The sequence below is a fragment of the Eurytemora carolleeae genome, unplaced genomic scaffold, assembly GCF_000591075.1.
Source record: "Eurytemora carolleeae unplaced genomic scaffold, Eaff_2.0 scaffold85, whole genome shotgun sequence".
Taxonomy (NCBI): domain Eukaryota; kingdom Metazoa; phylum Arthropoda; class Copepoda; order Calanoida; family Temoridae; genus Eurytemora; species Eurytemora carolleeae.
In genome coordinates this window covers 283,263-355,351 of record NW_019396334.1, presented here as the reverse complement: position 1 = coordinate 355,351, position 72,089 = coordinate 283,263, and the positions used below count along the sequence as shown (strand labels likewise).

Here is a 72,089-nt window from a genome sequence, read left to right as displayed (position 1 = left end):
CTAAACCAAACCATCTCTTTTAACTACGGCAGAAATTTAACCAAGGTAATACAAATCTCTTAAGTTTCGGCTTCAGGGAGGGATAGGAATCGATGTTACAGGTATAGATGATGCAATGACATACAGTACATCGGATAAATGAGAGTTGCGGCATCTGTGAATATTCAGTGTACAAAGATCTGGGGGGTGTAAACAGTAGACAGTTTTTCTATACAATATAGCATGAAAGATTTGTTATATAAAACTGCAAATTGAGAAGTTATGCGATTATCATTAAACTTGAAACATTATCCTAATGGGCACAACAATACTTCTCCGAAATATAAGAGCTTAACCCTATAAAGGCTGGAATGCTTGAATCTATGTACAGCCTGGTGGGGCGTTTTGCGCCCCCCCCCCCCTAGAAAAAGGCCTTAGAGAATAGGTATAGTATTAAAATGCATGTTCATAGCCCAATTTTTCATGGTCAGGTCAAAGAAAAAAATTTGTCCAATAACTTGCATAGTTTGGGGGCTAAGGAGGATAACGAAAAATATTTTTTTGTTTTTAACAAATATCAAAGTGTGACAAATGTTTCTAAATGCATTTTTCAAGGGCTTTTTAAAAATATAGTTTTTAGATATGTAGCTTCAGTCAAAAAAAAGTTATGGGCTATTATAAATTTTAAAAAAACATTTTTTTAACAAAAAAACATTTCTGCAATAGAGCTAGACTATCCCTCCCCTGCTTATGTCATCTGTAGAAATATTTTTTGAAAAAAAGAATGGAAAGCTAAGCCAACCAACGCATAATTTGTTTTAAAGAATGTAGCATATTTTCAAAATTGGATTCGTCTTTAAGGAACATTTCATAATTTGTTCATGGCAAGGGCGTATAGATGGGGTGTTCGGAGGAGGGGGGGGGGGTGATGCCCTGCCTAAAGATAATCAATTAAACTTGTTTAGGTTTCATGATGTGGTTTCTGTCAGGAGATTTATGTACTGCATGAAGTTCAAAGGAAATCAGGAAAATCATGAAGTTCTATTTCAAGAAATCTTTGAGAAATGAAAAATAGAGTTACGCAGTTCTTTACAATAATTAAAAACCCAATTAAAATATTGCTTCATTCTTTATAAAATTATTCTTACAGCTTCGTCAGATTTAGAATTTTTTTCTTTCTAATTGATTTTAGATATTTGTTTACCATTTAATTTAACTGTGTCTAGTACTGTCTGTCTACTTAACAAATAAGCTTTTCAAAATAAAAATAAATAAAACAAGGCATATTTTAAATGTTTTTGTCCTATATTTTTTCGTTTTTGTCATTTCATTCCAAGTTAACTAAATTATTTCTCTAGTTTGCCACTTTCTCACCTTGTATCTCTGAATACTGTAAGAAGCGCCTATCAAGACCCAGTGTTGCTTCTCTGAAAGCATCGCTTAAGCAAATCTTAAAATGCAAAAATTTCAAGAAAAACAAAAATTGTGAAAATTCCCTTTAAACGGGTCTGTGCAAACATGTACGCAAAATTTCTTTGCATAACTTGTGCAAACTGCTTCCTTGTGTTGTGTTGCAGTCTTTCTAAAAAGATAAAATGTTGAAATCCAAAGACTGGAAGTAGGTCTAAATTTGAATATAGTCTGGTAAAGGTAAAATAAGGCATTCAGGCAGTATGCCTGACCACTCAGGCAGAAGGTATAGAATCCCTGGGGTATGTATTAGTTAGAAAAGTCAACAAACAGACTGAGACTAATACTTTTTGAGATATCGCAAAAAACTTCAGTCGGAAAAGGTTATTTATTAAAACATTCCAGATAAAAAAAATCATGTGGATTTTGTTAGGTGATATTATTATAATATTTTCCAGGGGGTAGGGGGGTATATTCCCCAATTTTCCAGGGAGGGCATGTCCCTTGGCCCTCATGACACCACCACTGGTTTTTATTTTTATTACAAGGTAGACGAAGAAAATAGTTTTTTTTACTTTTAGTCTTAACTCCATCTCATAAGTCATAATTGGTTGTTTCATCCCCTGAATATGGGAGAATGAGAAGGGGGGGGGGGGTCAAAAACTTTAAAATCATAATGATTAGATAGTAATTTAATATTTTATTTACTAATTCACCCCACCACGTTGTTATAGTGGTTATAATAATCCAAGTTATCCTGGATGCAGCTGGCAAACGTGATCATTCTAGTGTATCTCACGGGCAGCCGTAGTACATTTAATTTCCGAGCCGGTTCAACCTTTCCGGTACCAGTTTGTACTGTACCACCGGGACATTGGGTAAATAATGCAGGCACTCAATAGAACTAGCCGGTGCAATAAGGTTGATCAGACTTTAGTTAAATTTACTTTTACTAAAGGGTCAGTGGTAGTCTGCTCTAAATCTTTCTTTAACAATTTTCTCTTTTGAAAAGTTTAAAATATTTGATTCTCCCTATCCGCTACAATGCCTCCCATCTCCACCCTTCAACTGTGAACAAACTAAACAATCCATCTAAACTTTCGTAATACATTATACAATTGGGAGACATCAAGGGATCGTTCACATATTATAAAATGTACATACTAAAACTTTAATATTTTATCAGAGATGTTTACAAAGGCTAGAATGTATAAAACTCTGTCATCCAGTGTTACCTGTTAACCCAAGTCACTATAGTTTCAGTATACAGAAGTAAATATTTCCATTTACTGATAGCGCCGATTGAAGGAAACATAACTCTGATTGGATAATTAGATAGAAAGAAAGACAGATGTTGCCGCCATACTTTTTCTATTGGTTCAGAATAGACAACAAACACATGACTGAACCCTGATTGGATCAGGCAATAATATACTTAGTAAAGAGGAGTGAAGTGTTTTTAGTTCATTATCCCATGAATTTTTTCGACACTTTGAACTAGGGCTTCCTCAGAAAAAAAATGTTTGTGCAAAGGAATTGAGTCTTTGCCACAAATTCAAATTTTCTAATCCCCATATCATTGCAACCTGATAGTGTACAATTTTGATATTTCAAACCTAAATTATTGATTTATAAAGTTAGAAATTAGAAAATTAGAGTTTTGACAAAGACTCAATTCCTTTCTCGCAATTTCCTTGCACTTTCTTCTCTTTATGAATTATTATTTTAATTTATTTTTTATAATTTACAATTTTTGTCTGCTTCTGAATCTCTCATAACTAACTAAACTTGATTAGTTTATGAATGTAGAGGATGAATTCCACTATAACCCCAGATGATCTTACTTCTAGCAATTACTTAATTCAATTACAACTCTCACGTCAAACTAAAGTAAATATCACGTCTGAAATATTTTAGGTTTCCAATCATAACTCCTCTTATTGAAAAGCTCACAAAAGGTCACAAAGTAGTACTAGTAATGTTATGTGTGCATTTGAACCTCTCTTTCTGAGTGTCAAGCCTTATCCAGGGATATTTGCAACACTCCCAGGCTTCTTGTTCTTGTTATTATTCTATCTGCAAGACTTTCATGTTTGTACATTTCATCAATACAGTATAAACATTTTCGCGAATTTTCCTACTTTATTTCTGAGGAATTTTCAAAATCTCGAAAAATGCAAAAGCTAAATAATGCCAAACATAATGAAATAAAAACAGACAAAATAAATATATTATTATATTATTATTATATTATAGATAAAAAGAAATATATATATGTATACAATATAGTTTGTCTTAATATAGATAAAAGGATCTTAAGACTGGAAAGGATACTAAGGTTACACAGTTTGGAGAAGGGGGGGGGGGGTTAAGATATGGAGAGGGTTAAACGAGGGGAGGGTACAGACCTGAAAAAAGGGGTTAACCTAAATGTTGATTGGTTGGGCAGTAGATCTCATTTTATAACAGAAATAGTTTCTTAATTTGTACTGTAATATCTTTTCTAGAAGGTCATATTTCGAAGTTAGATTATTTGGCTTCATAGTTTAAAATATTGCAAAGATTGGAAAATCAGAGTTTGTGGCAAAAACCAAGCCAGCTCCTGTAATTTAACGTGACACTTATCCACATAAACCACATCAAAAATGTCAATATTGAATAATTTAAAGAATAATTAAACAATTAGAATCTGCAATGTGCATCTATGTTGTGTAATGAAAGTGTGTGTTTTGTAATGAAAATGAGTTATCAATATAAATTTTTAAAGGAAATGAGTTTTTGCCACAAGCTCTAATTTTCTAATCCATATATCTTTGCAACCCAAAGACAAAAACCTTAGATATTTCAAACCTTGGACTCTGTTAGATGAAATTAAGTTTGAAATATGAAAGGTTTACATAATCAGGCAGGACCTTAGTTTAGTATTTAGAACTGCAAATTAAAATTTGTTTGTAAAATATATACAATAAATCTTTCACGATGCAAGAAATATCAGGCATTTTCAGTGATATTTATAATTCCTATATCTGTGTAACCTGATTTTTCAAACTTAGACTATTTTATCTAATAAGAATTATTGAATTGTTTAAGGCTTACGACACCAGATTTCACTATAATACAGGTTTTTGAAATTTAGATTTTGTGGCATAATTTCAATTATTTAGTGATGGGTAACAAATTGGTTCGAGCTAAAAAATGTAGGGTTTTGGAAAGGTTTTTAAAAAAGCTATAAAGTTTTACATTGGAATTGAGTCTTAGCCCCAAAAATTTGAAATTATCTAACCCCTTTTTGCATTCTGATGGTGTTAAAATTTAGATATTTTACACTAAGATTTTTGATTTAATACATAGTTTGAAATAGTTTCAGGATTGTATTAGCTTGTATTGCTCATTATCAAATGTTAACCCTTAAGATAATGCAAAATCAAACCAAGTCGGTTTAGAACAATATCTTTCAGGTAGTTTTTTCCTTTTACCTTGAGTTAACAATTTTGCATGGTTCAGTGAAAGCAAACTTTTGAAAGATTTAAAATGTTGGAACCTTTACCGAATTTTGTTACCATCAAATAAAGTCCAAAATCTTAAAAGTTGAAAACGAAAACCTGGGGTTTGGTTTGGCCCATCTTGCAGCATCGTTCTTTACAGAAATTGTAAAATTTCTTATATATTTGTGATGTTCCCTTTCTTTACACTGATAGGATGTTTTCCCCGAATCTGAAATCAGTATTATTTGTATTACTGTATTATCATTTCCGGCAGCCTGCACTCAGTATGAAGCGGCCCCATCTCCTGTATTTATTGTTTGCCTCTCTTATACATATTTGTTTTCTTATAATGTATAAATATGTTTTGTTTGTTTGTTTTACAATGTCTATGTCAAATAGATAGTAAAAAAAGCATTATTCAACAAAAAACCTTTGATCTTCTATACATTTTTCTGTATAATTTAATTGTAAGCAAAAAATTGCAATATTGGAAAATAAATAAAAAATGGGGGATCCAGGCTTAAAAATTTTAAAGCAATTTCATAATTTCTAGTTTTGTTTAACCCTAAACAGGCTGGGAGGGGGGCCTGTAGTTTTTTTGCCCTAGCACTCTCATTTTTAACACTGTCATCGTAAAATTTTGTTATTTTTAACGAAAAGTAATTTAAAGGATTTTTTGTAAAAAAAAAAAATTTATTTAATGCATAGGCTTTGGTACAAAGCGGAAAAAAGTCCGGTCTTTGGAAAAAAAATATAAAATAGCCTAAAACTTTTTTATGACTAAAGCTACATATCTAAAAACAATATTTTTAAAAAGCCATTGAAAAATTAATATAGAAACATGTGTCACACTTTGATATTTGTTTAAAACAACAAAAAAATATTAATTTTTATTTTTCTGACCCTTTTTGGCATTTTTTTCAACCCACCGTAGCATTAAAGTTATCGGTCTAATTTTTTTTCAATGAGCTGGCATTGGCAAATTGGGTTATGCGCATGCATTTCAGTCCTATACCTTTTCTCTAAGGCCTTTTTCTAGGGGGGGGGTACAAAAAGCCCCCCCCCCAGGCTATACATAGATTCAGACGCCCCAGCCTTTATAGGGTTAAACCATATTGCTTAGAATGAAATTCTATCAAAAAATATTTTGGACATGACTATAATTACACGTCTAAGTCTTCAGTGGGTACTGCAGGGATCTGCAGTACATTAACCGAATAATAGCCAATTTCTTAGACGCTCTACCTTAGGTAGAACCATAGTCACACTATGGTTACGCTTCACCAGAGCAGAGTAGATAAATAGATACGACCTATAGTTGTACCTATGGTTAAATGAATAAGAAATTGGCCATAAATAGAGGGTTTCAGCGGAGAGTGCAATTTACAATGTACATTTACCAGAAAATTTTCTTATGAATATTCTAAAGATGATTATTCTTCTTATTTGTAGAAAAATAAGAGTATATTAAGTGTAGTGTTTACTAATGTATAAGAGCTGGTTCCAGGAGTTTACTCCAGTACAGTTGCCAGCTAATACAATCAAATAGTGTTTATGCGTCCTATTATATATCTATCCTCTCTACATATGATTTACATGATTATATTTCAAATATTAGAAGTGTTTTTACACAAACAAAGCTTTTTGTGCGTTATGTGTTCTTTTTCTTGTAATATTTATGCTTTAAAATCATTTTCATAAAAACGTTTTTTAGTGTTAAGAGATTATAAAATTAAAAAACGTCATTTCAGCACGAATAGCAAATAATGAGAAAATTATATTAAAAGTATTAAAAAATGATGAAATCATCAAAGAAAATTCATTAGAATTTTTGTTTGGTTCAAATGCATGAAACAAACTAAGATTAGATTTATATAAGAGGTAGTTGAGCTGGTTATAACCAGCTCAACTACCTTTACTTTTTTCTAATAGAACATGGATCGAGTTAAAACTATGGTTCATCCATGTAATATATTTTTCTGCTTCAAGCATCACATTATTCATGAAAATTTAAAGAATTTTTGAAAAAATTATTTTATACTCGAAATTCATTTTCATGAATTAATCTGCTTTTACTCTGGAAAGTTTAATTTCCAAAGTTGAGGAAACTTCATATAAAGAAAGAGACCAAGAGCTTTCTAATTCTGATTGAGTTTGTTTTCAAAACTATGGAATATAGAGCACACACACTAGAAAGGTAAAATTCTCTAATTCATCTTAAAGACTAGATTAGCAGCAGGAATATCAAAGTTAGCCTACATTACCGAGTTAGCTCTATTTCCAATTTGTTTCTTAGTCATCTGTTTTTTATTTCATTTGTTTTGAAAGCGGGATATTCAGATAATGTTTATCTAGATATTATTTAGATATTATCTAGATAATATCTAAAATTTATTTAGATATTATCTATATATTATCTAGATATTATCTAGATAATATTTAGATATTATCTAGATATTATCTAAATATTTTCTGATTACGGAAACATGAGGAAATCTTTCTCTTTCGAGGATCAGTGAGGATTATGCAAATCTTTTAGATCTTCTTCTTTTAGCGGAATATATTTAATATATATTATTAAAATTATTATTATTATGTGTTTATATAACACATATATTTAAATATATAGATTATATTAGATATATATTGTGTTATTAGTATGTTTCTATATAATTTTTAAATATATATATCTAATATATTAAATATATGTACTATCATCCTGTGTCTATAATATATATAATTTGTTTATAGATATACTTGTTCTGTGCACAATAAATATGTTCTTAAATATCTTAAGTGCAAGCAATTATTTTTTAGTATTTTAGTATTTAGTGTATTTATTGTTTGTTTGTTTCTTTTAACTTTTATGAATTAGTCCTTGTTTAAGGTTATAATATTCAGAGACAGTTCTAAGCATGAAAAATAAATTGTTATTATAAATTTAACTATAAAATTAGATATGTGAATGAAAAACAATTAAGTTAGGAGTAGAAAGTATAGTTGTAAATGGAGAAGAGTGCCAATTCCAGATAAAAAGTTATATAAGCTCTCTTTCTGAACAAATGGATAAACTTTATTTACTTTTTCCATCTTTTCTTTTCTTTCAATTTGAATAGGTTGACAAAATTACTGTAAAGAAAAATACATTTCAAGTAAAACATTCCTTAAAATCTACAATGGTAACAGTTTACTTCTGATAACTTATACAATAATTGGAGCAAGAAATGCAGTAGTCAATTTCACAGGAGTAGTCACAATTTTAAAATAAACAATGCTTCAAATGGAACTGTTGTAAATGAAACTTTATAAGTGGACAGTCGCTTAAAATCAAATAGATTCTTTTACAATAGATGGCAACGTAGAATTCTTAGTACAGCAGTGTCAATTCAGTTTTATGTCTCCGACAAAATTATTAATAATAGTGATAATTTCAGAATAAAGTGTTTATCTTACAGAAAAATAGGTGCATTATTATGTGTTCTTTATTTTCTGTTTAACACTCTTCATTTAATATTGTCCATTGTGTATAATTGGTCCATTTCTCTGTTGCCACCTATTGTACTTGAAAATCTATTTGCTTATAATTACTTTGACTCTCCCTCAATCAGGTGCAAAGATGTAGGGATTATAAATTAGGAGAGAGTTCCTAAATAAATTCCAAGATTACATCTAATATTTTGATTTAAAAGATGGTCTGTTCTTTACACACTTTTATCTAACCATAATTTAAAAGTTTAATTATTTATTACAACAGTTCAATTAAAACAAAGATTCCAATAGCACATTCAACTCAAGTACATTTGAACCTGAGCTGAACCGACCTTCGGTCCTATTTTGTACTACCTAGCGAGGGAGGGAACCCCCGGACGCCATGTGCAACTCTACACTTTAGTAAAATTCTTTTGCCACTACGTCAAAAAAAAATTGTTTAAAGTTTTCATCACTCATCAAACCCAAGATTTAAAAAAAACCTGTGCTGTATAGTGGAGGCTCATTTACTGCATAGCGGAGGCACGGTCTGCATAGCGTAGGCTTTGTCTGCATAATGGAGGCTCGGTCTGTCTAGCGAATCTGGGAGGCTCGATGACTGCATAGCAGAGGCTCATGGCGTCCGGGGGTTCCCTCCCTAACCCAGCCCGGTACATAATTTTTTAAATTTTTAATATATCTTGATTTTGATATGATATTACAATAACTGTAATGTTTTGTAAGAATTGAAGAACTTCCAAACCAAATGTTTTGTCATAAAACTCACATTAATGAAAGCAAATAGTTAGAAAAACGTTTAACAAAGACATATTTACAAGCTGATAAGAACTAATTTATAAATTGAGATATATAAGAAAGTAATAAAGTTCATTCTGAAACTACGGTAAAAAGAATGAAAAATTCTTATTTCTGAAAAGGGGTGGAGTAGGTATAAGGGTTGTTAATTGTTTTGCATAACGACCGAAATAACGATAATTTTTTCTAAAAACGATCGTTTAGTTTTTTGAAAAAAAATTTTAAAGTGAGCCACTCGTTTTAAACTTTCAAAAAAAGAAATCGATAGTTTTTCTAAAAATATGATCCTTTTTTTAAAGATTGTTGAAAAAAAAGTTGCTAATGAATCTGCTGAACAATCAGTTTAAATTCTTTGTCAGGAAGATAAGGTTATGAATGTTTTCTTAACTGGTTCTTTTTTATCGAGGTAAATAACCTGAATGTTTTCTTCGTCACTTTTAAAACGAAACGATCGTTTATTTAAGTGGTAAAGAATAAAGATCTATCCCACATATAACATTGTCCAACTATTTTTGTTGACTTTAAAAGTCACTATAATAAAATAAAAGAGATCCAAATAAGTTTTGAAATATTTTTCCAAGAATGGGTTAAAATTGGTTGGTTTAGAAATTAACAAAGGAATTAATGATGAATATTTGAGGGTACTTCATGGGAGTGATGTAGAGCTTCATGTTGGTGGAGCAGATCAACAGGAACTGGAACAACAGGGCTTATCCAACCTAGTAGGCAGAGATCGAGGTTTTATCATGATGCGATTGAGTGATTATGTTGTCTCTGGGATGCATGACAAACTGGGAACCCTTAGGGTAAGCATGTCTGTTGCTAGCTGAGTATCTGCGTCATCATCATAAAAGAGTCAAGAGGCTCCCTGTGTCGGAGCTGTTACTAGCTCAACTCTCCTAACCTGACTGAGGGCTGGGCTGAGTAGAGGGTGAGGGGGGAACGGAGGAGCGAGGGTTACATGTTTGTGCTTCATGGCGGAAATGGATTGTGTGTATACACACGTCTTGAAAATAGACCACAGCATTTGAGTCGGTAAAATTGTCTTCCTTATATTTCGAATTTGTGTTAACATTACCCCATACTGGGGGTTAAATTAAAATGAGATTTTAATTTAACAAAGAGTTAAACAAATTTGAAACTTTAAAATCCAACCGACCAAGATATAACCCGCCTAGATTTCCATATTTCAAAATGTTGACTTTAAAAGTCACTATAATAAAATAAAAGAGATCCAAATGGATATTTCTAACATTATTTAATAAAAATGAAAGTTTTGAAATATTTTCCCAAGAATGGGTTAAAATTGGTTGGTTTAGAAATTAACAAAGGAATTAATGATGAATATTTGAGGGGACTTCATGGGAGTGATGTAGAGCTTCATGTTGGTGGAGCAGATCAACAGGAACTGGAACAACAGGGCTTATCCAACCTAGTAGGCAGAGATCGCGGTTTTATCATGATGCGATTGAGTGATTATGTTGTCTCTGGGATGCATGATAAACTGGGAACCCTTAGGGTAAGCACGTCTGTTGCTAGCTGAGTATCTGCGTCATCATCATAAAGGAGTCAAGAGGCGCCCTGTGTCGAAGCTGTTACTACCTCAACTCTCCTAAATGACTAAGCTGGGATGTGTAGAGGGGTGAGGCGGGAACGAATGAGCGGGGTTTGACATGTGGGCACTTCATGGAGGAAATAGATAAACACGTCTTGAGAAAAGGCTACGGCATTTGAGTCTGTAAAATCGTCTTCCTTATATTTCGAATTTGTGTTAACAATTATACAGTTTACCCCGGAGATTTTGAGCCACGGACAAAAATTTATAAAAATGTCGTCTTGACAATTTGTCCAGGGTTTTAAACTATTATACATAAATCTTAGTCTATATATAAATTTGGCTTGTCTATCTGTTTGTTTGTTTGGGTGTCTGTCTGTTTGTATCCAATAAACGTCAAAACGGCTGAACCGATCGGGCCCAAATTTTTTGTGGGACATCTAGGGACCCCAGGGTAGGTTTGTGAATGATTGAAATTTTAAATATTTGTCTCCATCAAAATTCAATCTTCATTAAATTTTTTAAAACTTTGAAAATCCACGAAATTTTTTGTGAAAATCCGCGAATTATTTTTGTTTTGTTTTACGATGTACACAAAGAAAACATGTTCACAATTAATTTAGAAGATGGGCGCGAAGCGCCCTCTAAGGCTAGTAATTTAAAAAATTAATATAATCATTTAATTTAAAACTCAATATCTGCAGCATTCGATCAGTTATCAGAAAATAAAGAATACGACATTTTATAAACTGTTCCGATGTCTCTTTATGTTTGAAGCGGAGCTGTATCTAAAGAGAGTAAATATCTAGGAGAAATAAATTTAAATAATGAAGAATATATTCCTCTGTCAGGAGGAAATTCTATAAGAAAATATAAATGCTTTACCATGTGGAAAACGGTGCAATCAAGGTTCAATTCAATCAGAAAATCAATCTAAACAGTCGAGAACTCTGATGAATCTAGTAAATTACAATTATTCTTCTAATTTCAGGATGATATATAAATTATTTAGAAATTTTTTTTACTCGAAACATAGTTGCTAGAATCATAGTTGCTTGACATTAATTAAGTAACAACTGCAAATTTAAAATGTATTAAACACCTTTCCCCTCAATTAATATTTGCATTGTGCAAGTCTGGACATTAAAGGGAGAGACAGGCTAGATATGGTAGTTGGGTTGAAAGTGCATTATTGTAGTTAAAAACTTCAGGATTCATTTGATATTAATGAAACAATTTCACGGAGTACAATATAACTCGTTTGTAATATTTTGCCAGTTATTTCAGTCAGCAGAAGAAACATAAATTCCAAAACTAACCCTTGGCCTATTTCTAACACTGAGCGTTGGAAATGGGCACAAATTGAAAGACTGGGGTTTTAGGATCCTGGCCCATATTGAAAGTAAGAGTCGATAATAATACTAGAACCAACATTCATCATCACAAGGATAACAATTCCAAATTTACAACTATTTTCTGAAATCAAAATTATAAAAGGAGTTCTTTTTATATTAAAACCCTTGACCGTTTTCAACACAATGTCAGGTTTTGTATTTTTTAACATATCCGGAATTTAAATCATTGTCGCGTTTTCAAGACAAAACTCACTTTCCCGGTTATGAATAAATCCACAATTTAAAACAAAACTCATTTTTATAACATACAAAATAAATCACTGAAAGTAAAAACTATCTTATCGAAGCCTAAATTAACTGCTAAATTATATCTAAAATAAAGGAGAATAAAGTTGATTTAATTTTCCGAAATAAATAAATAAATAAATAAATAATTGAGTTAAATCTATATTGTAAGAACAAAATAATAAAAATATTTTGATTTTTCATTGCTTTAATGATTTTTCAAGTATAAAAGAACATTATTTTTTATTTCGTATTTTGTTTATAATTTTACTTTCCAAGAAATTTTGTTTTGTGACGCAATTGTGTGTAAATACTTGAAAATTAACATTAATATGGATTCGACTAAATATGTCTCAAAACCTAGATATATGTTCCAAAACCGCGACATGAGCTGAAATGTTGTAATTGTTTCAAAATGGAGATATCTTCGAAAATAAAATCAAGAATCTTCAAAAACCAATTTTAAGTTTAAAGTTGACATATCTTGTTTCAATAAGTAATTTTAGCCATTTTGTATAATGTTTGGTGTAGTTTTGTTTAACTCAGCTTGGATTCAAAGATATATACGCTAGAAAAAGATTTGGGCCATTTCTAACACTCAGTGTGAGAAATGGGTGTGAGTTTTGAAACTAATTTCTCTTGAAGTTTACAAAATTCTGCTTTTAAATGTTGGAATCTCTATTTCAGACAGAACAACTTTTGCTTGATATTTTTATGTCTGACTTTTAGATAAATACATGTGTGACGAAACTGAAAAAAAATCATTTTCTAAAGAAATTGCAGGAGTTTGTGAAAAAGAATAAAAATAAGAATTATTTTAATCTTGTTAAAGTATATTTAGTAGTGTTTACATGAGTAAAAGTAGGTTTGGGAAAACAAAGTAGTGGTTGCCAAGAGTGTATGTTTACATGTTTACATAACACCATCTAAACCAAATATACTGGAGTCCCAATAAAAATGAAAATTTAAAGGGACTGTAAGCGTCATTTCAAATGACCCTCTATGCAAAAATAGCAACTCCCGTTTTATTCACAACAGTAATATTGAAATTTCTTTGAGAAAGATATGAGAAAGATATCGTCCACGGTACATTCCACTTCAATTCATGTACCGGGCCGAATTTCAACACTAGCCAGGGCAAGCAGTACAGCACATATAGAGACTATATGAAGACAAATATTTAATAATGAAATATTTAATAATGAAATATTTAAAGGGACAGCTTTGTAGGGTAGTTAAACTGAGTATGCAGTATTGTGGACAAATTCTTTAATTAGAGACATATAAAACGTTTCCACGATGCATAATTACTGAGTTTCAGTGCATAGTCGACGTTCAAAATCATGAGTTTGGGTGGATACGTTTTCAGAATAGCTTTTTTAATTATTAAATAACAACGACGAAAAATAAAGTAAAAATTATACAGTAAACTAATTAGATGGTTAGGAACATATTTAATTCTCAAAAGAAATTTGTCAATAAATCATCATGAATTTATTCGCAGATTTCTTCAAATTCTTCAAATGACGTCTTTTTGTCGTCGTTATTTAATAATATAAATAAAAACAATTCTGAAAGCGTATCCACCCAAAAGTACGATTTTGAACGTCGACTTTGCGCTCAAACTCAGGATTTAAAAATCTTTAAAAAGTTTTATATGTCTCAAATGAATCTTAAAGAATTTGTCCACAACACTGCATACTCAGTTCAACTACCTTACAAAGCCGGTCTGTCCCTTTAATATTTAATAATAAATATTTAATAAAGAAATTTTTAATTATGTGCTTTAAGTGTTTTAAACCTTCATTAAAAGAGTAACAAAATACAAGGTCAATATTGTCAAGGGAATATTGGCTCATAGGAGGTTTCAGTAGGGCGGGATTGCAGTCCATTACCATTGAGAATAATTAGGGGGGAGGGTGTACCGCGGACCCCCTTTGGATTTTTACAAATTCATTTCTCATTTAAACTATAACTTTTAGTTATATATGCATTTAAATAATGAAGTTTACTTGAAAGGGAAAACATTGTAAAAATAAACATATTTATATCCTCCTCCATAAAATACATCCGTCATAACCCAAGTTTTTTGCCATACTGTACTCTGCATATCAGGAAAATGTGCATGAGTCAAAACTTATCAAATTGTTATCGACCTCTGAAACTTTTAAGATGTAAATATTGCTCAATGCTCTCATCTGTTACCAACAACAGGTTGGTCAGCCTGGGATCGAATTGCGATGCACCCAAAACCTCAATTTCGAACGTGAGTGTTCAAAATGCCGTTATTTCAAGCGGCCCAAGAAAGAAAACTAAATTATTGTAGATTGGAATAAAAGAGAATATTTTTATTATTTTTTTATTATGAACGAAACTCCTTCATTTACTTTCAGTCTTCTTTTGGTTATTTTTAACTCTAAAAATAAAACATAGAAACTAAGAAAAATTAGCAAGAAATCAAAATAAATCATTAGAAGAATATGATATGATATGATATGTAATGTTAATGTACAGTATAAATTTCAATCTATGATATTTTTTATGTTGTTTTTAGATAGAAAAATAGATTAGTAAGGCATTTGCCTACCCTTTTTTGTAGGATTAGAGCGGTAAATAGAAATTTTTAGCATTGGGGGGGTTGGGGGGGAGGGGGGAATTTATTTTTGAAAGATTAAAGGGGGATAAAAACAATTTTGCGCTTCGTACAAAACTTTTTTCCACCCCCAATTTTTAATCATAAAACCGTCCTTGTATCAGCTTATGTTTTCATACTATCAAGGAACGATTAGTTTTATTTTTTGTCGTCTTCAAAATTTTATGTTTTGTGCTACACATCTGTATCTAGGTTATACACAGTACATAATATCTAGAGCCAATGGTGGAGAATGAGGGATTGGAAAAGGGGGGGGAGTAAAATAAAAATTATTTAATGCAATACAAAAAGTCGAAAATAAATTTTATTGAGAATACGAAACTAGCATGTTTTAAAAATTTAGTGAAAAATATTTGCATTGTCTATCATTGAATTTACATAATTATTCTAATATTTTAAAAAGAAATTAATTCTAGAATATTCTCTTTATAAAACTCTTTGTAAATTGCAAATATAATTTTAAATTGGTAGTACATATATAAGAAGTTACGACTTACGCGTAGGCAAAATTTCGCGAAAAATAATTTCACAAAAACCATGGCTGCAACAGTTAATTATCAAAGTTTAATTATATCGTAATTAATAATTTCTCTTCGGTATTTTTTCGCAAAATTTTCGCATTTTCCCCAATATGATCGCATTTTTTTTTGCAAACTTTTCGCATATTTTATTTCGCAAAAAATTTCATTATTTCGCGAAACGAATAAAGGCGAAATTTCGCGAAAAAATTAATTGATTCAATCTTTTCGCAAGAAACCCTAGTTACGCATGGGGTAAAAACTAATCTTTTAATAGTTCTAGCTCTCAAATGTATCATTTATTCTCAGAAAAATATGAATCAATTGATAGTTTGAAAAAAAATAGTTTTGGTTTCCAATTTTTTCAGAGCCCGCGATTTAAAAGCTTCGGCTCGAGTCTTAATTCCTTAAACGCATCTTTAAGACCCAATCTTAGACCCAACTCTGACGACAGCTTGTGTCACGTGATTGACAGCTGCGAGATCTTAGGATCGACTTAAGGAGTTAAGCCCAATGAAAATAAAACCGACCTTGGTTGGTTTTAGTGAAGAATAAGGCTCAATGTTGGGTCTTATTCTCATCAAAACCCGGAATGCACCAATTCCAACTATGAAAATCCGCCAAATACAACATTAGACCGGTTTTATGAACTATATTCTGTTGAAAAATAGATGCAACTTAAATTCGAAATTGATCAACAGGACACTATTAGTGAAAAAAGATAATGCTTGTTAAAAATATCTCAGGGTCAAGCATTGACTAATATAAATCCTATTCAATTTCCCGTGATGAACACACCTTGTGGGAATAACTTTAATTAAGAGCCCAAACATTAATCCTCAAAAGTGCCCACATTAAATATCGATATCAATCGCTCATAATTAACAATACACTTTTAAAAGTTCTTAGTTCTCTTCAGATAGTATTCCCTTCACCCTGGATGCAAACCTAATTGAAAGAGCCTTAATGTAAGCTCTGAACTTATATAATAGTGTTTTAATTAGAAAACAATGTTGTGTGCTAACTACTAATGGTGCCGAATGATGCAGGAGGTTCCAACAAACATGGAAATTAAAAGACGACACCAAAATCACCTTTGACTATATGACAAAACATGTATTTTCTAAGTGTGGTCTACCTTATTTATATTTTAGGAATTTACAGAGTAATTCAAAAGTTAGACAATTATTTAAATTATGAAAATGGAAGACCACATTTTTAAAAACCCAAGACTAGAAGTTTTCTATGTAAACTTTAAAGACGATATTAAAGTTGGCACTTACTTCCTATGTTTCTTGGAAAACGCTGTCTATAATGGGCTTGAGTAATGGTTTGGTATAATTATCCCGCTGTATGGTGTTATGTCAGTGAGGCTGCAAATGGAAAATAAATACAATTTTTTATCAATACTAATATTTTAGCATTTTAGGGCTTTTAGCGTTTAAATGTTGATCTTTAAGTGGTCATTTTTCTTTGCAATTGTAACACTTAAGTTTTTAAACTTAATTATTATACATAAACTTGAAGGAGGGGGGGGGGCGATAAATCAATCAATGATATGTTGGGAAATTTTTGAAAAAATTATACATAATGTACTCGACCTTCAATGTCCCCCCCCCCCTTTAGCCGCAGGTACACATAGAACAGTTTTTATTAATAATTTAAAGTATTTAAAACAGCTCACTTGTAAGATTAAATATTTACATAATGCATCATTGGAATGTTATTTTAACAATTTAATATTAATGAATGTAATATAATAGTAAAGGATAAGGAAAAAAGACATGGGTAAAATAAAAAATTGTTGTGGCAAATTGTTTTTAATGTACGAACAATTCACGTTTGTAAAGTAACATTTAAACAATAGAAATGATTAAATAGTAATATAACTTTAATTGTATACATTACAATTTTTATTGTTTATCAATGTTATTAATAAAAATATTTTTACTAATTGTAATGGTCTCAAAACTATTAACCAAGTTTTGTAAATTAGGCTTATAGGGCTCTTTGCACCCATCTTCTATTTCAATTGTGAACATGTTCTCTTTGTGAACACTGTAAAAAAAGTTCGCGTATTTTATTTTTAAAATCACGGATTTCAAAGTTTTTCAAAATTTTACAAAAATAAAAAAACTTTTCAAAACGAATTTTAAAATTTTTATCATTTATAAACCTTCCATGGGGTTACTCGAGGTGCCACACAAAATTTGGGCCCGATCGGTTCAGTCGTTTTGACGTTTATCGGATGCTAACCACCCTAACAGACAAGCTAAATTTATATATAGATTAGATGAATTATCAATATATATTAATATCAATAATTCTCAGAAAGAAACAAGAAATGAGACAATTTAGGAAATAAAACATAAAAGCATATATTTGTGCAAAAAGGAAAAGAGATTCAAATGCTGATCGTTTATTTTTATACAATCAGATAAAATGGAATGCATTTCTGAATCCAAAGATGTCAGTTTATGAATCAGGAAAGATTAAAATTTGATAGGCTTACAATTTTTTATATTTTTGTATTCCTGATTTTATTTTATTTTCCTTTCTACACGTATTGCTTGTGTCTGTCGTGATGTTTGTATCCAATGAACGTCAAAACATCTATACTGATATGGCATTGGCAACTTACATGACCCCAGGCCGGGAAGGTTTTTGAATCGTCAAAGTTTAAAAAATAAGGCCTGGAAATAATACATTTGAAAACTGAAATTTCTACTATAAAAAGGGCGCAAAATAACCCAGTTGTTTATAATAAACAAAAAAGTCTCATTTAACCCAGTATAAAATTGAAAATATTGAAAATATTGAAAATATTGAAAATACTGAAAATATTGAAAATATTGAAAATATTGAAAATATTGAAAATATTGAAAATATTGAAAATAATGAAAATATTGAAAATATTAAAAATATTGAAAATATTGAAAATATTGAAAATAATGAAAATATTGAAAAGCCCAAAAAAAATATTTTTCATTGATTAGATCAAAATTGATAAAAATTGCTTGAACTAGTTAGTTTTGACAAATCTCTGCAAAAATGAAAAGAAATCTGGAAAGGAAATACAAAATTCTTGGTGATTGGTGCCACACTTTCCTTGCTTTTTTGAATTGTGTCCTGAAGAAATAGCCTTTAGGTTCATAACCCTTGATTTTAGTGTACAAATCAAGTGCACATTCAATTGAAAATTGTTTTAAAGAATTAACAAAAATTCTTGCATACTTCCGCCTTATTCACATAGCTTTCCTGTAGCCTGAATGATGAATGTATGCGTAAAACTGAATTTATCCAAGATACGGGGGGGGGGGGGGCTAAATGTTGCTACCTTTAAGGTTGAAGGAAAAACATACCCCCTCACATACCGGAAACACATACCCCTCACACATACCGGAAACACATACCCCCGGACACATACCGGAAACACATACCCCTCGGACACAGGCCGGAAACACATACCCCTCGGACACATACCGGAAACACAAACCCCCCGGACACATACCGGAAACACATACCCCCGGACACATACCGGAAACACATACCCCCCGGACACATACCGGAAACACATACCCCTCGGGCACATACCGGAAACACATACCGGACCTCTGTACTATGCATGAAGTAAAATGGGAAGAAAAAAACAAATATTTAATGTTTTATAAATATTTGAAAGTATATAGAAATTTCATAGTTCTAGAAAGATAAGGAATTCGTTTATCAGCGGCTTGTTGATCCTAGGTCATATTTATTCTTCAGTTATAATATTTCACCAAATACAAAAACTAGGTTTTAAAATCTAAATAAACTATTAACGTGATTCTATTTCAATTGGAAATTTTATAATTTAAGAAATTGAACTGCATTTAAATTTTGAATTTAAATTTGAGAGAAGTTATTCTCTCTGTTTCAAAATTTCGCCCATTTGGAGATATTGAAGTGTAGAATGAGCTTAACTAATTAATTCGACATAAATCTACTCAGTGTCATTTGCCATAAAACAATAAAATATTTAAAAATATCTTCATTTTATTTTTATTTTTAAATTACAGATCCAAGTGATAAGGCATAATTTAATATTTATTTGCACCAACTTTTATCTTGAAACGGAGTTTTATTTATCTTAACTTTTTGTTTATAGATATAAATATAAGCTTAAATTCATATTTATTACTGAATACTTGGCTTTGAGGACGCTTCGCGCCAGTCCTTCCATGAAAAATTTGTGTTTTCAAGAAAAAGCAAAATTATTTTTTTATTTTGTTTGTCTGTATCCAATAAACGTAGATGTTAGTACTTATATATATATTATATAGAGCATATATAATTATAAAATATATTCTCAATAGAATACAATTACTATTTTTTTATCTATGTTACAGTTGTAGAGTATAAGGGCAAACCTTATCTCTATTCATTCTTTAAACGCTTGTTAGTTTAAAATAAAATACATTTGATGTTACAAATTTTATTTCAGTGTTTCTAAAGACTTCAAATTTTAAATAATCCTTTTTATAGTACTTTTATTTAAAAGAGTGGAAAGCTGATATTATAAATTATTTTCAGATTTTAAGAAAGAAGCTTTTGCCACAAACTTTGATTTTCTAATCCCTATATCCTTGCAACTCAATGTCCGGTAGACCTTTGATATTGCATACAACGAATTTTGTTGGAAAAAATAATAAAAATTTGCGTTTACAATATCAATGCTTTCCTCCATCAAGTTGCAAAGTTCTATGGATTAGAAAATTTGAGCGTGTGGCAAAAAAACTCAGTTTCTTTAAAATGATTAAATGTTCTATACCATGAACGATTGTTAACATCTCATTTTTATGCCTAAACAAAAGTGTATCTATATTAAAAAATGTACTTTTCTTATCAATTGCTTGGTAGGGAACATTAATTTCTAAAAATTGCAAATTTTTTTATATATAAGATGAACTTTTTACACATTTTTATTTTTAATCAAAATGATTTTTTCAGAAAATCAGGAAATCAAAAAGTTTAGGAAGTCTTCATCGATTTTACTTTGTGAAAAACCATGTTTAGAATTAACAAATATTTGTTAAAATTTCAAATATCTCCAACTCAATTAGAATATATTCCAGATTGAAAATATTTATGTAAAAGATGAAGATGTATGGAATTGCAGTTTTCATACTTGGAGTTAAAGGTAAACTTAGCAACTTAGGACTTAGCAAGCAAAAAAAAACTTTATTTTGATATTTTTGAAGTCGAAAAAAAATCTAGGAATCTTTTTTTAGCCCAGAAATCAGAATTTAAACAGATCTGCGAATTCATTTTTAATTTTATGTGATGGTCATACCCTTCAGGGACCGAGCATTGATCCTCAAATTTAAAAGTGGACACGTTGGATATCGAGATATAGTGTTCAAAAGTGATAATTTGTTCACGAAAGTTTCGATCTCAGTTTATTAGTTAATGAAAAATTAGTTATTTAGATACAGGGGAAATTAATTTCAAAACTAACATTTGGCCCATTTCTAACACTGAGTGTAAGAATTGGGCACAAATTGAAAGACTGGGTTTTTGGGATCCCGGCCCAGACCCAGAGTAAAAGTCGATAATAAAAACTATAACCAACATTTTATTGAACATGACGAGGACAACTATTCTCAATTTAATACTTTTTCTTAAATTAAAATTATAACAGGAGTTCTTTTTATATTAAAGGTCTTGACCGTTTTCAAGACAGTGCACTATAATGTTTTCCATTTTCGAAAATATCCTGAATTTGAAACATTGTCGCGTTTTCGAGACAAACCACTTTCCCGCTTTTGAGTATAATCCAAAATTCAAAACAAAACTCACTTTCATAACTTACAAAATACATCAGTGAAAACAAAAATCATCTTATGAAGACTAAATTAACTTCTGGATTATTTCTAGAATCCAAGTTTTCACATTTTATCTGTTAAATTAGAAAATATCGATGATTTATTTTTAAACAGTTTTCCACTAGCAAGGAATTGACAACCTAAAAACCCCAACTATCGTATTTTATACTGTTTTTTTATCTGGAGGTGAAATTCTAAAAGCTTAATCTCGAGTAAAACCCGGTCTTAGCGTCTGTTTAAGCCCAAGTAAAGCTCAAGCAAAGACTCGAGTTTATGGTACACTTGGGGTTAGTAAAAGACGCCAATCGACTAGGTTGGTCAACTCTTAAGGCCCGAGTCTCCAAAAGCTTCAGATTTCCTAAGATTTTCTGAGTAGTTTTTCCTTCTGCATTTTTTGCTTGCTTCAAACAGACTTTCATAAATGTTAGTTTTCAGGAAAAAACTTTTATATCTATATTATTGCTTCCATTTATTATTCCCATAATTCTTAGATTCATTGGTTCTGACGGGTCAATATGCCAATAAAAATACTTCCATTGTTTATTTATGAGATAATTTAGTAAAAATATTTTACTTTTATTTTCTTTCTTATATTCTTCTGTTTCCCAAATTTTTTTTCCTTTTTTTTAATAAAAAATATTAAAAAAAAATTTTCTTCAAAAGTTTTTGTTTAAACAATATAAAACTTGAAACCTTTAGTTGCAAGATAACAAAATTCCTGAATTATATTTTTTTAAAAATCTTGTTGGGGTTATAAATTTTCAAATCTAAGATTCTATTCGATCAGCATTCCAACAAAATCAAAGGAGGGGGGGGGGGGGGGGCCATGGACGAAACGAATTAAACTTATTCTTTCCCCACATTAATAATAACAACCCATTATATCAGTGGCAAAACCTTGAGGATTAACTTAATCTAAGATAATGAGCTTAACTTTGTCGGTTCCGTGTTTAACAACTATTTTTAAAAAAGGTTAGAATTAAATGATAAACAATTCTACCCAAGTTATTTGATTTGTACTTTAACTGATCCTACATCTTCTATACAATAAGGCTTTTCGTTTATTAATTAATTCCACGGGCAACGCCAGGCCGCTTTAGCATATAATAGAGTACAAATGATGAATATTTTCTATAGTTGAGTACATATAACTATATATAACCAGATATAACCAGACATATATCCAGAATACATGAGTGGTTTTAACATCTTCAATGCATACAAATATACTGCAGAGAAATAGCATCTTTTATTTTTTCTATAATTTCTCTTTATGTTTTATATATCATCATAAAGGAGTATAGAATAGAACTAATTCGCGGCCCGCCCTACCATATGATCACACATGCTTTGCAGACGAGTACTCCATTTGTATAAGAAATATTCAGAATAGGTTATTGTATACGCGGTAACTGACAATTGTACATCAGACAAATATTTCTTAAACAAATAAAATATCGTCTGCAAAGCACTTATAATCATATGGTAGGGCGGGCCGCGTCAGTTGTATCTCCCTTCTATTCCTTACTCCTTGATCATCATGCTCTTGAAGAATAAAAGGATTGAAAAGATGATTGAACTATTTTTAAACATCTGGCTTATCATTCAAGATACTCGAGGATTTTTGTACTTGACTTTTGAATTTTTGCCAATTTATTAGTTGATTTATAAAACGACACTTGCTTACACCATAATTCATAGACATTAGACAAACGGTCAAATTTTTGGAGTTTGGGAAGTAATCACCATCATCGGAGTAATATCAGAGATTCCCTTTCATTCCTTTAGATTTTCATTGGAGACCCCCAAGCTTTTCATCTGAGACCCCACATTTTCATTGGAGACCCCAAGCTTTTCATCTGAGACCCTAACTTGTCGCAAAAATATCAGAATATCATATGCCAAATGATCAAAAATCTTTAAATGATCAAAAAAATGTACGCTAAACAGTTAGGACAACTATTTTTTCAAATTATCATACAATTTTACAATAAAGTTGATTTTCAAGTTTAAGGTATTCTTAAACATATTTTTATGAAAAAACTGTAAAATGCAAGCTCTCTCTTTCACGCAATCTATCTTTCTTCTTTCTCTTCTCTTCTATTTTCTACTCTTCTCTTTTCTTCTCTTCTCTACTCTTCTCTTCTCTTATCTCTTTTCTTTTCTTCCCTTATCTCTTATCGCCTCCTCTTTGTTTTCTCTTTGTTGTTGACATTTAACCGGTTTTGAGATGAACAATGCAGTACGATCCGTTATTATGATTTTTCTCTGATTTGTTTACATTTCAAGCTTGTAGACCTTATTGAAACGTACTGCGTTTGAACTCCATAATTAGGCATTTGACCATTTGGCATTTGATATTTTAATATTTTTGGAGATTGTCCCTTTTCGTTTTAACATCCAATTTCCATCGGAAACCCCAAGATTTTGATTGAAGACATCCAGACTTTGATCGGAAACTCAAGATTTTCATTGGAGAGCCAAAGATTTTAATTGGAGGCCCAAAGATTTTAATTGGAGAATTTGTCATACTTTTCTATTGAAAATCTGGGGGATTTCTAATGACAATCTCTGGGTCTACGATGCAAATTTTGGGGTCTCGTATGAAACTATGCAGTCTCAATGAAAAGCTTGGAGTTTCCAATGAAAATCTCGGGGTCCCAAGTGAAAATCTCGGGGTCCCAAGTGAAAAGCTTGGGGTTTCCAATGAAAATCTAGGGGTCCCAAGTGAAAAGCTTGGGGTTTCCAATGAAAATCATCTCGGGGTCCCAAGTGAAAATCTCGGGGTCCCAAGTGAAAATCTTGGAGTTTTCAATGAAAATCTCGGGGTCCCAAGTGAAAAGCTTGGGGTTTCCAATGAAAATCTCGGGGTCCCAAGTGAAAATCTTGGAGTTTTCAATGAAAATCTTTTGTAACTCTATTACAGATATATATGTTTATTTATAAAAAATTTACTTTCATTTTTAAGTGCGTGTATTTAATGAGCTCCGAAGAAATGTATTTATTATTTTTTTATCAATTTATATATTCATATGACACAACTACAGAATTCTGTGGTTTTTGTTAATATAATTATGTATTTGTTTAACCAACTAAATAATTAATAATGACATCTTCACTTCCCTTTCATCTTCCATTAGGCAAAATTGATTTAATTATTGTGCTTGTAAACAAATAATTGATACAATTTTACTCCAGCTTTAGCATCGGACACCTTCCAACTTTTTATAATACGCTTAAATACTTTTTGGATGGCTGACATTATATAAAGCGCTCATACCTTTTACTTTTTCAACAAATGTGAACAAATTTTGCACAAATAAAAACATATTATTTATGTGTTTATGGTAGTATGGTGAACAGTCAAAGGCTGGTCGATTAAACAAAAATCTTTCATAACTTTTCATTATTTGAGATATTATAGATTTAGATTAACCTTATTTACATCATAAGTTATTAACATTTAAATAATGCTAATATTTGTCTGACAAGGATTAACTTTTTTAGCCCCTCCCTTGCACCCTAACAATTTAGGTTCGAGGATTAATTTATTTAATGAGCTGACCTTGAGAAGTGTATGACACTCCCCTATGTCAACTCTAATAGGGTAAAATCATAGGGAGAGGGGGGGGGGGGGCGAGATCCTATATATGGCAAAAACTTCTTTGCAATGCTAGTGTTTTGGTCTCGAGACAATGAAGGCTAAGGTTTATGTTCTTGAATCAATTTTTTGCTTTATAATATACTAGCTTGGGAACACAGCGCTGCAAAGGTTACTCCCGCCGTTTACCCGCACTTGAACGATTTTAACGGGAATCTAAATGTTCTCTATCAAAAACTAAAGTCGACAAACTTAACTTAGAATCTTAAAACATACAAAGATTACAACTTTATATATTTAAATGAGTAATGATACAAAAATCATTCACAGTACTGGAAAGGGTTAAAATACGGATCATTTTTGGATCAGAAATTGATTGGTATTATTTTCATTCAGATCCGATGTTTAATACTTCGATATTTATAACAGATGGGCTTTCTTAATCGGGAGAAATTTAATTCTTTGCTAATTGATGCCAATTTGTAGTTCTTCACAAAAACTTAAATGTTGAAGAACTGATAAAGTCCCCCCCCCCACACAGCTAATGGGGTATTAGGGGAGGGTGAGCCAAAATGAATTTATTCCATAAACCTCTTATTTATTACATATAAGGCTTGGCCGCTTAAGAACTTTTATGGAGAGAAGTCTTCATTTGTTATGTTTTAGTTAAGAATTTTGACCGAAAACCCGCTATCTCGTTGAAAAGTTTGAAAAAGAACTTTTCAACACACTACTCTGACTAAATCAAGGTTTTGGCGTGCTGCTGGCACCCATAAATCTTTTCTATATAGCTGTTAGAATATATTTTTAAATTTAGATTATCCCGAGCCCTTGTGTTTTCTTCTGCTTTTGCAATAAAATAAATATTTATCCTCCAAAATACTCGCTGTAACAAAGACGACATATAAATATATTGCGGGTTTACAGGATCCATTCAAGGATAAATATATGAACGGGAAAAGTAATTATAAATTGTAATTATTATAAATCAGTGCTAGCTACAATTCATACAATGTTTGTAAATGAAAAGATAAACAGAATATATTCAATTGTCCATTCTCTACGTGAAACACAAGACAAATGCATTTTAAGAGGAGTATTGTGACAAAAAAAGTCATCCCCTTATTCCAAGCTACACTCCCCTGTCCTTCCCCATCCACACACCCCCTCCATCTACCACTTTACCAACATGAAGCAACTTCAAATAGAAATTCGTATCCTAGAAAAGTCAGGATATATTTTAGTTAAGTATATAAAAGTCGAGAACACGTGACATTGTGCTTTACATCCATTCTTACATAGATTAAGACAGATTAAGACAGATGGCAAAAATCTTACATATATTTGAAAATTACTTCTATAACTTTTTATCTTTGTAACCCAATCTGCTAGGACTTTGATATTTCAAACTAAACACTCAAATAGTCAAAGTTTTACATGTTAAAGGTATACACCATCAGAGACTGAATTTAAAGAATTTGAGCCGCGGCTCAAATATGATTGGTTCCACTTAAAATTGTATTCAATATTTCAAATTTTAAGCCGGCACTCAATTCAAACCGGTTTTGGGCGGATTTGAGACGTGGCTCAAATTTATTAAATTCGGACTCAGGTCCCCAAAAAACAGAGATAAAGAAATCAAAGTTTGTAGCAAAATAAAATCAGTTCCTTAACGAGACTGAAATCGTACCTTAAAGTGGTCATTAATGGCAATGCCCGATTCATGATGGTACCCTTTAAAGCAGTGGCTAATCAAGTATGAATTAGATATCAATGCTTATTACAGTTTGAAAACTGATTAATTTCAATCGTGACTTCTCTAAAAATGTGACAAGAGCATTTCTACGGCATGAATGGAATTTATCAAAATTAAACACTTTTAAAGCTAGAAAACAAATCTTCCCCAATATTGAACAGATAAAGGTTTAAAGGGTTCAGTTGTAAATAGGACAATACCATCTTTACATGAAGTGTTGCTTGAACAGAAAAGGTTTTAAAGGGTACAGTTGTAAATAGGACAATACCATCTTTACATGAAGTGTTGCTTGAAAGTACACTGTTATGTGTAAGCGTAATTTTAAGCTTTACAAATAAAGACTTGTTGTTCTTTTGTAAAAGAAACAGAATTCTCAAAAGACCATGTATTGTATTTTGTTGGGAAAGTTTAAAACAAGCATTAAACTTACATTCGTCTCTATAGTTGAAATGCATTAAACTCACATTCGTCTCTATAGTTGAAATGTCAAATTCTTTAAAAATAAAAGATATTCAACGTTATTATATATGTTGTTGAAAATTAAACAACATATGCAGAAGTCAATTTTGATCCTTTTAAAAATTGATTATTTTAATATTCTATATTTCAATTCTAAGAAATAATAAATTTGAGAAAATCCGCCAATTTTTGTGTTTTTTTTCAGAATATCACAAAAAAATTTAACATTTAAAGTAAAAATCTAAAAAAGAGAACCTTCTTATATTTTTATTTTGGTTAACTTGAGATTATAGAATTTGAAACAAAATTTGGATTTATAAATGTTTAAGGGTAGCACAATCACAAAGTGGTTAAAGTTTGTCAAATTTCGCGAAAAAACGGCTAAATTTAAAACTTTGCGCCCTTGTGCGTCATCCATCACAAAAAAATGTATGTATAAAACAATATCTTCGCACCTTATAAGCTACCACTCTAGTCGAAAAAAAATATTCGACCTCAGTATGAACCAACTTACTACACCTCTTTCATTTTTCGTGATCACTCCCTTTAAGAACACGAATACTTTAACCAAAGGCTAGTTTTTCGAAAATAAACATACAACCAAATATTTTTGTAATTAAAAGTAATTTTTACGAAATTTGTTCAAACTTGTTTTAAATTTGAATAACATTGTTTGCGATATTTAAAGAATTAACAACAAGTAACTTAGAATTATTTAACCTTTGTATAACTCTTCTACTATTTTAGTGTTGTGTATAAACGGGCTCACTGTGACTAAAAGTGAAGGAGTTTTATCTTCACTAGATGAACCAGCAACACTAGGGAAGAATACCTCTATCCTTTTACTAGATTGGAAACCCAGCTTGGTCAGGAATTTTTCAAATAATTTTTTTCAAAATTAAAATCAACCCACTCAGCTTAGAATTGTTAAACCAAGAAAGAACATTCCCGTGGTTCTATCGAGTTCCCGAATCAAAATTTGAGGCAACTCGGCCAAGAGGTTACTTAGTAAAGATCAGACATCCCAACGGACAGACAAACAGAGATTACTACTTTATATAAATAGAATAAATATATTTACATAGAGAGAGAGAGTGTTCTTTTATTGTAGTATATACACCCTACCATACGTCAGTTTTATACAGTGATAACTAGAGAACAATAGAATAGTTAGATGTTATAGCAATACTGAAGTGTATTTGATGTTGTTAAAAAGCAAATAGGATTTTTAAAAGTTATATCTTGATTCTAAAAGTAGTCTTTCTATTTCAGACTTTTCTGGTTATCACTAAAGACAGGTCCACAATTTGGTTTAAGATTTCCTAAAAGTGTCTTTGCTAGATGTTGTCTTAAAGCTTTAACTGAAAATCAAATATATAAATTTGCATTTGAAAAATGTTTGCGCTAATTGGATTTTAACAGAAATGTTGTTATTTTACCAATATTGCATTAGGTGAAAAACTAGGACAGAAAACACAATATTATTAAATTAGCTTATAAGGTAGATAAATCGTGGAATATTAAACATGTTTTAGAAATATTTTACGCCCCATTTCGGTATGCCAAAATTGCAAAATTATGTGCGGGAAACCCCGCGAAAACATGTCAGCTTATTATATATGTAAATAAAGTTGTAATCTCTGTTTTTCTGTCCGTCTGTTTGTTTGTCCGATGATAACTCAGGAACCCCTGGACTGATTTGCCTCAAATTTTGATTGAGGAACTCTGGACACCCACAGAAATGTTCTTAGCCTGGTTTTGAAGATTTTAAATTGAGTGGGTCGACTTTGATAGCGAAAATTTTAATTCCAAGAAAAATCGTTAAGTGCGGGTAAACGGCGGGAGTAACCCGGGCAGCCCGGGGTTCTCAAGTTAGTTCTATATAATACACTTTATAAATATTCTTCTCACACCCCCTCCTCTATTTGTAGACAATTCCCTCTGGAATATTAGTATAAGGGACTGTATACGGAATTGCAAGCGGCAATCAATTTAGAAAGGTGCATGCTTAGATGAAGAAATGATACCCTGAAAACCTTAAAAATATCCAATTTATAATTAGCTATTTAAAAATCACTTTACGCATTAGACAGAATATGAAACTGCTTAAAGCAGGAAAAACGACATCAGTATTCAGTATCATTCTTATTCTAATAAAGGTGCAAAAACGACATCAGTATTCAGTATCATTCTTATTCTAATAAAGGTGCAAAAGCCAAAATTCCAAATCATGAAGCTGATCAATTGAAATTACGTTTACAGTCCCTTCCAGCAGAGGAATATGAAAGGGATTCTTCAATAGAATGTCAAGTGGATAATCTAGTAGAGTTCTGCAGCTTTATCAGGTCAACCTGTATATTTATTCACTATCCATACACCCTGTAAATAGAATACATATTAGAGTATACACCCGGTATACACTAATACTAATTCTTTATACACCCTTTAAGTTTATAGCTCCACATGGGCTCCACAATTTTCAAATTTTACAAAATTTTGTATTTTACAAGTATGATTTTATTGCACACAACTATCTTGGGAACCCAGCTTTTCCTGGAAACTTAATATTCCTTTTAGCAAGGCTTATAAGAACATTTTTCGAACAAACTAAATCTCCTAATCAGAACTTGAGGCAAATCTGTCTAGGGGTTCCTAAGTTATGATCGGACATCTTTGAAGGAATTTATCACTGCTAGATGGCCTAGGACGCTCAAAGGAATTGAGTCTTTTGAACAAAATCAAATATTTAGACCTTAATATCTTTTGAACTCGATGTTGTAAACCTTTGATATTTCAAACTCAGATTATTAGATCTAACAGAATTCATAGTTTGAAATATCTAAGGTCTACGACATTTAGTTCCAAACATATAGTGATTATAAAATCAGAGTTTGTGGCAAAGACTTAATTCCTTTTCTGGCTTTTCTAACTAACACGTATTCCCCATACTTAAGGCTAAAAGCTGGGCTTTTATACATACATACTGCCTAATTTCTTAGGCATACTCCCTAAATGCCTTATTTTACCTACACAAGACTAAATCTATATTTAGACCTACTTCCGATCATTGGATTTCAACATTATATAGCATTTTGGAAAGCCTATAACAAAAGCAAGCAAATTGCATAATTTGTGCAAAGAAATTTTGCACAGATTTTTGCACAGACGCCTTTACAGGGAATTTGCACATTTTCAGTTTTTCTTAAATACACATTTAGGTTTTAAAGTTTTGCAAATGTTTTTGCATATTTGAATTCGCTGGGTCAAATAAATATTTGGATTTTTGCAAAGGAATTGAGTTTTTGTCACGAACTCAGATTTTCTTGCTAACCAATGTTGTAGACCTTAGTTATTTCAAGCTATAAATTCTGTAAGATCAAATAATATAAGTTTTAAATGTCAATTAGGTTTACAACTTCAGATTGAAAGATTAAAGGGATTAGAAAATTTGAGTTTATGGCAAAGACTCCTTTCCCTTGCCATTTTTGAAGTAGATCTTAAGGACTTTACACAAACGTATCGAATGTTATAGATTTGTATCACAATAAAAAAATAGAGGGGGTGGGAGTCAATTTGAGGTTTATGTTGTTATTTTTAAGTTTTCTGGTTTGTTTTTGATAAAAATATAAGTATTTTAACACCTCGTCACTACGTTCGGTGTGAAAATACTTTCATTTTTTATCTTAAATAAACTGGAAAAAATAAAAATCCCGGCGATAACTTGTACGCTCTTAATAAATGTTAAAAATAAAACTAAGCACTCTTACAAACATTTAAATTTCACAGCACGTGCTAATTTCTCAAAAGTTATAACATTATTTTCTGAAGCAGAATTAAGACGGAAAACCCCTCTTTTCATTTGAAATAAATGTCGCCTTTATCTCTTTTATTTGATTGGATCTTTTTCAAAATTACAAGAATTACAACTTTTACCATCTCGTTGCTTTAAAATAAATTCACCTCTGCAAAAGACATTTGTCGCAAAATAATTTGGGGCCAAATTAGAAACTTTGTATCTAGAAAACTTTGAAAATAATATGTTTGAATTTGATTTGAGACAGTACTACAAATCTTATACTTCTCTGAAAATTTCGGTATGCGTTTACTATTTTCAGGATATTATAGGCATTCCTTACATTCAGTTTCATCATACCTTGGGACTTTCAGCGTAATTTTTAGTAACCCTACTTGCAAAGATGGCAATGACCGAAAACAATGGTACCCTTGAAAGCTTTTTCTAATCAATTGTTATTTAGATATCAATGTTTTAGTTCCTTTAAATTGTGTTTTTGCGGTCTCTCGGCGAAAGTGAATTAATTGCGCATTTCTTATTTATAAAATACAAATTTGGCTTGTCTGTGTGTTTGTTTGTCTGGGTGTCTGTTTGTTTGTATCCAATAAACGTCAAAACGGCTGAACCGATCGGGCCCAGTTTTTTTTGTGGGACATCACGTGACCACAGGGAATGATAAAAATTTAAAAAAAAATTGTTTGAAAGGTTTTTAATTTTGTAAAAAAATTTAAATTCTTGAAAATCCGCGAATTTTTTTAAGAATCCGCAAAATCTTTTTCTTCTTTGTTTAAAACATAAAAAAAAGAACATGTTCACAATTTAAATAGAAGATGGGCGCGAAGCGCTCTAAAAACCTAGTATTTATAAAAGGCAGCTGCAATAAAGATCGAGATTAGGTGTCAAGGGTAATGTTGTACATTGGCCATTTCCATCTTTGCACTTTAAATTACCATTGGTTTGAACGACCAACTCTGTTTGTTTACAGAGTGTACCATCTAATGAGTGACCATGAAACAAATAGAATGACCAGCCCCCCGCCTACATTTTTTACTTTTTTTTAAACACCGCCCAACTGCTGGACCGTCCTCTACCATATTCTATGCATAAAAAAACAATATTTGTTTTCAATATATAAGTTTAAGAAAAAACACAGGGGGGTGGAAGAGAGTTAAAAAGTTAGTACAATAATTACTTGTTTAACATTATAATGTTCTTATCACTTTATCGTTTCAACCTAATGGTGTAAATTCTTGACTTTTCAAAAACTTTCCTTATTTGATTTAACAGAATTCATAAACTGAAAAATCTATCTAAAAAGATTTTGGTTTTAACAAATTCGAATTCAAAGCGATTAATCAATCAGATTCTTTATCAGTCTATTTTAAGAGAAAATTTAGCTTTCGTAAGGTATAATCTTTCAAACCATTAAAGCTCTCAGATTGCAATAAAGGACAGGATTTATTTTTTAGAACTGTAATGTTTTGTATTCTTATAAACTCTTTATCTTATTTCTTGTTGGTGTAGCCAGGAATGGTTTGATAAATCTAGGGAATCTAAATCCAACTGAGTTAGGAAGATAAATTGTTATAATTTTCCACTGTCTGATTCTGCAAAATCCCCCCCCCCCCACTTACTCTCTGCTACTCTCCCTTACCTTTTTTTAATTGACCATTCTCCAGTAAAAGACTTCACGGTGGACTAAGCCAGTGGGGTCGGTCAAATAGGCCTAGGATTAGGCCGGGTACTGTAAAAAGTCTGAACGCGCCATGGGAGTTGTCATAGTTAGCCCTCCGACGAGACTATGCCAAGAAAAGTGACCTCTGTCGTATGTTAGTCTGGTTAGGATGACGTACTGTACCATAGGATCGGGTCAGTACACGCTGTTATCTGGCAGGCCGGTACAAACTGGGCAGGTCCTGTTCGAATTCAAAATTACTACGGCCCAGAGTGACTTGAATAGACTATAATTTTCTTATTTCTTTGTCCCAGGCATTAGTATACTTTTGACATTGAAGAACTGAAGAAGAATGATCCACCCCTTTTTCTGCTTAGAATTTTAACTTTTATATAGATGAATTTAAAACAATTAAACGACCAGTTCTACAGATTTTCGTGTTTAATTGATGAATTGAAGACCCCTTTAAATTCTCCTTTTCTAAAATGCCTTAATTTATATTAAATCTTATTTTGAAATTGAAAGGTGTTATTACTTTTACCACATAAGCAAAACATGTGATAAAATTATTATTTTAATCCGTTCAAAATATTCCCTAAACTTGTTTTTGAGACACCCTGTAGTTGTGTTGTAGGTAGCTGTGTTGCTTTACAGTGTGTAATCTGAGGATAAAGGAATCCACTACATCTACTCCTTCAGATAGATATAGAGATGGTTAACTTAAACAGTTTTTATCAAATAAGTAAAAGTTAGTAAAGCCTACCATTGGTCGGGGTTCTACCCCTCTCCCTTTGTGTTTTTTTGTTTTAACTTTTGTTTTAACTTTAAAAATAGGTCACACATAACGCTCAAACTTCTTGAACCCTATACCTTTAAAGGGAGTGACTGGCTATGTTAGGTAGTTGAACTGAGTAATGAGAATGCAGTGTTGTGGAAAAATTCTTTCGGATTCATTTGAGACCTATTAAACTTTTTAAAGATCTGCAAATTCTGAGTTTGAGCGCAAATTCGACGTTCAAAACTCCTACTTTGGGGGTGGATACGTTTTCAGAATTAGTTTTTTTTAAATTATTAAATAACGACAACGAAAAAAAAGTAAAAATTATACAGTAATCTAATTAGATGGTTCGGAACATATTTCTCAGAAGAAATTTGTCAATAATTCAATACTAAAATCGATTATTTCGTTTTCATTATTATATTTAATTTCTTCAAATTCTTCAAATGTCGTCTTTTCAATAATAATTCTAGAAAATCTGCAAAAATGAGAAACCAGAATAGTGATAAAATAGAAACTAATAATTGAACAAGATTAATTATTTTCGATGATAAGATAAATTTTTATTTTCTCAACATGTTCCTATACCTGACGTCTGTAGTTTATTGTAGAACTTTTTTTACATTTTATGTCGTCGTTATTTAATAATTTAAAAAAAAACTAATTCTGAAAACGTATCCACCCTCAAAGTTTTAAACGTCGAATTTGCGCTCAAACTCAGGATTTACAGATCTTTAAAATATTTAATATGTCTCAAATGAATCCGAAAGAAGTTTTCCATAACACTTCACACTCAGTTCAACTACCTTACATAGCCGGTCACTCCCTTTAAGGTCTAATTTTTCTTTTACTGAAATGAACTATGGACATGACATGGTTCATTTGGATGAATATAAAAGTCTACGTGTGTCAGTTAATTTTTAACAGTGATTTACATTCGATTAAACGGAATTGATCTTAAAAATAAATAAAAATAAAAAAATCCATTTTCTAACGGAATTTTGCCCAGCCCTACAGAGAGAGAGATTTCCACTCAACTGTTTCAAATTCACACACATTCAGGAGAATTGGAAACTCTGAAGAGAATACTTTAAACTGGAGATTCAATAGAATAGAAATAAATAATTCAACCCCTCATGCATAAAAATATATTTCTAATATATAAAAAGAGATTTTTTTACGTACTTCTTTGTTTTGACGTCAATTGTTGGAAGAAAAATATTTTTTTATTTATAATCTGTTAAATCTAAAATATTTTTAATTGAAATATGGATCTTAAGTCTACAAGGTGGGATTAGCAATGTTTTTTTAGAAAATATTCAAAATTGTGGTTTGTTTTGACAGAAAAAATGATGGAAAAAAATTCCGCGAAACCACTATTTTTGACAAAATTATATACTTTATAACTTTGGGGGTTAACATACCATTAATAATTATAAGAGATTTTCCATATAAAATTATTTAAGAGTTAATCCCTAATCCCTAAAAAATTTGGTTATTAGCAAAAAAATTTGCGAAAACAAAACGTGCTCAAACAATGATAAATTATACATTTTTTAAAAGCCTTTGACCAAGCGAATTCAAGCATGCACAAATATTTTCAAAATTTGGAAAACTGATTGTGTATTCAAGGAAACTTCCCTTTACCCTTTGCAAAAATCTATGCAAAAATTCCTCGCAAATTAAGCAATCTACTTCTTTTGTTGAAGTCTTTCTAAAAAGCTATAAAATGCTGAAATCCAATGACTTGGAGTAGGTTGCAGTTAGATTTAGTCTGAAATAGGTAAAATAAGGTATTCAGGCAGAATGCCTGAGGAATCAGGCAGTAGGTATAAGCCTAAAAGGGGCACGTGTTGGCTAGAAAAGTCAAATAATGTGAGCAGCCTCAAACAAATCAATTTTGAGTTGGGTTAACAATAACAGTGTGCATTCCCTCAAAAAATTACATATATAGTTCTAACCTCAGACTCCAGAGATTTGAGCTGAGATGAAAAAAAACAATATTAGAAATAAATCCCTCCGATTTATTCTTCTAAACTAGTATCTTGCTGACACCATAGATAGGTCAGCTGTCAAATTAAAGAAGCAAACTTATCCCCCAGGGGATTTTATATTTGATACTGGTTTATTATAATACTTCAGGGCTGATATTGCACAGGTTGAACCAAGAAAACAAAAAGAAAATATTATTTTTTCTTCCATGACTTATTCAATAGAAAAGATATATTTGGAAAGAAGACTCCAATTGAGAATCACGACTGAGTCTATTGTAATACTCCTAAATGAGGTCTCCAAGGACCACAATGGGTTTTCCTCTAAAAACCAAATGAAAACTTTTGAATATTATTTTCAAGAAATTCTTGAACATTTTTTGGTTTCTGACTTCTGAGCCCCGGAAAAAAACTTGCTGATATAAGACTCAGGTCTGAGATGTCATTGAGACTAATTTTAGATTCAATGGTTGAATTGATTAGAATAAGACTCGACATTTAGATTAATTCTTTACTAAAACCAACCATGTTCGGTTTATATTCATTGGGCCTAACTCCGTAAGTCGAGCCAAAGATCTTGCAGTTGTCAATCACGTGACACATGCTGTCGTCAGAGTTGGATCAACGATTGAACCAAAGTTTTTAATCTCTAAATGTAGATTCATTTAAAATTACGTTGACAATCTTATTTAACACTTTCATTACTTCAGGCCAGATAAGCTTGAAGTTTGCCAGAACGGACCAAACAATGATCTTGTTGGTAAATCATGTATAAATGATGACTCAGTTCAAGTACTGGTAAGTGTAAATTGTAATTTATCCCCATCCCACGGTAAATTAGAGGTTGAAAGTCCTTAAACGTCGTATGTTTAAACCCACTTTCACCCGTTAAATGAATGTTCTTTCTTCTTTTTCATTCTAAATATTAAATATGTAAAGTCTTTAGGCTTTTTTGACAGATTTTGAATTATAGATCAAAATATGTCATTCAAAGACAGAACTTCGGTTGAACTAGATGTATGTGCCAATTATTATTATTATCACCAATAATAAGTGGATCCAATATTTCAATTATTATTATTATCCCCAATAATAAGTGGATCCAATATTTCAATTACAAAACCTAACAATATTCTGAAAATAGCCGAAAAAAACCTTATCTCAGTTGTATGGGGTTAGATCATCTTAGCCGAAGCATTCACGGGGGGGGGGGCACTGTGGCTAGATTAGGCATTAAGAAAATTACATTTTTTTCAGACGGGAGGTTCCAGTTGTAAGCTGAACATCACCCGAACGAAAGAACACCATTTTGGAAAATGGGGTTGCAAGGCAATATTTGTTAACAAAAAATTGATAAAGGGGCTATTAAAGTTATTCTACATTTTGCATGCCAAATTCAAAATGGCATCCTAAAAACCTAAATTTTGGGGGTTCAGTTATGTTTCTGTTTTTCTGCAAACACTGGTATGTTTGATTTCAGGGAAATCTGCTGTTACATATATAAAATTCCCATGTTTGAATACAAAGAAAATCCATTCATATATATTCACGGGTTAAACAGATCTAAAATTTTATTCTCTTTTCCATTAATCCATCAGCTGTCAAAATCCTTTTCATGTGAGTAAAAAGGATTATTTCAAGTAATGTATTTTATGAAGGCAGAACTGTTGTGTTGTAAGAAACGGGATCAATCATTAATCTCAAACTAATCTTCGGATTAATTTAATTCTACTTCAATATTCCGTTTTTTAATCTTAAACATTCATATACAATTCAAACAGATTAGCGTTAATATGGTCAATTTCAGTGTGAATAAAATGATTTCACTCATCGTAATTAATTTTGCTCTTTACAATGAATTTAATTCAAAATGGCCATATATAAAAGTTTCTACCATCGTAAAATAAAAATATTTTTTAAATTGATTGAAGTGGTGATTGATGATTATTTACAACTACCTTACAAGAAAGTTACGGGAATTTACTTTGTTAACGGTCTAAGACCAATGTTGCCTGCAAAACATCCAAAGTGCAGCGTAGTTCAGTAAAATCTTCTTTAAAAGTAGTTTTTCACAAAAACCTCTCAGAGAAAGTCGTTACCAAATAGTTCCAAGGGACGTTTAGTTTCTTAACGTCCCCCTTTTGGTGGAATCATTGGTTGGAGATATTGTTTAGATGGTAGTACTTGTAACTTTTCCTAAACTATTTAGCTGAGGATCATGGTATAATTTAATAAAAGTAAACAAAGTTGTCTGATCTGCAAGGCTATGTTCTGGGACGAATGGGCAGAGAGTACATTAGATCTGGGAACTTTTAAAATGGTAATCATTTATTTTCAAACATAAATATAGATTTACTGAAAACTGAAAGACTTTGGAAAGTTGTGATTTATGTCTGAAACCAAATCAGTCCAATTAACAAGATCTAAACTTATTAAAGTTCAAAGCATTCACAAATAAATTGGATTAAAACTAGTCTGCCAGGGGAACTTTGAATGCTAATTTTAAACTTTTAATTGATTCCAATTTATAGACTTGTCAGACATTTCAGATTTTTAGCTCGAGTTGTCTACATTTTTAAATGATATTTAATTGGTTACACTACTGATAAGGTTTACTATAAACAACAAATTAAATAACTAGAAGAAAACATGTCTACTTTGAGTTAAAGAAAACATCTAGAAAACTGTTGTAATGTAGCATCATCATGAAAAACAGCAAGAACAAGAACCAAAAAAACTACAATGGTTAAAAGAACTATAATAATAATAAAAATAGCAAAAACTACAAAAACATCTAAACTCCAGACTGCTAAAATATGAACTACAACACACCTTAAAGCACCACAGCATCATTTTTTCAGGAGAAATATACACCAAACCAAACAAAAAGAAGAAAGAAAAATGGGAAACTCAGAAAAACGAAATCGACATCAACAATATCAGCAATATTACCAACATCTACAACATTAACAGCATCAACAACATCAATAACATCAACAACATCAACAACATCAACAACATCAATAACATCAACAACATCAACAACATCAACAACATCAGCAACATCAACAACATCAACAACATCAACAACATCAACAACATCAACAACATCAACAACATCCACAACATCAACAACATCAACAACATCAACAACATCAACGACATCAACAATTTTATCAACAACAACGTCAATATCATCATCGTTGTCAGCAGCATCAAAATTGATAACAACAAAAACTAAAACAATAACAACTTCAACCACAACAATAACAACAACATCAAAAATAATAGTAAATATGTCACCATCAACAACAAAAACAACAATCAAACTTTTGAACTATTTAGTATTTACACCAGAAAATACGAATGCTCCTAATTTTTCAACAACATCACTTTTTCAGGAGATCAATGCAAAAAAACCACAAAGAACAAGATCAAGAAAAAAGGGGAAACTTAGAAGAACAAAAGCCTCAACAACAACTACAACAACAACAACAGCAACAACAAGATCAACAACAACAACAACAACAATAACAACAATAACGAGCACATCAACAACATCATCGACAACAACAACAACAACAACAAAAACATCAACAACCTCAAAAAAAACATCAAAAACATTAACTACAAGCACTATAAAAACATTAACAACAACAACAACATCAACGACAAAAATAACACCACCACTAACAACAACAACAACTACAACATCAACAACAAAAATACCACCACCACCAACAACAACAACAACAACAACAACAACAACAACAACAACAACAACAACAACAGCAAAAAATATAATAATAACAAAAACAACATCTACAACGACAACTAACTTGTATACTTCTTTAACAACAACAGAAAGAAGAAAAACAACTGTACCCCCAAGAAGAAAAGCCACAGTGAGGCCAAAAACAGCAAAAGCAGCATCAAAAAACACTTTCAACAGAAATCAATCAAAAACTCTAGACTCGGATAAAACAGAACGGGATTTTTACATGAAAGTAAGTTAATGTTTGAAGAGCGTGTTCGCCAAACAGAAAATACACTTGAGCAATCATTTTTACGAATTTGAAAATACAACTTTTCCAATTTTAACGTTTAAAATTTTTTGACTTGAAATAACCGTAGCATTATAGGCATTTTTATCATTATTTGGACTCCTCAATATAATATTACAGGGTGAACTATAGAACTAAAAGATGTGTGGGGAACCTAAAAATGGAGATATAATATTACAGGGTGAACTAGAACAAAAAGATGTGTCGGGAACCTAGAAACTAAAAATATGATATTACAGGGTGAACTAGAACTGAAAGATGTGTGGGGAACCTAGAAACTATAAATATAATATTTCAGGGTGAACTAGAATTAAAAGATGTGTGGGGAACCGAGAAAGTGAGGAACCTAGAAACTATAAATAAAATATTACAGGGTGAACTAGAACTGAAAGATGTGTGGGGAACCTAGAAACTATAAATATAATATCACAGGGTGAACTAGAACTAAAAGATGTGTGGGGAACCGGGAAACTATAAATATAATATTACAGGGTGAACTAGAGCTGAAAGATGTGTGGGGAACCTAGAAAATATAAATATAATATCACAGGGTGAACTAGAACTAAAAGATGTGTGGGGAACCTAGAAACTATAAATATAATATTACAGGGTGAAATAGAGCTAAAAGATGTGCGGGGAACCTAGAAACTATAAATATAATATTACAGGGTGAACTAGAGCTAAAAGATGTGTGGGGAACCTTGAAACTAGAAACCGATATTCAACAGACACTGTCTTGTCTACTTACTCTAGGTAATAAATTATGAAATAATAGCTTGGAAGGCGCTTCTCAGATTTCCTTGTTTTAGTGGTGGATTTCCAAATTAGAAATATTCGATATTGTTTTAAACAGAAAAATTGGGTAGTTGCCACTAACTCAATTTTTCTAATCCCTATTTATTTATTTTAAACCTTTGATATTTCATACGTAGATTATTACATATTTGAAATATACATAGTTGAAATATTAAAGGTCCTGTCCAAAACTTTCTCTAGGGAATTCCCAAATATTTGTTAATAATAAAGTAAATTATAATGAGAAAAAAAAACACAATTTATAAGAAAGATTGTTAAGCTTGAAAAAAAAACATGCAAATACAAATAAAATGCTTTGATGGAGATATCCTACTCTTTTTTTTAATTTGACAAAAAATAATATTTTAGATGACCCTCTTGAGTCTGGGTTCGAAGGAACCATATTAAACTGGGAGCTTGGAGATATAGAGGATAGAATACAGCTCACAGAAGCAGTTCTAGAGGTAAAGTCAGCTATTTTTGGTAAGCAGATTGTTAAAAAACAAATATTTGGTAAATCAGTATGTAAAAGTTCTATGGTTAAAAAACAATTTGTTAACAATTTTCTTGCTAAAAAATCATAACAAACATTTCAAATATCAAATTGATTAAAAACTATAAAATGGGAATTTAGGTAAAGTCTTATATTTGTTACATCGCAGTATAAAAGTTCTTTAACATCTTGTCCCTCAAATTGTATTCCATGTTAAAAAAGTAGAAAAAAAACTTTGTAATTAGAAAATAAATTAAAAAGGAAATTTATTTACCAAGCTAATTTTTTTCCAAATGATCTGGTTTTAATGACAAAAAAAAATGTAAATTTTTTTTAGATGAGGAATGGAAGAACAGAATTTGAAAGGAAAATACATAATATTAACCTAACTTGTATTTTTTACAAAATAAGAAACCTGCTGTTACGTTCTTATTACTGGGTCGACTTTGAAGTGTTACAATGCCTTAGCCAATTATATAGTCCTAGACAAATATATCTAAGAATAAATATTCACTTTGTTGCTTAATTTTTTAAGAATTAATTGGCAAAATTCTCTTCGATTTTTTTGTGATAGCTTGCAATCTTGGATCAATTTAACGTGCTTGGAAGCAATGTTTCTAAAATCTAAATGTTATTAAATTTAATTTTGTGAAATATGAACTGCAGTTTCAAATTTTGAACATGAATTAGTATATTTTTAAGAAAATAATTTCAAAGAAATTTGAATATATTTTATTAAGATTTAAAAAAAACTATGGAAATTGTTCTTCATTGTTGGTTTCAAATTTATTAAAAACACTGTCTAAAAAGAACTGTTTGTGGTACGGTGGTAGGCGATAATACCAATATAATGAAGACGACTTTTTAAAAAAGTTTTTGTTATTAACAAGCTTTTTTCCGAATTACAATTTTACAAGTAATTAAAGGGAAGCTTTTTTCAAAAACTGCTTCTTTTTGTTTTCATTGATTTGAGTAGTCATGTTGTTTAAAAGCTTGATATAAATCAAATTTGAAACCGAAAGTCGTTTTCATCATATTGGTATTATCGCCTACCACCGTACATAAAGAACCCTGGAGGAACCAGAACGAGATGCTTTTGGTTAAGAGATTGCGTTTTGGTCTGAAATCAAACAATCTTTACACTTTGATTTGTTTCAATCAAAACGCATCGTCTGACAAAAAAAATTAAAAACATTACAAAATACTACAAATTTTGGCAATTTAGAGAAAAATTGCTCGAAAATAGATATACATAAATGTCACTATTATGATATTTGATAGTACCCTACAGCTAACCCCTACACAGGCGGATGATGGAAAAATGTTGTATTGCTCTTCAGGAGTCACTGGAAAGGTATTAGTTGAGATTTTTTGCACTTTATCCTTGCAGATTTTGAAGAAAAAACAAAATAAACAATTGAATATTTCTATGGACTTAATGAATTCACCTTCTATACCCTATCTAACAATTAGTTTAGTAGATTAACTGAAGTTCTGAAATTAAAAAAAACATTTAAATATTTTCTCTCATCGGTCATCTTTAAATATGTTCTCTCATCGGTCATCTTTAAATATGTTCTCTCATCGGTCAACTTTAAATATTTTCTCTCATCGGTCATCTTTAAATATGTTCTCTCATCGGTCAACTTTAAATATGTTCTCTCATCGGTCATCTTTAAATATGTTCTCTCATCGGTCATCTTTAAATATGTTCTCTCATCGGTCAACTTTAAATATGTTCTTTCATCAGTCATCTTTAAATATGTTCTCTCATCGGTCATCTTTAAATATGTTCTCTCATCGGTCATCTTTAAATATGTTCTCTCATCGGTCATCTTTAAATATGTTCTCTCATCGGTCATCTTTAAATATTTTCTCTCATCGGTCATCTTTAAATATTTTCTCTCATCGCTCATCTTTAAATATTTTCTCTCATTGGTCATCTTTAAATATTTTCTCTCATCAGTCATCTATAAATATTTTCTCTCATCAGTCATCTCTAAATATTTTCTCTCATCGGTCATATTTAAACATTCTCTCTCATCGCTCATCTTTAAATATTTTCTCTCATCGCTCATCTTTGAATATTTTCTCTCATCGGTCATCTTTAAATATTTTCTCTCATCGGTCATCTATAAATATTTTCTCTCATCGGTTATCTTTAAATATTTTCTCTCATCGGTCATCTTTAAATATTTTCTCTCATCGGTCATCTTTAAATATTTAATCTCATCGGTCATCTTTAAATATTTTCTCTCATCGGTCATCTTTAAATATTTTCTCTCATCGCTCATCTTTAAATATTTTCTCTTATCAGTCATCTATAAAAGTTTAACTTATTCAGTTCATTTAGAATCAACCAGCTCTTGTGACATGACAATGCCCCCATTTTAGATTAATTTGGATATTACATAAACAATATAAGAAAAAATCTAATGTGTAATACCATGAAATGATTAGGATCAGAAAAAAGACTAATTGCGGTTTGTATTTAATAAGTTTAAAATAGTTTTTGAAAGATGTTCGAAACAGCTCAAATAATAGGTCTTTTAGATATTTCAAATTGTACAAAAAATAGATAAATCCTATTATAAAAAGATTACATGCGCAAATAGTAATATGTTAAAAAAGCACATTTCAGCTTCTCCCACGGTCAGCTTTAGTGCTAGAACTTTTGAAACTTTGGGAAATTATCTTAAAGCCATGATAACAAATTCACCATTTTGATCAGCATGTATCTTTATGGATTTTTGAATGAGAGGCAAAGATAAAAATAATTTGTTTTCTATTTTTAGCCGGAAAAGGCCCTAATCTTAACAATTATGGGTCGATTTTGTAGAAAATAGTAAAAACCTAGCAGGAGCATTTACTAAACGAATTACCAAACCTGTTTATCATGATTGTAAGATAATTTGTAGATGTTTTGAAAACTCTATCTCTAAATCTTACCATGGGAAAAACTTAAATGGGCTTTTTGCATTTATTTCTTTATGCGCATAGAGCTAAATAACCAACAAACCAAGCCAATTTTTGCTATGTATTTCTTCTTCTTGGATGTACACATTAGATTTAGTTCTCGATGTGAATTAACCAATATTTGGTCAAGGAAAAACATAAAATGATCAGATTTTTTGTACAATTTGCTAAATCTATAATACCTAATATTTGAGTAGTGTCGAATTAAAGATTAAATAAGACAGTATTAATAGAGCATCCGATACTGTAGGATTTAAAGTATCAGTGTTCAATACCACTCTCATGTAATCTCTTCCTAATAGGATTTATCTATTCTCCAATACATGTATATACCATCTAATAAAAATTGGCGGATTTTCTTGCATAAACTTACATAATTCAAAATCCGAAAATCCAAGTAAAAAATTTATTGTTCGGAACAAAATTATAAGGTTCGTTAAAGAAATTTTTAGAATTTGATCACAGGTCCAAAAAAGTAAATAAACCATTAAATAAAAATCAGACAAACAAAAAAAAACAGAAAAATGTTAGACCCGACCTAACTTAATATGCATTTTACGTAATTTAAGAAAAGAAAAATGAAAAGAAAACTTTGCAAACAAGCAAAATTATCGTGACGTACAGTCTTGTTTAAAGGACAGTTTCGTTGAAAAAATGTTGAACATAAGGATTCTGTTTTAAAAAACCTATCGTGTCCAGACCAAACTGAGAGTTGGTTGAATATTGAGAAAGATTATGGTTTCTTTGATTTTTAGATTATGCATTTCTGCTGATTTTATGTTTTAGTTTGAATTTGAAGTTTGTTGATGTGACCTGGGAATAAGAGATGAATATTTTTCAGGAAAAAAATCAAAGAGAAAAATTTTTCCTTTCAAATTTATCAGAGTTCACAATTTTGAAAAAAGGGCTTATATTTGTGAAAAGGTACAGTCAGTCAACTGAACACTCGATCGCCACAAATTCTAATTCTCGAATCTCGAATCTCTTGGAAAGCACTCACCCAGTCTGGCTTCTAAGTTTAAAGTCTACCCAACACGTTTTATGCAACAAATGTTGTAAATATAAAATAAATCAAAACGTTGTGTTAGATATATCGAAATCGATCGAAAACCATCTATACAGGGAGATTGAGATATCACAGAAACAAATAAAATCAAACCTAAACACGTTTGATGCCAAGAACGGAATTAAGTTTTTTTTTTTCTATAAATTAAAGATCTTCGCTCATATAAAGATTTTTATGAACAATTCTTCGATTTTATCAAAATTCGAATTTTTTCTTCAAGAATTAATTTTTATGTCAAAAAATTTGTAATAGTGGGGCAACATGTTATCTTTTAAAATAAATTCTTCAGTTCATCAATATTTTTTTGCTGATGAAGAATGAAAAGAAATTTCTATTTAATATTTTCTATAGATCGGAAATAGGTTCGCACTTGTCTTGGATTGAAGTAGATGGGCAAAAGAATAAAAAAACACAAGACGTTAAAATGAAAATAAAAATAAAAATAGGACTGAAACCATTCAAACCCAATCTTAAAGGGACTGTAAAGGAAAAATTAATGGAGGTATAAGCTGAAACCTTAGAATCTCAGGAGTTGATTGAGACTTATAATTAAGTTCTATATGATGTTCATGTCTCGAGATATGGATATAAAACTGTGTCAAAATTATACCAAAACTTATATATGTAAGTCATAAATCATTTAAAATTCCTGGGGATGGGGGGGGGCTTCGTACATTCTCTATAGTTTTCATTTGACATCCAAGTCTAAGAATAGGGTTAACATTCTATACTGATTCTAACAATTATTGACAAAAATAAAGTTGTGTTGAAAATAAATTCGAAATACAAATGTACTTTTTATTTAATGTACACAAAAACTAAACTCGATGCTAAAGCATGCTAAGAAAGATTTTAGTAAAACTATTAAATTTTAACCAATCCAAGCATTTACCTTCTATAGATCTGTATTTTGCTTGTATATTTGTAAGTTTGTGTGTTGTATTCTATAAACGTCAAAACGGCGAAACTGATCGGGTACTAATCACGTGCATGAGTCTTACTTTTTGCATCCTAAAATTTTGAAATCCACAAATAAAAATATAAAAATCTTTAAAATTAATAGTTATCATCGGACAGTTTATTATAAAAACCTTTTTTGCATGGAAAAGTACAATTGAAAGCTAATAATAAAAATCTATAAAATAGCTAGCTGCGCAACGCCCTGAAAGGAAAATAACAAAAGAAAAGCTAGATATTACAGCAAACAGAATTATAATGTTACCCAAAGAAATACTAATTTTCCGCCAAATTGTTCAGTATTTGTAAAATATAGAGTTTAAAAGCTTTCATAGTTTAGAATCACTGCAAACTATGCAAAATGATTTCCCCTCTAGTTCTATTTTACGCACTAGTATGCGAAACGAACATTTATCTGATTGCATCTATTTAATGTAATAATGCAAGGAAAGTTAATTGCAGTTGCGTATACTCTGCGTACATATTGAAACCAGTTCTCTCTGGGCGGACTTTGTAAACAATAATGGATACATTAGTGTTCGTTTAGTATCCAGGGAGGTTCAAAGCATTTAATTTTGATAATTTTGAAAATTGACATAATAGTTTCCTATGACCAAAATATTTCGATAGATTATGTTTGTGAAAATGGATTCCATGTCAGGCTGTGACATATGTCTTGTGTTTACTTTTCCGCCCAAAGACAGTACACTGTAATACAAAAAATGAGTATACCTCTGAAATAACTTTCCTTGCATTAGTACCTTGCATCATTACATTACAGAAATTCAAAATAGTTTTGTTTATTCTTAATAAGAGGAATAATGGTTAAAAACCTGTAAGATTTCAATCTTACCTGGAATTTATTTTAGTTCGACGTGGAATATTCGGATGAATAATTGATCTTTCCGTTCAAAAGTGTTTTCAAAAATATCTATTTTACAGTTTGATCATTTATCTACCTCAAAGTTAAACCTTTAAAATGAAGAAATATAAATTTATAATATATGACGAAAAAGTTTCAAATATTATTTTGTATATACTATATATATGTTGCGTATAGCCGGCCAAACGGCTGGACCGATTGGGCTGAAATTGTTTGTGGACACTCATGGGTGGCAGGGGGGTGTTATAGGCTAAAAAATCAAATTTTTTCCACGGGCAACGCCGGGCCCTTCAGCTAATTTTATATATTACCGACATTAATTCTACATAGTAAATATACAGTAAGGTCCACACAGCCCTGAAATTTAAAAACGACATTTAATCAAATTGTTACATAAACCAAATAGTTTCAACAGTAGCTAAAAGTCGACTTTTTAATTGTAATAGTTTCTTTACACACAATTACTGGGCTTCAAGTTGAATGGACTGCAAGCCTTTATACTTTTCCACAGTTTTATGTGTATCACTGATGAAATGAAATTAATATCTCTTTGCAATCGTATTTCTTTTAAAAAATCTCAAATCCTTTTTTCAGGATGATTATGTGACCTTGGATCTGTTCAAATTCAGTTTTCCTAACTCGGAATCTATGAGGATTGTAGAGGGAGGGGCAGCAACTTCGACGATCCAATTCCAAGCTTATCCAAGGATACAATCTGACCAGGTAAGGAGGGAGGGGCGGCATCTTCAACGATATAATTCCAGGCTTATCCAAGGATACAGTCTAGGTGAGGAGGGAGGGGTGACAACTCATACTGTTCCGTTTTACCCATTGAATGGCTATCAAGATTCAAGAACTGAGATGACCGTTAACCCTATTAAGGCTGGGGGTCTATATCTATATATAGCCTGGGGGCGTACTACGTCCCACCCCTAAAAAAGGCCTTAGAGTAAAGGTGTACAGTTGCAATGCATGTGCATAGTCCAATCTTGCAAGGCCAGCTCTTTGAAGAAAAAAATTAGACCGTTAACTTTATTAGTTTGGTTGCTAGATATTATGAAAAAATTAGACCGTTAACTTTAATAGTTTGGTTGCTAGATATTATGAAAAAATGCCAGAAAAAAAAGAGTAGGAAAATGTAATTTTTTGTTTTGATTTTGGCAAATTGTTAGATGTTTCTTCATCCATTTTTTAAGGGCTTTAGTTTTAGATCTGTAGCTTTAGTCACAAAAAGTTATTGGTTATTTAATATATTTTTCTACATAGACCGAACTTTTTACATTATGAATTAAAAAAAACATGTTTTTACAAAACAAATCCTTTAAATTACTGTTCCTAATAATGTCAAAAACTGCTAGGGCCAAAAAACTAGAGGGATGGAGCGTCACCCCCCCCCCCCCACCTCCCTACAGTTCAAGGTATTTTATCAATGGTCATGTTGTACATCCTTAACCGAAATGTTTGTTCAGGTCAAACTTGAAGTACGGGAGAATAACGGTATAATGGTAAACACTATTCCTGCTGGACAAACTGCAGGTGACATTTATCATATAATTTTTAGGAAAAGGAACCTTTCATTTATAACCTCTGCGATGGTTTGTTTGTTTGTTTGTATCATATTATGGTCAAATTTTATTTACTAGGCTGTTAGGGCGCTTCGCGCCCATCTTCTATTTAAATTGTTAAAATGTTCTTTTTGTTTACATTTTAAAACAAAGAAGAAGAAAATTTTGCGGATTTAAAAAAAAAAGATCGCGGATTTTCAAGAATTTAAATTTTTTACAAAATTAAAAACCTTTAAACACATTTTTTATAATTTTTATCATTAATAAACCTTCCCTGTGGTCACGTGATGTCCCACAAAAAATTTGGGCCCGATCGGTTCATCCGTTTTGACGTTTATTGGATACAAACAAACTAACAAACACCAACCCAGACAGACAATCCAAATTTATATATAGATTTGCCTTGACAGATTTTCGATTTGTTAAAATCCACAAATCTTTTTTTTCCTAATATACTCTATTCACTTTTCTGAGTATAAAAACGAGTCATTTTTGAAAACTTTTTTCAATTTTTAAATATAAAATAAACATGATTGTGAGAGCATTTTATGATCATGGCAAGTCTTTACAATTTTCATGATCATATGAAGATGTTTTCATCATAATTTTCTACAAAAATAATGACAATCGGTTAACCCTAACCCCTCTGGGGTACTTGAAAACCAGGATACGCTGGGGGGGGGTCAATTTGACCCCCCCCCCCCCTCTAAATCCCATGTTTTATGTCCAAATATGACAAATGATACATCATTAGAAAGCTCTTGTGCTCTACTTTTAGAATCTGCAAAAAAAAATTTGCAAATTTGCGAAAATTGAATTTTTTATCGCAAAATCCAGTTTTATAGTAAAAATGTTTGCAAAAAAAAATTTGTCCAAAAAATGACAAATTATACATTTTTGAAAAGCCCTTGACCATGCCATTTCAAATATGCAAAAAATTTTTCAAAATTTTAAATAACCTGATTTTTAATCAAGAAAAACTAAAAATGTGCAAATTTCCTTTGACAGGTTGTTTGCAAAAAATTTGCAATTTTTTTTCGCAAAACTTGTGCAATCCGTTTCCTTATGTCATAGGCTTTCCAAAAAGCTAAATTTTATCAAAATCTGACAAGTGAAAGTGGGTCAAAACAAAGATTTAGTTTGCTACAGGCAAAAGCAGTCATTCAGGCAGTGTGCCTGAGGACTCAGGCAGTTAGTATTAAAGCCCGGTTTTAGGCCTAAAGGGAGGGCTTTGGGTATGTAAGAAAAGTCAGAAAATTTCAACAGCCTCAGACCAATACTTTTTGAGTTATGTAAAAAAAACTACAGGGGGGGGTCAAATTGACCCCCCCCCCCCCAGCGGGAATAGGGTTAAAAACTGTTATGATCATGGAATGCAGTCAAGGAATTAAGTATTTACCGCAAATCCCAATTTTCTAATACCTATGTCTACAACCCGATGATGTAAAACTTTGATATTTGAAATGGGAATTGCTTAAACCATCAGAAGTCCTATGAAGAATATGGGTTTTTAAAATTTTTCAAATCAGAGTTTGCGACAAAGACTTAATTCCTTCGCGAACATTTGTTCTTATTGTATGATAGTTTAAAAAGAGAAAATACCGAAATAAAAAATAAAAAATAAAATCGCACGTGGGCGTGAAGCGCCTAGAATAGATATAAGGAGATTTGAAAATGAACGTTTTGAAGATTTAACAGGTTAAATTTCACAATCTTTAATTTTGTCCAAAAGTTGGAAATTTTGAGAAATTTTCTATTTCATGCTTGAGTAACATTATAAAGAAGAAAATTGAGCAAATTCAACCCCCCCCACCCCCCACCCCTCCGTAACACACCTCCCTTCCCGTTTTACCTTCTATATTGTAACCTCTCCCCCCCCCCAGGGGAACTTTATGTTGTTAGTCAGCTTTGTATATTGTTTTTTTTTTGTTTTTTTAGAACAATCTATACGTTTCCTTAGTACAATTGCAGATATAAGAATTCGGAACATGATTTCTATAGAAAAGCAATTCTTTGAAAAACTCAATGCTAAATTATAATCAGCTAGTGAGAAAAAAATGAATTGTATGACCCCCCGCCCCCCTTCCCCATGTTCGTACGCTGTTAAATTGTGCAATGTGCAAATTTCCGATTTTTTTGCCTTTTCAACTATATTTCCATAAAATCGTTATATATTCTTTATCCATAATTGTCATATGGTTCGTCGGTCTGCATGCCCCTAATTTGGATATATATTTGGAAAAAGTCCATTAACCGACTTATATCCATATAATTTATCCCAATTTTTACTGGCAGGGATATTAAATTCATTTAATCTATTCTAATCTTAAAATCTATTTGAAGATGCACAATGCTTATCATATCTCAGAATCTTATATTTATCCGTGTATCTAGGAGAAGTATCTGCTTTTGTCTATCTAGGAGGAATATCTATTTCTATCTATCTAGAAGGAGTATCTGTATCTTTCTATCTAAAAAGAGTATCTATTTCTATCTATCTTAGACTAGCAGGAGTATCTGTTTCTATCTATCTAGTATGTAGTAGGAGAATCTATCTATCTAGAAGGAGTATCTGTATCTATCTATCTAGGAGAAGTATCTGTATCTATCTATCTAGAAGGAGTATCTGTATCTATTTATCTAGGAGAAGTGTCTGTATCTATATATCTAGAAGGTGTATCTGTTACTAGGAGGAGTAAGTGTTTCTATCTATCAAGTATGTAGTAGGAGAATCTATCTATTTTGAAGGAGTATATGTATCTATCTATCTAGGTGGAGTATATGTATATATCTATCTAGAAGGAGTACCTGTATCTATCTATCTAGGAGCATCTGTATCTATCTATCTAGGAGAAGTATATTTATCTATCTATCTAGGTGGAGTATCTGTGGATTATGTGGAGAACTTGGGAGGACGGAATATGCATTCTGTGGATGTTACCATAAATAACATTACTCAGGCAAAATAACAACAAATTGTTCTCTAACTTTGTTTCCATCTATTTGTATTCAAAACAGATGGAGGTGGGAGAAAAGAAAAAGAACAAGGAGGAAAAATCAAAGAAACTAGTTAATTTTTAGAAGAGAAAAAACAGGTCCCAGCACTATCTTAAGTTAAACTTAGTGCATAAAGCAGGGTAACAATAAAACCTAAATAATCCACTAAAATTATGATCATTAGACACAAAAATAGCTTATTAAGGAGATATGAAAAATGCTTGATTAAATTTTTCCGCATGACGTATAGTATTAATGGCAGATTAGAGATTATGAAAACAAATAAAACAAGGTTTACTTATGTGAAATTAACTTTCGTTTGAACTGGGGATTGTTATACTTCATTCATNATCTCCCCCTCCATGAATCTTTGATCTGTTATAGTTTGCTGATAAAGGAAAAAATTGAGAAATTGTAAGAAAAAATTGCGTTTAAGCAATAAAACATCTGCTGGCAGCCAAACCTGGAAACTGAAAACTTTGAACAAACAAAAATGGAATATATTTCTTGCTTTTGCCAATTCTCTGTTGCAAAATTCAACAGGTTTTTTGCAAACACACTTTCATTCCTTTTGCTTTGTAAGGAAACCTGTAAAAGAACTTTCTTCATTTCAATGAAAGTTTACACAGAGCTTTAAAACCAAACATAAAGTGAAAATATATTCTATAAAAAGATGTAAAAAGTTATTTACAAAGTTATACAATACACTGTGAGCTAATATCTACAATAGCAATTTAATCTGAACTAGACAAAAGGAGAACCTCAAATTAGGCGACCTCACTAGTTGGACTTTGTGACTTGTCTAGTTGATTTTAAGCGCAAATATGTAGGGATGGGCATATATTTAGGAATGGTGATATATGTAGGGATGGGCATATATTTAAGAATGGTGATATATGTAGGGATGGGAATATATATGTAGTAATGGGGATATATATAGGGATGGGGATATATGAAGGAATGGGCATATATGTAGGGATGGGGATATATGTAGGGATGGGAATATATGTAGGGATGGGCATATATGTAGGGATGGGCATATATGTAAGGATGGGGATATATGTAGGGATGGGAATATATGAAGGAATGGGCATATATGTAGGGATGGGCATATATTTAGGGATGGAAATATATGTAGGGATGGGCATATATGTAGGGATGGGCATAAATGTAGGGATGGGGATATATGTAGGGATGGGATATATGTAGGGATGGGGATATATGTAGGGATGGGATATATGTAGGGATGGGAATATATGTAGGGATGGGATATATGTAGGGATGGGCATATATATAAGAATGGGGATATATGTAGGGATGGGGATATATGAAGGAATGGGCATATATGTAGGGATGGGCATATATGTAGGGATGGGAATATATGCAGGGATGGGCATATATGTAGGGATGGGCATATATGTAGGGATGGGCATGTATGTGTTGATGGGGATATATGTTGGGATGGGATATATGTAGGGATGGGGATATATGTAGGGATGGGAATATATGTAGGGATGGGCATATATGTCGGGATGGGCATATATGTAGGCATGGGCATATATGTAGGGATGGGCATATATGAAGGACTGGGCATATATGTAGGGATGGGCATATATGTAGGGATGGGAATATATGTAGGGATGGGCATATATGTCGGGATGGGCATATATGTAGGCATGGGCATATATGTAGGGATGGGCATATACGTAGGGATGGGCATATATGTAGGGATGGGGATATATGTAGGGATGGGAGTATATGCAGGGATGGGGATATATGTAGGGATGGGAATATATGTAGGGATGAGATATATGTAGGGATGGGAGTATATGTAGGGATAGGGATATATGTAGGGATGGGCATATGTGTAGGGATGGGAATATATGTAGGGATGGGAGTATATGTAGGGATGGGCATATATGTAGGGATGGGAGTATATGCAGGGATGGGCATATATGTAGGGATTGGGATATAAGTAGGGATGGGGATATTTGTAGGGATTGACATATATGTAGGGATGGGGATGTTTGTAGGGATAGTGATATATGTACGGATAGGTATATATGTAGGGATGGCCATATATGTAGGGATGGGCATAGTTTTCAAAAACTATCTGAAAAATGATTGTTTTTAGCTTAATTTTGGTTTTTTTCAAAACTAACTATAACATTCGTTTTTGAAAAAAAAAACGATTTGTTTAGACTGATGAACCGTTAGTTTTTAGCTTTTTAAAAACAATAGTTTTGAAAACTACCCTTTTTTTGATTTAAACATATTAGAAATTTAAAAAAAAAATACTTCAAATATTTTTAAAAATGTTCAAAATTTTCAATATCTAAAACAAACATTTAAAATTCTTTGGAGTCGAAGGGATCCATTTTCAAAAAAATATTTTTTTTTTAAATTTCAAAAAAATTCCAATAAAAAACTTTCAGTTTCTTTTAAATTGTTATTTTTATTCCCAAACCGTTGTATTTTTATTTTTGAAAAAGATATCTAAAGATATCTAAAGGCTCGTTTTGAAAACTAAAGTTTTACGGAAAAATCATTTTGTTTTGTCTTCTTAATACTATCATGACTTAATTGCATTTCTTTCAAAAACGATAGTTTTCAGAAAGGATCATTTTCAAAACGATCATTTCGTTTCAGGTTTTTCCTTGTTGTCAAACTGCCATCCCTTCATATATGTGAGAGAAAAAAATTAATCTGATAACTTGAAATTCAAAACATTTTGTTCTTCTCAACAGATCTTCAATAAGATGACTTACAACTGGAAACAAGTTAGATTTTATTCTTCCGTGCAATTCACTTTAGGTTAACGTGATTTCAGTTTTTGGTTCAGAATAATTTTGATATTTTGTTCGATTCAGAAAGCTTCTAATTACAAGTATACAATAATCTACTCTACAGACGCTCAGGAATAACTTGAATAAAGACAAATATAAAAGTGTTCTTATCAGTAATAATAATGATAATAATAATAATAATAATAATAATAATAATAATAATAATAATAATAATAACAATGATAATAATAATAACAATAATGATAATAATAATAATAATATTGATAATAATAATAGCAAAAAAGTGAAATTTTTTTTTTAAGTACAAGAAAGAAATTGAAACTTTTTAGCCAGGGGCAGATACAGGATTTAAGTGGGGGTGCCAGATTTATTTCGGAACCAAAAAAATCCAGATTTATGAACAAAAGATATATATTTTTATATATCTTTAGATTAGGGATAATATAACTTTTAACAAAACTTTGAAAGCCTACAAAGTTAAGTTAATCTACAATCCAGGAATCAAAAAACCTTTCTTCAAACAAAAAGAACGTTATGAAGGAGCAGCTGAGGCTATAAAAGAAACTGTCTCAGTCACCAGAACTACTGGAGGATGTCAACAAGTGTCTGAGGGAGAACTTAGATAAAGAGAACTGGAAGGGGGCAAAGTCTGCAGTCAAACATTGCATCCCCTATTCTTTTCTTCCTCTACACCAATAAGGTCGGTCATCAACTCATGTTTTAGAACTCCAGAGGACTTTAGCCTGAATGACTGATTTGATTCTGATTCTAATGATATTGGAGATCTGAAAAAGATACTGCTAAACTTTAGGTACAGAGATTAATCAATTGTTGCAGACATATCCAAGTTTTTCTATTCATACCATCTGGGAGAAGAAGATCAAGCCATCATGGTAAAAGAGACTACAGGAGTCATTGGCTTTGGAGGGCTTGATGAAATAGAGTTTTGGGAAGCAGTTCAGTGTAGCTTGGGTTTTGGGGATACACCATCTCCTAGTGTTTCAACAACTGGAAGGAAGAAGTGGGCATTAAATAATACAGAGGACTCAAGAATCATCAATATTCTTACAAACCATTCGTTTGTTGATGATATCTTTGGATACTGTGGATATGAGGAAGATGCTAATACTGTAATGAAACAACTGGAAGAGGTGGCTGCCAAGGGTAACCTCATGATCAAAGAGTTCTTTGTCTCTAACCAACACCCTCAGAATGAAGATAGTAAATTGGTAGGAAATGAAGAAGCAAAGACGCTGGGATACAAATGGCTCTTATTTGAGGATATGCTGATTATTAAGAAAAACTTCTATATGGGAATAAAATAGAGAGGAAAGGCTACCATAGCCTTGACCATGGAGAACATATCCAAGAGAGGAGTGCACTATCTCTTCTAATGCAAAACTATGATATTCTATAGAAATACTACAGAGAAACACTTTTCATGTTACATAAACATGCTTAGCTACATTTTATATTTATGAAGACATTTTTTTAAGAATATTTTTTTGAGATCTAGATATTTATTATCTCCGTATCGAGATTATATTAATTGTACAAATTTGTTCACATGTATTTAATACAACTATTTTACGATACTATTGTGTACATATATTCTTAAATTAAATAATAAAAAATCATACGGATACATTTTATCGTTTTTTCCTTTCATTAGAAATTTGGATTTAGGGATACTTGGATCCTGCAAAACATACAAATTGAAGAGTGCAAAAATGACAGTTCATAGAATAAATTACATATAATTAGTCGGTGACGAAGATTTTTTAAGAATCGTCTGCATATAATTTGAGCATTTAATGTGGAAAATCAGATTGAGCAAGCATTCTAAAGTTTTTATGTAACAATGGTATACTGGCAATGTATGCAATATGGAAGAAACTACGATTGTACTGACGAAGAACATTGAAAGTTCGACGTAAGTATGGCATTCCATTAGTTAAACTTTGTCATCTTGATCCGATAGGTTCTCTGAGGTTCACCGCTCATTCGTCCTCCGGGTTTCAGTTTAACTAGGTAAAGAGAGAACCATGATGAAAGGAAAAAATTCGAGTCTGTCGGGGTTTTAATTAAGCATGTTGATGGAGTTCTAATTCTGGAGTTTTAAGTATCATTGGAAATCGAGGATTGGGTTAGAACATTGAACTATTAAGTAAGAACTTCGATTTTAGAATACTTTAATATCCTGGATGTTTTAAATCTGAAGTATCAAATTATAGATTAAAAGATGAGAAAATCTTTAAACTTAGACAACTGCCATGAAATACTTTAAATTGAAATTTTAATTGAATAATTTTAAATAGCATGTACATTGAGTCAAAACATTGAACTATTAAGTAAGAGCTTCGATTTTAGAATACTTTAATATCCTGGATGTTTTAAATCTGAAGTATCCATTTAGAGATTAAAAGATGAGAGAATCTTTAAACTTAGACAACTGCCATAGAATACTTTAAATTGAAATTTTAATTGAATAATTTTAAATAGCATGTACATTAGTTCTGGTTCAAAAGGGTTTCGACCTTTGGAATCCAAATTGATCCTTGTGCACGTCCCAGCTCTCTGTATAAAAAGGATTAAAAATTCGTTTATAATGAAGGAAATCTGCCAGTCTTCCAGGGGACTTATGGAAATATATTTTTTTACCGTTATTTTCCGCTGGGAGGTGAAGTTATGGGATCCGCCATATCCTTTGAGTTTCGCCACTCATTTATCCTCCAGGTATCAGTTTAACTAGGTATAGAAAACAAATTATGAAGAAGGAAGAGAAAGTTCATATATTTATTAAGGCTCTTTGGATTTAAAATATAATATGTTGCTAAAGTTTTAATTCCAGAATTTCGAGAATCATTGGAGTTCCAGACTTGGGATTTAGACCGTATAAGCAGGCACTCAAACGAAGTAATTAAATTGCAAATACTTAATATTACATAACTTCAAGTCTTACTTTCATAGGAGTGGTATTTAAATTGCATATACTTGATGTTGCAACATTTCAAGTCTTAATTTCAGAGATGTGATTTTCCAGATTAAACTCTTAAAAGTCAGAGATTGATTAAATAAGACTTTGCTTCAGTTTTGGATTTCAGTGGTAGGGTAGGGATTCTTGGAATATTAAACATACATAGCTAGGTGAGACTAGTGTAAAATTTTAAATCCTAATTTAATTAACTTTCTTGACATAAGAAAGAGGAAATGTATATAAGGCACATTGCCATAGAACCAGGTTTGCACGTATTCCCACTGCATCATGTTAAATCCTATATAATCTTTTTTACCGTAATTATCTGCGTTGTAACTTGCAAATCTGAGATCTGCCGAGATGTAGAACCGCATGTCAGCGATCGAGCGATTCCTTGTCTCAACCGGCTCCAGCATTCAGGGTCAGATGGTTTCTCGTCTAACTATATTACAAAAATTGCGATTTTTAAGGCAGTAGGATTATAATGAAAAATAGGATTGTTTTAAGAGCTTTCTTAATGTCCGATAGTAACATAAGTCAGCGAAAATAGGAAATATTTCGACTTTGTGACTGTCACTGATAAATAATCAGATAAGTCGGCAAAAATAGGAAATATTTTTATGTTTAGGAGTTAAAAAAGTAAACAATACTGACAGGTAGTAGCATAAGTCAGCAAAACTAGGAAATATTTTAATTTTAATAAAAAAGTAAACAATACTGACAAATAGTAACATAAGTCAGCAAAAATAGAAAATATTTTTATGTGTAGGAGTTGAAATAGTAAACAATACTGACAGATAGTAACATAATTCAGCAAAAATAGGAAATATTTTTATGTTTAGGAGTTAAAAAGGTAAACAATACTGACAGATAGTAACATAAGTCAGCAAAAATAGGAAATAAGAATATTAAGAAATGTTTTTAAGTTTTGAGATTCTCAACAAGGTCGCAATGATATTTTAAAGTTTTTAAAATTCTAAAATATCTCTCAGATTCTGTTTCATGCTCGGGGTCAAACACAGGTTCAGGGTCAGGTTCAGGTTCAGGTTCAAGGCTAGGTTCAAGTTCAGATTCAGGGCTAGGTTCAGATTCATGGCTAGGTTCGGGTTCATGATCAGGTTTGGGTTCAAGGCTGGGTTCCTGTTCCGGTTCAAATAAGAATTAAAGAAGAATAAATGTGATCTTAAGAGTAGTTCTAAGTCATTCAAATTCAAAAGGAAAATCCTATTCCAATAAAAAAAAATAATAGTAATGATAATAATATAATAATAATATAGTAATAATGACAACAATCAAGAAATAAATAGTAATAATAATCTTCACAATCATAAGAGTATTAACAGTCATAATTAAAAAAAATTATGGTTGTAATTAAACTAATTCATACAATACAAAAATATGAAACGAAGTATTTTTTTACAAAAGTTATCAAGTAAAAAGTACAGGAGTACAGAACTGAGCTAGATATAGTACTATTACCTAGAGTACAATTACCTGATGAGGTAAAGATTTGGATAATATTTTTTATAACATTTTGATTTGGATAATATTTTTTGTAACATTTTGATTTTTTTGTACAACAAACTAACCTTTTTAAAGCTAGAATAGTTTTGAAGATTGTTATATCTCTTGAAAATGTTGTCCGACCATTTAAAATAACTTCGAAATTTATACAATGGTGTAAATTTATTAGATTTTAAACATTGATATTTATCACAAAACGTTCATTGTTGAAAATATCAAATTTTCACATTCGGTTGCAAAGGTATAATGATTAGAATATTAGTGGAGATTGAATAGTTCCTTTAGAACATAAAATAAAAGTTGAAAATATTTGAAAATGTTTACATAAATGTATTTTTGCCTTTTTTTCTAGGTTGTAACGGATAAACCTAACTTCTTCACAACTACCACAATAGTAGTGTCAGACTCATTAGGGAATATTCATGGACAAGAAGCTTCAAAGATAAAAATAAATCTTTTTTTATCTAATATAATTTTATTTTATATTCTTTACAGATTTGTTTGTCCCTAGGATATGATCGTACTGTAAGAATCAGATATCGGAATTTTTCCATTGGGAAAGTTTACTTTTTCCTTTAAATTTGATAAAATACAATTTGTACAAGAATATTCTTACACAGCCATATTTAACTGAAGCAAATTTTATTTTAAATTTATATCTTGCATGTTGTCCAACGTTGCTCCTTTTTCTCAAGAGCTTGCTGACAAGAAACATTTTTTAAACTATTTTCTAACACCCATAAAAGTATTTAGAAATTGAATGAAAATATGGAAAATACAAAATTAGAAAAAAATATCTGCAATCTAATCCATTTATTATTTAGAATAAATGGAATTAACCAATAACCAATTATTTCTTTTCTGATCTAACAAAAACAAATTGGGGTTTTTTATAAATGAACTTTTTCTTTGTTAAAATATTGATTTGATTGAGGAACTTTTATCTTTATATTTACTGCCAAATTCCTTAGCATTTAAAATGTATTTCCAACTTTTTTAAATGTTCTATCAAAAGACAACATTTGTAAAAGCATAACCGTCATCAAACATAGTCAATTTGAAGAGTTCAAAATAACATTTAACATTGTTCATGACATATTTACATAGTGAGCAAGGAGAGTATGAGCCTGTATATTATTATTGGAATAATAGTTGTCTTTTCAATTCTCTGCATTGCATACTACTCTTTTAAATGTTGCTGTAAAGAAGAGGAGGTATGTAAATTTATGAGACCAACATTGCATGATCCAATGTGGTATAAGGATTTACCGTTCAACTAAGCAATATACTGAAACAGATTTATGGAACAGTTTTGAAATGCTCATTATGTAAACAGGACCTCTATTTACTAGAACAAAATTTGAAAGCCTATTTTCAATATGCTTTTAACATTATTAAGATTTGTATTTTATGTTAAATTTTCCCATAAAAGGCCAAAACAAAACATTTAAATCTACAAAATCTATAATTCCATTTATAATTATGCTGGTATGTCCATTTTGAAATATCTGAACATTCCCTTTAAAGGCAAAAAATGACCCTGAGCTGGCTCCAATGGTTGTGATTGCAGAGACTGGTCAGCCTGGAGTCAATTCACCCCTTCTAAAGGATGGACCTGAGAAGGATCAAGGTATGTTGTTTAAAGAAATTCTAACAGTTGTTTCTAATAACAAACAAAAAGATATCTAGCAAATTTGAGTAGCCTTCACAAAATATTCAAAGTTTTAAAATACCTTTGGCAAGGCAAGCTCTTAGTAGCTATTTTCTGAAACAAAAATATTTTCAAACTTTCATTTTTCAAAAATTGAGTGCTGACTTTGTACACTGTAGAATCTAAGCATTTTGATAGTTAAAGATGATAAAAAATATTAATTGAGATATTGTTTTTTTTTTTAATGTGACCTTGGGACAACTTGATTATTGAATATTAAAAACATTATTTTGTTTTGATTTAGTAGTTGTGAATGGACTGGACACTGTGGATTTTGGTATGTATCAAGTCTCAATGAAGAAATCTAAATATTTTGTTTTATTAATTTAAAATTTAATTTTTATCATTTTAGAAGACTTAAACACTGCAACTAAACTGAAAAGGTAAATTTTAACTTTTTATTTTATTCTTGTTTATTTGTAAATATTTCAAATACAGTTTGTTGACTTGAAAGTACTCTAAACTTTTAAAACTGAATTGAATTTGAATAAATATTAGTACATTTTTATTTATCTTTCAAAATTCACCATTTCCTGCAACTATGCATGCAGCATTGGCCCATTTTAAACTTATTTTTTTCTAATTCATATCATTCAAGCAAGTAATCTAAAATTCTCTCAAATTATAAAAAAGAAACAGCGTCAGTATTCATTTCTGAAATACAATTCAATACATATTTTGATCTGAAAAATGCCCCAAAATATATTTTTTAAGTTTCTAGCAGATTAAAGATTTTATATTTAAAGAATAAAGTGTATACATATAATAGGTCATTATTAAAGTCTAATCCTTTCAAGGTAAACATTTATGTGACATCAAAGTATTTAGCTTCAATGAGACAGAATTAAAGAAGAGTGAACTTGGCGATCAAACCTTGGCTGCTCCTGCTGACAACCCACCTTCAATCATGGAGAACAAAAAATTACTTGGAGCTGATCAAGAGGTCAAAGCACCAGCTGCCCCGACCCCAGCAGTTCAAGCAAGGGAGCTTGAAGCTCTTCTAGACCCAACAATCAACCAAGGTAGTTCACCTGTAAAATAAAACACTGAGGAATTGCATACAATTCCCATAGGCAACAACTCTTATTGTTAGCTAACACAAAAAAAAACATTTGTTTGTCAAATAAAATTTAAAACCTTGGTTTGTTTATATTTCAGTTCTTAAAAAAAATATTCTTTAATTTAATGTTGGATGTCCATTTACCTTTTTTCAATATTAGAATGGGTTTCTCCAGGGATAATGCATAACTGTCAGATAAGTTTGAAAAGAAAATCTAAAAGTTTTGAAACATGTTTTTACATTTTTAGATCTTGAGAAAACTGCAATAGAAGAAAAAATTTCTACTCTACAGAATCTAACTAAAAAGACTAGTAAAGGTAATAAATGATTACGTACCTATCTTAAACTGAAATCCTTGTTTGCTTTGAATATCTCATTTATTTTGTATAAAGCTTTTAAGGGTGTTGTGGATCAGACACTTTGAAGAAAATTACTAATTAAAAGGAAAAACAAAACAGATGGGGTTTTAAAAACAGCAATTTTGTGTTTGTTTTTATATTTTACTAAAGGTAACTTTTACAAAAATGGAAAATACAGTTAACGAAACAATCATTCTGTACCTTAAATATGTAGTTTGATTTTATAGGAATTAAACATTTAGACTTTAAAAAAACTTAATTACTTTATAATAAATCCTTTACAAGCAAGCTTTATATTTTATGAAATGCTCACTTTTATCTTTTATATTGGAACAGTGTTTCTTCAATTCAAAGTATTTTACATTACTTTAACTTTCTGCAAATTCAGAAAATGAGGAGAATAAGGAGAGCTGGGATGAAAACTTAAATGTTGAGGAGGACTTGAACAAACTCCTAAAATCTATAAATTTTGGTGGTGATGAAAATAATAACCAAGACGAGGCTAACCAGGAGATTCCAGAACATTCACCAGCTGAGGATGACCTTGAGGGTAAGGTGGCATTTTCATTTATCTTTCATTTGCATATCTTACTTTTTCTGATTTAGTTAAGTCTCCTCTAGAAGTGTCTCAAGTAGAGATACCACTGCAATCTCCAACTTCAACCCCAGAACATCAGTTCCAGGTTGGTATATTACTCATTACGTTTTGACCTTTAATATAAAGTCATCATCATTAGTGTATTTAAATACCCTGCTATCCCTTCTATTTTCAGGTCTATTGCAGGTAGGTATTGTAGATTTTTAAATTATGTTGCACCCTTCATGCTGCTTGGGTTTGAAACCCAAATATTAGCCACCAGGATACAATTATGATTAGATTGTTCATGGCTGCATTAAATAAGGCAATAACTTGGAAAACTAATGATAAAATCAGATTTTCAAAAAAAAAAGGAACTTGTGGGTAGCTTGAGATGGTATAATATAGTATATGGTAGAATATAGTATATATGTCTTTAACCAGCAATCTGATGTTCTCTCATGTTTAGTGGATAAAAATGTTAAATAGGAATGAAGACGACATTTTGGAAAGGATGAAAGATTTATTGTCAAGTTAGAATAAAAGAGAGAAAATGACATAAAAATCATCTTTAGAATAATTGAATAATACGATTCAAACTATCTGTCCGAAATGTTATGCTCTAGGAATTTGTTTTAACAATGAGGCCAACACTAAAGCTTAGTCAACTTAAGACAGAACAAAACCAGGTAGATGGATGCAGTGCTGATAGAATGCGCGGGTTTTGTAAACTTAACAAAATAAAAATTGAATGGCATCAATAACCAAACAAATGTAAAAATTTATGTTTGAAGAAACCCTAAATTCTAACGGATGGAACTTCCTATATCAATTGATAAATACTGCTGAAGCATATTTACAAATAGAATTAATGTTGTTTGTGTATGAGAACTTTTACTGTGCAATCTTTACCTAAAATCTAACTCAGTGACATTCCTTTTTCTCACATTTTTGTCCTGAAGCCCAAATTGTCCGCATTTTCAGCTTTTTATCTTGGGACGAATTATTTTAACTGATAATCTTTCAGTAAGGCTTGATTTTGTTTCATGTTTTTAAATGAGGGTCTCCAGATGAATTGTTCATTCTACATTCATTCTTTTCAAAATAATATCAAAAAATGTCTTTTCTAAATTTTCTTCTAATATTTAAAGACGATTCTTTTAAACCATGGTGTTAATACTAGTCATTATTATACTTTCATTTCCAACACTAGCCGGTTGTCTAGGAATTTTGGGGCTTTTCAAGATACCAAAACTTTTTAGTTGAATTATTTGAATTAAACATTTAAACACTTAAACAAGTTTCTAATAGACTTTTTAATTGGTTTAGTTTGAAACCCTTTCTTCTCCGAGCTTAGTTTTAAACAGTGTACCAGCGCCCAAGCCAGCTTTGACAGAGGTAAAAGTAAATCTTTTGTCTAGGAAAAATTGAATTCTAGTTTAAGAATAAATTGGACCTAGGTATATTTCTGGATTGTACTGTTTCTAATTCTAAAAATCAGAATTCTATTAAAAATTTGAATATTTATTGTCTAGCTTAGATTAAAAAGTACAATCTTGTGTTACTATTTTTATTAATGATAAACTAAATTACACAAGCATACTTCTTATAAACTTCTTACAAACTGGGTTGAGAGTATTGTTTTTTGACTTATCACATTTTAGAATGGGGAAAGTGAGCGTTTGGGATTGAAACCTCCCAAGGGCCCAAGAGGAATGAACTTGGTGTCAGCGCAAGTTCAAACAGACTCTATGATTAGAAAGCAGAAGTCTGTTACTCTGTCTAGGTTTGTTAACTTGTCTTGTATTCAGATTCAATGTAGTATAATAAACAGAAGTCTGTTACTCTGTCTAGGTTTGTTAACTTGTCTTGGATTCAGATTCAATGTAGTATAATAAGCAGAAGTCTGTTACTCTTTCTATGTTTGTTAACTTGTCTTGGATTCAGATTCAATGTAGTATAATAAACAGAAGTCTGTTGCTCTGTCTAGGTTTGTTAACTTGTCTTGGATTCAGATTCAATGTAGTATAATAAGCAGAAGTCTGTTACTCTGTCTAGGTTTGTTAACTTGTCTTAGATTCAGATTCAATGTAGTATAATAAACAGAAGTCTGTTACTCTGTCTAGGTTTGTTAACTTGTCTTAGATTCAGATTCAATGTAGTATAGTAAGCAGAAGTCTGTTACTCTATTTAGGTTTGTTAACTTGTCTTGGATTCAGATTCAATGAAGTATAATAAGCAGAAGTCTGTTACTCTGTCTAGGTTTGTTAACTTGTCTTAGATTCAGATTCAATGTAGTATAATAAGCAGAAGTCTGTTACTCTATTTAGGTTTGTTAACTTGTCTTGGATTCAGATTCAATGTAGTATAGTAAGCAGAAGTCTGTTACTCTGTCTAGGTTTGTTAACTTGTCTTAGATTCAGATTCAATGTAGTATAATAAACAGAAGTCTGTTACTCTGTCTATGTTTGTTAACTTGTCTTGGATTCAGATTCAATGTATTATAGTAAACAGAAGTGTGAGTACTATACCATGAGATGAGTAAACCAGTTTTGTCACAATTTTGTCTTGGTCACAAACTCAAATTTTCTTGCCCCTAAAATTTTGCAACATGATGGTGTACATGTTTGATATTTTAAATTAGACTTTTGATCTAACAGAAATCATAGTGTGAAATATCTAAGGGCTATACAACATTGGGATTAGTATATTAGAGTTTGTGGCTAATTTCCTTTCAATGAATTTAAGTCCTTTAAAAAAATCCTGAATTATAAATATAATACTTTCCATGATTTTTTTTATACATGAGTTATATAACAATTGAATTCTGTATTATAAAATGTTATAGAGCAAGGGCTGGAAGCAATTTTGTTTAAATATTAGGAAATTCTTTGGTTTGAAAGCTTTGCTGAACATACCTAACTTTGGTTTTAAAAGATTTTATATTTTGTAAAATCTTGTGTTCAGCTTAAAATGTTAATATGTCAAGTAAAACTCTTTATGTCAAATCATAATCTGTCTGAAATCTGGAAACTAAGCTCACTAATTAATATATTGAAGTTGATTAACTATTCTTCTCATATAAAAAAGTAAATTGGTAGGAAGGAGATAGACAATTCAAATTTTGCTTACATCTAAACTTTCAGTTATTTTTTCTCATTTAAAAAAATGTGTTAGGTCCAACAGTATGGATGCTGGGACCCAGACTCCAAAACTTAGCAGCAGGTAATAAACAATAAAGTCTTCAAATATTTTCTATAAAAAGAATTTAATGAAAAAGATGTATAAACCATTAAGCTTTAAGGGGACTTCGTGCCCATCTTCTATTTCAATTGTGAGCATTTCTCTTTGAATATATTGTAAAACAGAAACAAAAATTGTTTGTTGATTTTAAAAATTTAAAGAAAATAGAATTTTGTTGGAGGCAAAAAATTTTTGAAATTTTGGTAATCTTTTAACCTTAATCAATTAAATAAATACTGTTAAGATTTGAAACACTTTATTTAAAAACTGCACAGAGCAGCTGATCCTAGATCATGGACTGTATAAGAACTCTCTCCCAAGCTTTTCTTGTTTTTTAAGCCTAGGCGCTCAAAAATAGAGGCAGTAATAGTCAAATAGAGGCAGTTATAATAATCAAATAGAGGCAGTAATAATCAAATAGAGGCAGGACTAATCAAATAGAGGCAGTAATAATCAAATAGAGGCAGTAATAATCAAGTAGAGGCAGGACTAATCAAATAGAGGCAGTAATAATAAAAAAGAGGCAGTAATAATCAAATAGAGGCAGTAATAATCAAATAGAGGCAGTCATAGTCAAATAGAGGCAGTAATAATCAAACAGAGGCAGGACTAATCAAATAGAGGCAGGAATAATCAAAAAGAGGCAGTAATAGTCAAATAGAGGCAGTAATAATCAAATAGAGGCAGGACTAATCAAATAGAGGCAGTAATAATCAAAAAGAGGCAGTAATAATCAAATAGAGGCAGTAATAATCAAAAAGAGGCAGTAATAGTCAAATAGAGGCAGTAATAATCAAATAGAGGCAGTAATAATCAAATAGAGGCAGTAATAATCAAATAGAGGCAGTAATAATCAAATAGAGGCAGTAATAATCAAAAAGAGGCAGTAATAATCAAATAGAGGCAGTAATAATCAAATAGAGGCAGTAAAAATCAAATAGAGGCAGAATAAGACATGAAGTATTCTGGCAGTACATTATACATCAACCCGGCTTGTTCCCTAACTTACTCATCAACTGAAGCCCTCATGAAAAATAAATGCGTTGTAGATATTAGGTAATAATAGAGTAATTTATCCTAATTCCACATACACATTGAAAAGATGTATAAAACCAGAGGAATAACAGTGATTTTCTGCAAGAAGATCTCTTGATATCCCTTTAAAACTTTCTATACCTCCAACCTTATCCTACTTCACCAGCAGATATAGTGGAACTCAGAAACCGCTTTACCGTGGAATCTTAACCAAAACTATCTGATCACCTTGAATTGAACCTAGCTCAATGCAGTAATAGGCTATGGAGATCTCTTGAACCTTATTTTTCAAAAATACTGCTGGATACATGAATGATGCAGCAGATTTAGAATTTAAGAAAAAATCAAAATTCTACGAATTTATATCCGGAGTATAAACCAATAAAAAAATTGACAAAGTCAGCTTCATGATTAGCTGCAAACTGACCAAGAGGTCAACTTCAGCTGATATTACTGCTGCAAACTGACCAGGAGGTCAACTTCAACTGATATTACTGCTGCAAACTGACCATGAGGTCAACTTCAACTGCTATTACTTCTGCAAACTGACCATGAGGTCAACTTCAACTGATATTACTGCTGCAAACTGACCAGGAGATCAACTTCAACTGCTATTACTTCTGCAAACTGACCATGAGGTCAACTTCAACTGCTATTACTGCTGCAAACTGGCCAGGAGGTCAACTTCAACTGATATAACTGCTGCAAACTGGCCAGGAGGTCAACTTCAACTGATATAACTGTTGCAAACTGGCCAGGAGGTCAACTTCAACATATAAATGCTGCAAACTGGCCAGGAGTCCAACTTCAACTGATATAACTGTTGCAAACTGGCCAGGAGGTCAACTTCAACTGATATAACTGCTGCAAACTGGCCAGGATGTCAACTTCAACTGATATAACTGCTGCAAACTGGCCAGGAGGTCAACTTCAACTGATATAACTGCTGCAAACTGGCCAGGAGGTCAACGTCAACTTCAACTGATATAACTGCTGCCACTTTGTGACTCAGTTGCTCCTCTACTTCTGACTTTACACTCAAATGTAAAAAAAGAAAATGTATTCGATTATATTTTGTGCATTCAATGCATTTTCTCTTTAAAACAGGATTTATAATAAAATACATAAATTATCTTAATTTTACCTTAATTTTACTTCAGTTTAACATCACACCCTTCTTCAATCATTGTTCGAAAATAATCTTTTTAATCAATATTTTTAGTTTAGAAGTGGAAAAGTATGCACCCCCCTCTCCTCCTGAACCCCCCCCCCTCCTCTTGCCCTCTAATCCTTTTCTTCATGTTTTGCACAGTTGACGTCAAAAAAGTTTGCCTATAAGCTTTAAGATTAAAGAGCAGAAAGTTTTAGTTTGTTTTTACATAATATTATTGGAGGACCAAAACAAAACAAATTATCAACTGATCTTAAGTTGTTATAGTGGTCTCCAATGAGCTTATAAGGTTAAGCTAGGACTTTAATTGTGATGTAATTTTTTTCTTTTAATATGTTGAGAACTATAGGAAAAGTAATTTTGCAAATATTTCCAATTTGCAATATACCTAATTCATGGATTTTAAATAATGGCTCAAACGGTGAAAAAAGATTGGATAATCTATCATAGTCAAAATAAGATAAAAAAATAAAAACGAAATCAAGAGTCAAAATTATAAAGTTTTCTGAAAACATTTTCCAATTAAATTTTTTGTTTGTTTGTATATTCATTTATAACATATGAACCGTTAACTGATTTTTATTGGGAAACCACGAGAAGTTTCTTTGCTTGTTTTACAAATTTTAATTAAGTAGGTTGACTTATGAAGAGAAAATTCAGTATTCAGGGACAGTTCTTTAAATAAAATATCTTTATCCCTCCCCTCCCCCGGAAATNAACAACATCAAAACACTTTAAGATTATTCCAGATTTTTTGCTTTCTCACTGTATCAAGTATCAAATCAAGAAAAAAAAATTATATTTCTAAATCTAAGATGTAAAAGAATGGAATGAATGAATAAATGAGAGATACATATTAAAATCAATAAAATTGGAAATGTCACAAAACAAAGGTATTTCTATTTTCTTCACAATTAGTCTCAATGAAATCATGTTAAGCTATTAGATTTAAATTTGTATTTTTTAAATTTTCTAAAAATTTCATATTAAAGTAAGCCTTTTTATTAAAGCGGTATTTTCCCAATTACTTCTGTAAAACTTAAGCTTTAAACAAGCGCGTTGTAATTTTTGAAATGTATATGACTAGAGCTTCAAAAAGGGAGTTTATGAGGTAAAACCAAAGGCAAAGGTCAAAGCTGTCTAAACATCCTATGACTAAATTTCAGAGTTGTCTCGGGTTATGCTCCTTTACAATCCCCGTTAGGGTTTAGAATTATAATTATTATTATTGTTATAATTATTTTTAATACATTGGTAGGCAATTTTAACAAAACAATAAAGACGACTTTCGATTTCAATTTTGATTTTTATCAAACTGTTAAACAGCATGGATACCCATGACAGAAAAGTCAAGAGAAGCTGTCAATAAAAAAAAGTTTCTCTTTGATTACTTGTAAAGTTGTAATTCGAAAAAGCTTGTTAACAATTTAAACTTCAATAAAAAAAATGTCTTCATTGTATTAATATTATCGTTAACCAATTATTTTCATTATTATTATCAAAATTCTAATTGCTATCTGTATTGTTAATATCTTTTTTCTTCTCAATTTATATAATTAATGGCTGAATTAGGATCTACAGGTGCGAATGGAAATAGAGAAAATAAAGAAGGTGTGAGAACATTTATTGATCAAATCAGAGAAAAAATTTCAAATATTTGTTTTAAAAATTTTGTTGAAATACCTTCAACTTAAATATAATAAAATATTACTAAAATATGCATCTACAAAATAATTTTAAAATATCCCCGCCCACTTGTTTTCAAATAACCCAAATTACCCGTCTGACGAACCACATCCTGAACTGCGCATTGTACAATCTTGTCTTAGTAAGTTAAACCTTCTCTAAAGTCTAATAATGTATATTCTGAACAACTATCATTAACAAATAAAAACTAAATATTGCCTTTTTAAAGGAAATAAGTATTTGTCGCTAAAATTGTCTTATCCCTATATCTTTGCAACTTTGATTTTTCAAACTTAGATGATTTGACCTAACAGAAATTACAGTTTAAAATATCTAAGGTCTATGACATTGGATTGTAAAGATATAGGGATTAGAAAACCAATGCTTGTGACCAAATCTTAATTCCTTTATGTTATGTTCAGGATCTAGAAGAGGTTCAGCAGAAACTTAACGATTCCGCTTCATCCTCAGCTAAGGAATCCAACATAACCAAAATAAAAATTGAAGAAAAATTTATAAATTCTAAACTTAGATTTAATTAATATTTTTTTTCAATAAAATTGATTCCTACGGTTTTCTTACTTTAAATATTAATAAGTGAACGTTTTTGGACCTTTTTTCCTTCTAGCCTTTTGTTAAAAAAGTGGTTTTAAGTACAATATTCGCTTTCAAACAATAACAAAAATACCAATGAATTTTATCATTATTTAACAAAATTCAAAACTTTTAGCATTGTCATGTTTGTTTAAACAAATAGATTTGTATATTGGTACTGTTTCAAGACATGATAATTCTTAAAGTAACAAAACGTATAAAAATATTTTTTTTCTGTTAAATTAGACATATATATAGCCAATCAACGGTCAAATTTGTTTTCTTTTTAAAGTTTCTGATGAGTTTTCAAGCACTAACTCATTAAATTTTCATTTTCTAAAAAGCGCTTTTAATATTTGAATTCAGCATAAAATTTCAAAAAAATTATGTATAACAGGAAATTTTTCAAAATTTTTTGAGGCCTTACGGTGATTTCTCCGATATTAAATAGTCAATTCACAATCGTACTGACGATTAAAAAAAATTTTTGCAATATTTTTATTACGTGAAAACACAAGAAAACTCAAATTTTCTAATCCCTTTATCTCCTTGAAAACTAATGGTCTAAACTTTTGATATTTCAAACTTAGATTATTTGATGATCCAACAAAATTCAAAGTAGGAAATATCTAAAGTCTACGACATTGGGTTGTAAAGAAATAAGAATTAAAAATTCAGAGTTAGTGGCAAAGACCCAATTTCTTCCACTTCTTTCTTGTATCAAACATATTTTGCCATTTTTTTTTCAAAAGTTTTAGAAATTAGATGTTTTGAATATGTTGGTTTAGGAGAAAGGAAACATGGAGGAGGAGCAGTCAATGTTCATGTAAACTAAAATATGTTCATCGAAACTAATTTCCAAAAACGTTCAATTAAACTAAAAACTTTTGTTGTTGGTACTTTTCACCATGTTTAATAATTTTTGTTAATAAATATAATTTTGAATAATATTTTATTCATAAGAAATTCTAAAAATTCAACTTCAACCGATTTCACCAATCAAAATTTGATGTAAATCTATCATTGGGTTCGTGAGTTCTGATCGGAAATGTGCAGTGTGTAGTACGCAGTTTGCAGTGTGCAGTGTGCAGTGTTTAGTGTGTAGTACGCAGTGTTCAGTGTGTAGTGTGCTGTTTGCAGTGTGGCAGTGTGCAGTGTGCAGTTTGGCAGTGTGCAGTGTGCAGTTTGCAATGTGCAGTGTACAGTGTGCAGTGTGCAGTTTGCAATGTGGGTGTGTGCAGATTGCAGTGTGCAGTGTACAGTGTAAAGTGTGCAGCATACAGTCTGCACTGAATTGTGAAATGTCAAGTGTCTAGTGTGCAGTGTACAGTGTGAAGTGTGCAGCATTCAATGTGCAGTTTGCAATCTGCAGTGTACAGTGTACAGTTTACAGTGTGAAATTTGCAACATACAGTGTGCAGTGTAAAGTGTGGAGCACACAGTGTTCAATGCATTGTGCAGTGTCAAGTGTTCAACGTTCAGTGTACAGTTTGCAGTGTGCAATGTTTAGTGAACAGTGTGCAGTGTCCAGTGTACAGTTTGAAGTGTGCGTCATACAGTGTTCAGTGTTCAGCATACAGTGTTCAGTGTATAGTGTGCAGTTTGCAGTGTGCAGTTTGCAGTGTGCAGTTTGCAGTGTGCAGTTTGCAGTGTGCAGTTTGCAGTGTGCAGTTTGCAATGTATTTTGTACAGTGTACAGTTTACAGTGTGCAGTGTGCAGTCTGCAACGTATATTGTACAGTGTGCAGTGGGCCGTGTACAGTGTGCAGTGTGCAGTGTGCAGCGTACAGTGTACAGTGTACAGTGTACAGTGTACAGTGTACAGTGTGCAGTGTGTAGTGTGCAGTTTGCAGTGTGCAGTGTGCAGTGTGCAGTGTGCCGTGTGCAGTGTGCAGTGTGCAGTGTGCAGTGTGCAGTGTGTATAGGAACCGTAATGGGTAATTATAGATGTGTGCCATAATAGGTTATTCCGGTAACGTCTATAACGAGTACAACATTTTGTCAAAAATAATATAGAAATAAACTAAAATAAAACAAATCTTGGCAGAAACAAAAAATATTTAACAAATGCTATAATTTATTTAACATAAGTTTTAATCATCACTTAA

General features: G+C 31.2%; 1 protein-coding gene across 3 annotated transcripts; it reads left to right on the top strand.

Moving 5' to 3' along the window:
- The first annotated feature begins 20,606 nt into the window (after nucleotides 1-20,606).
- LOC111701141 (uncharacterized) lies at nucleotides 20,607-65,566 on the top strand. Of its 3 annotated transcripts, none has more exons than XM_023472306.1 (28): nucleotides 20,607-20,703; nucleotides 27,952-28,026; nucleotides 29,507-29,549; nucleotides 36,152-36,239; nucleotides 36,699-36,770; nucleotides 37,705-37,761; nucleotides 40,174-40,258; nucleotides 40,670-40,764; nucleotides 41,131-41,159; nucleotides 42,075-42,147; nucleotides 47,270-47,398; nucleotides 48,145-48,211; nucleotides 51,118-51,200; nucleotides 54,108-54,155; nucleotides 58,467-58,523; nucleotides 58,898-58,958; nucleotides 59,653-59,759; nucleotides 60,073-60,175; nucleotides 60,504-60,533; nucleotides 60,609-60,639; nucleotides 61,085-61,278; nucleotides 61,565-61,633; nucleotides 62,064-62,225; nucleotides 62,282-62,358; nucleotides 62,879-62,941; nucleotides 63,582-63,650; nucleotides 63,917-64,038; nucleotides 65,430-65,565. In XM_023472306.1, the coding sequence occupies exons 1-28, from the start codon at nucleotides 20,661-20,663 to the stop codon at nucleotides 65,479-65,481; spliced, it is 2,184 nt and encodes a 727-aa protein (XP_023328074.1). In that variant the 5' UTR covers nucleotides 20,607-20,660; the 3' UTR covers nucleotides 65,482-65,565. The 3 variants fall into 3 exon arrangements, with proteins under 3 accessions (XP_023328074.1, XP_023328073.1, XP_023328075.1); XM_023472305.1 differs by having other exon boundaries at nucleotides 60,501-60,533; nucleotides 65,430-65,564; XM_023472307.1 differs by lacking the exon at nucleotides 62,879-62,941 and having other exon boundaries at nucleotides 60,501-60,533; nucleotides 65,430-65,566.
- Nucleotides 65,567-72,089: the final 6,523 nt, after the last annotated feature.

Coding starts and splice junctions, on each gene's coding strand:
- LOC111701141 (XM_023472305.1), top strand. CDS start 20,661: ATGAAGATGTATGGAATTGCAGTTTTCATACTTGGAGTTAAAG. Junction 51,201..54,107: donor CCATAAATAACATTACTCAG/GCAAAATAACAA, acceptor TGTTCGATTCAG/AAAGCTTCTAATTACAAGTA. Junction 61,634..62,063: donor AACTAAAAAGACTAGTAAAG/GTAATAAATGAT, acceptor CTGCAAATTCAG/AAAATGAGGAGAATAAGGAG.